This window comes from Nicotiana tomentosiformis, chromosome 6 (genome assembly GCF_000390325.3).
Source record: "Nicotiana tomentosiformis chromosome 6, ASM39032v3, whole genome shotgun sequence".
Classification (NCBI taxonomy): Eukaryota; Viridiplantae; Streptophyta; class Magnoliopsida; order Solanales; family Solanaceae; genus Nicotiana; species Nicotiana tomentosiformis.
Window position 1 is genome coordinate 147415821 of NC_090817.1, and position 72089 is coordinate 147487909.

General features: G+C 35.5%; 5 protein-coding genes and 1 long non-coding RNA gene across 7 annotated transcripts; 4 read left to right on the forward strand and 2 right to left on the reverse strand.

The window, feature by feature from the left end:
• The first annotated feature begins 6605 nt into the window (after nucleotides 1-6605).
• Nucleotides 6606-7420, forward strand: LOC138893447 (uncharacterized). The gene is made up of 2 exons (XR_011408994.1): nucleotides 6606-7019; nucleotides 7245-7420. It is a non-coding gene; the product is annotated as an uncharacterized lncRNA (long non-coding RNA).
• Nucleotides 7421-22244: 14824 nt separating this feature from the next.
• Nucleotides 22245-33407, reverse strand: LOC104117658 (ent-copalyl diphosphate synthase 1). The gene is made up of 15 exons (XM_009628730.4): nucleotides 33163-33407; nucleotides 31502-31582; nucleotides 31297-31394; nucleotides 30870-31176; nucleotides 30010-30193; nucleotides 28982-29196; nucleotides 28774-28894; nucleotides 27480-27592; nucleotides 26960-27186; nucleotides 26692-26807; nucleotides 25274-25372; nucleotides 24862-25110; nucleotides 23736-23847; nucleotides 23299-23481; nucleotides 22245-22594 (listed from the first exon to the last, which is right to left on the reverse strand). Exons 1-15 carry the CDS (start codon nucleotides 33254-33256, stop codon nucleotides 22346-22348), a joined length of 2448 nt encoding a protein of 815 aa, XP_009627025.1. The 5' UTR covers nucleotides 33257-33407; the 3' UTR covers nucleotides 22245-22345.
• An 11903-nt stretch (nucleotides 33408-45310) lies between these two features.
• On the reverse strand, nucleotides 45311-46587 carry LOC104117660 (serine/threonine-protein phosphatase 7 long form homolog). The gene is made up of 4 exons (XM_070179649.1): nucleotides 46022-46587; nucleotides 45803-45866; nucleotides 45533-45712; nucleotides 45311-45454 (listed from the first exon to the last, which is right to left on the reverse strand). Exons 1-4 carry the CDS (start codon nucleotides 46585-46587, stop codon nucleotides 45311-45313), a joined length of 954 nt encoding a protein of 317 aa, XP_070035750.1.
• A 1828-nt stretch (nucleotides 46588-48415) lies between these two features.
• Nucleotides 48416-51616, forward strand: LOC104117656 (fatty-acid-binding protein 1). Its single transcript, XM_009628728.4, has 4 exons — nucleotides 48416-48970; nucleotides 49876-50125; nucleotides 50527-50618; nucleotides 51240-51616. The coding sequence occupies exons 1-4, from the start codon at nucleotides 48565-48567 to the stop codon at nucleotides 51377-51379; spliced, it is 888 nt and encodes a 295-aa protein (XP_009627023.1). The 5' UTR covers nucleotides 48416-48564; the 3' UTR covers nucleotides 51380-51616.
• Nucleotides 51617-52416: 800 nt separating this feature from the next.
• LOC104117657 (mavicyanin-like) lies at nucleotides 52417-53527 on the forward strand. Its single transcript, XM_070179650.1, has 2 exons — nucleotides 52417-52558; nucleotides 53229-53527. The coding sequence occupies exons 1-2, from the start codon at nucleotides 52417-52419 to the stop codon at nucleotides 53525-53527; spliced, it is 441 nt and encodes a 146-aa protein (XP_070035751.1).
• A 4161-nt stretch (nucleotides 53528-57688) lies between these two features.
• Nucleotides 57689-59641, forward strand: LOC104117655 (probable inactive patatin-like protein 9). 2 transcript variants are annotated; one of them, XM_018778074.3, is made up of 3 exons: nucleotides 57689-57943; nucleotides 58081-59012; nucleotides 59279-59641. In XM_018778074.3, the coding sequence occupies exons 2-3, from the start codon at nucleotides 58083-58085 to the stop codon at nucleotides 59495-59497; spliced, it is 1149 nt and encodes a 382-aa protein (XP_018633590.1). In that variant the 5' UTR covers nucleotides 57689-57943; nucleotides 58081-58082; the 3' UTR covers nucleotides 59498-59641. The 2 variants fall into 2 exon arrangements, with proteins under 2 accessions (XP_018633590.1, XP_033517543.1); XM_033661652.2 differs by having other exon boundaries at nucleotides 57690-59012.
• The last annotated feature ends 12448 nt before the right edge of the window (nucleotides 59642-72089 follow it).

A 72089-nucleotide genomic window follows, 5' to 3' on the forward strand; every position in this document is an offset into this window, starting at 1 on the left:
CTTTTGAAAAGTCAAAAGGTGCCAGCTTGGGACCCTCTGATTCGCCCATTTTCCGATGCTTATATATTTTTATCTGGATATCATATGAATGAACGGTTAAGAGAGTTGGAAACTACATTCCAAGATCTTCAATTTGGTATATAATATGTCCCAAAAAGATCTCATATAGCACACAAAATTTATTTCTCAAAAAGCTCTGTTACAGGGAAAATCCTTAGTTGGTTTTTCCGCAACTTTAATCTCATTTTCCCCAAACTTTATATGTTTTATCCAAACATCATATATAGTCATATTATGACTTTAAACTCATTTAAATCATTATTAATAAGTCTCATATTAATTATACGTCACCTTGGAACGCACTAGGTGTAACAATCTTCCCCCCTTAGAAACATTCGTCCTCGAATGTTAAACTCTCAGATATTTATAAAAACTTTTGGCAGAGTCTTCTCTGTAATAACACCAATGGTCTCACACGATTAATGACATTAACTAACATAAGAATAAATTACCATATACGTACCTAATGCTGTGATGTCTTAGTCTGATCCTCCTCCGGAAGCGGAAACAAGTGAGGATACCTAGACTTCATATCTTCTTCAGCTTCCCAAGTCATCTCCTCCATTTTATTGTTCCTCCAAAGTACTTTAATTGAAGATGCGTCTTTAGTTCTCAATCTCCGAACCTGTTTATCTAGTATAGCAATGAGAGCTTTCTCATATGATAGATGTTGTGTGACCTAAACATCGTCAACTGGAACGACTCTAGAAATATCTCCAATACACTTGAGGAGCATATATACGTGAAAAACTAGATGTACTGACTCCAAGTTGGAAGGAAAGTCTAACTCATATGCTACCTGACCTACTCTGCGTATGATCTTATAAGGTCCGATGTACCGGGGGCTAAGCTTTCCTTTCTTACCGAATCTCATAATGCCTTTCATCGGTGATACCTTTAGGAATACCCAGTCATCTACCTGAAACTTCAAGTCTCGTCGTCGATTATCTTCATATGACTTCTGATGACTCTAAGCTGCTAATAGCCTTTCCCGTATAAGCTTAATCTTCTCAACTGCCTGTTGTACCAAATCTGGTCCTACAAACTTAGTTTCCCCAACTTCGAACCATCCGATAGGTGACCTACACTTTCGTCCATCAAAAGCTTCGTATGGAGCCATCCGAATGCTGAATGATAACTATTATTATATGCGAACTCAATAAGTGGAAGATGATCATCCCAGGTACCCCTGAAGTCCATCACACAAGCCCGTAGCATATCTTCCAGTGTCTGAATAGTACGCTCAGCCTGACCATCTGTCTGGGGATGAAATGCTGTACTAAGACTCACTTGAGTCCCCAATCCTTTTTGGAAGGACCTCCAAAAATTAGCTGTAAACTGAGAACCTCTATCTGAGATAATAGATATAGGGACACCATGAAGTCGTACTATCTCCTTAATGTAAATCCTTGCATAATCCTCTGCTGAATACGTAGTCCTGACAGGCAGAAAATTGGTTGATTTTGTAAGTCTATCAATAATAACCCAAATAGAATCGAACTTACGCTGGGTACGAGGTAAGCCTATGATGAAATCCATGTTAATCACTTCCCATTTCCAAGTCGGAATCTCTATAGCCTGCAATAATCCACCAGTTTCTGATGCTCAATCTTAACCTGCTGACAATTAGGGCACTGAGCAACAAACTCTGCTATATCCTTCTTCATTCCGTCCCACCAGTATATTCCCCCGATATCATGATACATTTTCGTCGCTCCTGGATGAATAAAATAATGAGAATAATGAGCTTCTCCCATAACCTGCTGGCGCAACCCTACTACATTAGGAACACAAAATCGACATCGATATCTGAGGACTCCATCTCATGTAATCTCCAATGGTGTCTTCTCCTTTTAAGGGGTTGTATCTCTGTAGTGAGCTAGCACAGGATCTTCATAATGGCGTTCCTTCACTTCAGTTACTAGAGAGGATGTTGCCGTGTCCTGAATAGTAACTCCGGTACCACCTGAATCTAATAATCGAACTCCAAGATTAGCTAGCTGATGAGTCTCACAAGCTATCTCACTCTTCTCTGGCTGTAAATATGATAAGCTACCCATAGATCTACGGCCGAGGGCGTCGGCTACTATATTCGCCTTTCTTGGATGGTATAAAATATCAACATCATAGTCTTTTAGTAGCTCCAACAACTGCCGCTGACGTAAATTCAATTCCTTTTGCTTGAATATATACTGAAGGCTTGTATGGTTTGTATAAATATCAACATGAATGCCATACAAATAGTGCCTCCACATCTTTAGTGCATTAATCACCACGGCTAACTCTAAATCGTGGGTCGGGTAATTCTTCTCGTGGTTTCTTAGTTGTCTAGAAGCATAAGCTATAACCTTATCATGCTGCATCAGTACACAACCCAATCCAACGCCCGAAGCATCACAATAGATAGCATAACCATCGGTCCCTTCTGGAAGTGTCAGAACCGGTACTGATATCAATCTGTCTTTCAATGCCTGGAAACTCCGCTCACAAGCATCAGTCCACTGAAACTTGGTTGCCTTCTGAGTCAACTTTGTCAATGGTGCTGAAAGGGAAGAAAACCCCTCTACAAATCTCATGTAATAACCTGCCAAACCCAGGAAGCTACGAACCTCTGTCGGTGTCGTGGGTCTTGGCCAAGTCTTCACTGCCTCAATCTTCTGTGTATCGACCCGGATACCCTCACCCGAAATAATATGACCAAGGAAGGCTACAGAATTCAACCAAAATTCACATTTAGAGAATTTTGCATACAACTTCTTTTCTTATAGATCTCTAAGCACAGTATGCAAATGATCTGCATGCTCAGCCTCTGAATGAGAATAAACCAAAATGTCATCTATAAATACAAACACGAACAGATCTAGAAAGGGTCTGAACACACGGTTCATCAAGTCCATGAATATCACTGGGGCATTGGTCAAACCGAACGACATAACACGAAACTCAAAGTGCTCGTATCTGTTCCTGAATTCTGTCTTCGGAATATCTTTCTCTCTAACCCTTTCCTGATGGTACCCTGACCTCAAGTATATTTTCGAGAAACACATGGCACCCTGCAACTGATCAAATAAATCATCAATCCTCGAGAGCGAGAACTTATTCTTGATCGTCGCCTTATTCAACTGTCTGTAATCAATACACATCCGTAAGGAACCATCTTTCTTTCTCACAAATTACATAAGTGCTCCCCACGGTGATGTACTGGGTCCGATAAAGCTTTTTTCAAGCAAATCCCTAAGTTGTTCTTTCAACTCTCTCAGCTCTACAGGTGCTGTGAGCACCGAATTTTTGCCCTAATATAAAATTACTCCTAAAAAATCCAAAAAATAGCTTTAATTTTTTTTATTATATATTTTTACTTAGTTTGCTTTGTACGTATTCATGTTTGATGCATTTTTAAGTTGCATTTTAAATCCTAAAAAAAATACAAAATATTTTTAATTTTTACATTATTTAGATTTTAATTGCATACAATTGCATTTGTAAAATACTAAAATACCAAAATACCAAAATATACATTAGTAACTCTACATGCATTCTTAGGCTAGTTAATTAATTAGGTCATTAGTCAATTAATGAGTAAAATATATATAATAGTTTAGCCAGACAAAGTGGTTTAGTCAAGCCCATCCTTTTAGAAGCCCAATTTCCATGACCCACCTGGCCCAACCGGATCCCCCCTCTCTTTAAAACACCCATTTTCCCAAACCCTAAAGGAGAGAAGAAGAAGATCAGATGCCTCCCTTTCAAAAAAACTCTAGCAGCTTTCCCCCTTCACCTCTCCGCCAGCAGCCATCCCCATTTCCCTTCACTCTCACCCTCGTTCCCATCTCTCTCACCCCTTTTTTCGTTACGATGAAACTCGCTAGAAGTCGGCGAAACTGTAGCTCCCATTTGGTTCATTAATGGTGTTTCAGATCTAACAAGATCTGGCTGGCTTTGTTCTTGTTTTGCCGGCCAATCATTCATCATCGTTTATTTGCTCACTGCTATAAGTGAATGCGGATGAAGAAAGCTCCAAACCAGTTACATGCTCGAGCTTTTTCTGGATTTAAGTCGAGTCCGACGTTACTGCGCTGCTGTTGTATCTGCCGATCTCTGCTTGTGCCGAGCTCCGTCTCATTCTCTTAGTCTTTACGTGGCACCTTAAGCAATCTGTGAATTTTAGGTATGTTTCTTTAGCTTTGTATTATAATTTCGAAAGCAATACCAGTCGGGTAACTTATGACTCTCAGCTATTGTTTTGTGTTCGCTGATTTTAGGGGAGGAAAAGGGATTATATATTTGCTCTAATACATGTTTTGTGAAATAGTGGTGCTAGTGTGGCTTGAAATTTTTGGTGCATTTCTTCAATATTAGTTGTGGAAATGCTGCATACTGACTGTTTTGGTCTTTGTATCTATAGAATTTTTTATAAGTAATTTAAGTCTGGATTTGCTCATTTTTAATGAGTTCTCAATTCAGTATCTCGATTAAGGATGAACGCAATGATTAATTTAGAATGAATAGAGTCTATAAATCTGTATAGGTGCGTGATTGTTGAGATGAACATGAGCATTAATTTACTGAAATAGACAATAAAAGAAAATAGGTACAAAAGATATAACTTCTTTGCTTGGCTTGTAATCTGAAGCTATATTTAAAGATAGGTAAGTTTACTGAAGAAATTTGTGGATAAAATTAGTATTGTTTTGATCTTTGTATCTAGAATTGTTTTAACTATCATGAACATTCGTAGTTTTGCTTTAGGCGCGATTAATAAATCATCGTGGCCATGGGTACGGTTCCCGTGGCATGGTCACGATACGTAAACCCCATTCGGGTGTGCATTTCATGTGACCCGATCATAACTTTTAATAATAATTAAAATTAACATGTTATAAATTGCGGGTGCGTTATACGTGACGCGGTTCGCAATATGTACAAAAACAAATAAGTGCGCGACATCACGACTTGTTCAAATAAATTCTATAAACACTAAAAAGGTAATTTATTTAATTGAAAGCGGTTAGAAGTTAAAAATGTACAATATGTTCTAAATGTGTAATTAATCAGATAATTAGGCCAATTATTAATAGTTAAGCGACCGTGCTAAAACTACGGAACTCGGGAGTGCTTCATACCTTCTCCCGGATTAATAGAATTCCTTACCCGGTCTTCTATGTTTGCAGACCAAAAAAAAAAAAAAGTCAAATTTCCTCTATTTGGGATTTCAAAATAAATCGGTGACTTGGGACACCATAAATTATTTTAAGTGGCGACTCTGATCAAATAAATAATCTCACTTCGATTAATGTTACTTTAATTGGAAAAACTCCCCTACCCCCCCTCCGGAAAAAAGGAGGTGTGACAGTTCTGGCGACTCTGCTGGGGACAAGAACCCAGAATCTCTGGTTCGGGGTTCAGAATTCGAGCTTAGAATAACTGTTATGATTGGCTTTCATGATTGTCTGATTTTTACGTGTTTGAGTCTAATGTGCTAAATGTCGCTTTTTTTACCGCTTTGATATTGTGTGAATTGTATATAAACTGTTACGAAACCCTTCTTCTCTCTGAGTCTTCTAAATCTTCTGGGAAGCGTGCGCTTCGCGTGGCTTCTTTTCTGTTAGAGTCATATCCTAATTTTAGAACGAGGTTCGGACAAGTTGCAAAGCTGGTGAAGCTTATGTATTCCCAGTATGCTGCCCCCCTTCCCCTCCCGGCTCGAGTTGTCCGCTCGGGTAAGCCAGGTCTAGAACAATACACCCAGGATTTAATCTTAGAATAACATAGCCTCATGCCGGATCCCTAGTAGGAACGTTTGTTTGCATCACGTGCATTTGACTTTGGGACTCAACACATGGGTTGGGTCCGTCTAGGACAGGTGTACCCAAATTAAAAAGACCATCCTGATGCATCTTACGTGCTACTTGCGCATCTGTCTGTTTCGGCTTGCATGTTGACTGGCTTCTAGAATAGGGGAGGAAAATCAGAAAAAAAAAAAAAAGAAAATCACAAAAAACAAAAATAAAAGTGAGAGGTAGGTGTTTGAAAAATTTCGAAACTCTGCCGAAATTTAAAAAAAATAGAGAAAGAAAATAAGTCAATGTTTTCAAAAAGTCACATTTTCCCCTGTTCCGTCAAAACTGGCAGAACTACGCGGGTCTGATTCTCATCGGATGTGAGATACGTAGGCAAACCTAATCGGTTTCGGCCCCCATTTTTTTAAAATTCAAAAATATTTTCCTTTAATTTCTTCTTTAGGAGTCTTTTTTTAGAAAGTCCCAAACAAATAAAAAATAAAAACAAATTTAAACCAAAAAATATTTTATTTGTAGGAGTCTTTCATTAGAAAAAGAAAACAAATGAAATCAAAATCCAAAAACATATTTTCTACCTTTTTTAGAAGTTTTTTCCCAAAATTCAAAAATAAAAAATCAAAAATACAAAAAATATTTTCTTTCTTCTTTAGAAGTCTTTCTTTTCAAAAATCAAAAAAAAAAAATCGAAATCCAAAAATATTTTCTTTCTTATTTATAAGTCTTTCTTTTAGAAATTAGAAAAAAAAGAGTTAGTTTATTTTTTTTATTCCTGATCTTCCCGAACTACGCACGATCTAATTCATGTTCCCACATGATACGTAGGCAACCCACATCAGGTTCGATCGACCAAAAAAAAATGAAAAAAAAATAAAAATGAAGATGATAATAAGGACCGACTGAGTCCACTCTAACGTGTCTCTTGTTTTGAATCATAGAAGAAAGTTTGAGGTGGTCGGTTTGTGGTAAGCTATCAACACAAGATCCAAAGGAAAAATGTCATTGACAACTGACATTGAAGCTGTTATGAGTGGTCAAGAGACTCAGGGTCAGAGGGTTCAACAAGAGTCTACTATGGTTGAGGAAAATAGAATACTGAAACAGCAAATGACTGAAATGTGTCAAGCATCAGCCAATGGTCAAGGACCACTCCTTTCTTATGTTTTCCCAAAATTCACACCCATCTCGACTACTACCACTCATATCTCATTGTCTGATCGATCCTATCCATTTGGGTTCAGTCTTTATCCCAACTGTACGACTACAGCTGGAACTTCTGTTGCGCGCTCACAAAGTGTGCCATTGATAACCAATCAGACAATCACTACTGTTATGCCCGTTTTCACTATCCCACAGCTAATAGTGGTATAAAAGAAAAGTCATGAGTCACAATTTGCTACCCATCAAGGACAATACCATTCTCCTGAGTACCACTCGTATCTATTTGATCTTCTTTCAAAGATTGAGAAGCCTGCCCAAAAGATGGCACAAGAAGAAATGACCCAAAGAGTGAAAAGCTTAGAACAAAAGTTGAAAAACATGCAAGGGTTGGCAGGTCAGAAGAGTATTGCCTTCAAGGATCTATGTATGTTTCCCGGTGTTCGTTTGCCACTTGGTTTCAAGAGTCCCAAATTTGAAAAGTATGATGGACATGGAGACCCCATAGCCCACCTTAAAAGGTATTGCAATCAGCTAAGAAGTGTGGTGGGAAAATAAGAACTAGTAATGGCTTATTTTGGGGAAAGCCTGACAAGGGTAGTCTCTGAATGGTTTATGGATCAAGAAACCTCTCACTGGCATATCTGGGATGACATGGCCTAGGCCTTTGTCAAACAGTTCCAATACAACATCGATATCGCCCCAGACCGCAATTCCCTTTCAAACTTGAAGAAGAAACCAACTGAAAGTTTCAGGGAATATGCCATTAAATGGAGAGAGCAAGCGGCTAGAGTTAAGCCACCCATGGATGACCACGAGCTAATTCACTGTCTTTCTTCAAGCTCAAGAGCCAGATTATTTTTAAAACATGATGTCCGCAGTGGGCAAATCCTTCTCGGAAGCAATCAAAATTGGGGAAATGGTTGAGAATGGACTTAAGACAGGCAAAATTATAAGTCAAGCAGTTCTCAAAGCTGCAACTCAGGCTGTCCAGATTGAATCTGATAATTTTAGTGACACGAATGAGAAGGATGAAGAAACCATGATGACAATAAGGTCGAGAAGAGGTCCTAGGAGAACATCTCGAAGGTATGAGCAGCCTCATCAGGTTTCCGATGATTCCCCTGAGCACTACTATCCACCTCAGAACCCACAATACTCTATTGCTCCACTCAGTATGTTGTCCAGCCACCAAGACACCCTAGAAAGCGAGCACCAGCACCGCAAAATCTCCACCAGCCTCCACAAAATTTTCAAGAGCCCTATAACCCACATCCAAGCCAGGGGTATAGAGGGGAACAAAGGTTGAAAGATAATTTTACACCAATAGGAGAGTCCTATGCAAGTATGTTTGAGAAATTAAAGCATTATGACATGATTGCACCTATTCCTCCAAATAATGTGGACCCACGTGCAAGAAGCTTTGACCCTTCTAAAAGGTGTGAATACCATTCCAATGCCTAGGGGCACAATATTGAAAGTTGTCGGGATTTGAAAAGAAAAATAAAAAGGATGATCCAGGAAAAACTGATTGTGATCCAAGATAATGACACCCAGAATATCATGCAAAATCCTTTACATGCACATGATGATGCACACTTTGTGGGGATGATGTGTGGTGACATAAAGTATGAGAATCCTCTCGGGAACTTGCCAACTGAAATTGGAGAAGGCCATGGTGATTCTGATGAGCAAATTTGTGGCTAAATGTCAAGCTTAGCAATTGAAAAGTCATTCCCTCCTCACTAGGAAGGAATCTTGGTAGCTTGTTTTGATGTTTTTTGTATTACCTGGGTTATTCCAGGGTGTGATCCAGATTTTATTTGTTTTACTGAGTCAAACCCTTCTATCCCTCTATTTTGTTTGTGTGAGTCTTGTCTGTCCATTTTGTTGCTATTTTCATTAGCCAGGTTATTTTAGGGTTGTAACTCGGATTTTAGGTTGTTTGTCTTGTTGTTTACTCAATGAAATATAGTTTGTCCTTTTGTGTCATTCCATGCTTAGTTCTTTTCCCGCTAGTTTTAGTGATATGACATGTATGCAAAAAATTTGGCCAGATCTTAGAAAACTGATTTAAGCTTGAATTAGATAAATGAGAAAAAGGAACTTTTGAGGATGAATAAAGAGTTGAAACACTTTGGAATTAAGCTCGAATAAAATGACCCGTGGAGGTTAATGATCTTTACCTTCAAATCATTATGAAGGTCGGGTTTGAGGAAGAATCAATTGAAGTTTATTGGAAAGTTTGACATTAATGGGTGAAAAGTGTCTTCCGACCACGACACACCAAGAAGACATACATGCTCATCAATGTTGTGTCGCGAAAGGAAACCATGATTGGCACTCTAGAGGCTAGGAGGCCTTTGTTCTGCTACCCAAACACTTTATACCCTTTGTTACACCTTTTGAGCCTGTGTTATTTTCTTTGATCACCCTCTTTTGGAATCAAGTTTAGAGTCAAAAGTCAAAAAAAAAATGAAAAGAAAAGTTCATGCTCCCAAAGTACAAACTAGGGAAACTCTTAGAAAGTTCAAGCGAAAAAGAAAAAGAAAAAAGGACATTCGAAGGTCCATGCCCCTAGAAAATAGAAGCCGGGGCAGTTTGTTTTGAAAACAAAAAAAAAAAAAGAAGAAAGAAGGAAAAAATGAGAAAAAAAGAAAGAAAAAGACAAAAAAAAGATGAAAAAAATTAGTTAGGTCAGATGTATGAACTACGTTTGACCTGATTCCTTTAAAAAAGGATACGTAGGCAGCCTTACACGGTTCGGTCCAACCAAATAAGAATTCAGAAAAAGAAAATCCAAAAAATCCCCAATATCTGAAACTGGGGCAAAGATTTTATTTCACTTTTGATAGAGTCGATTCCAAGAGTTGTAAGTCTACAACCCCTCATTTCGAGTCTACTTTGAGCCTTCATGTCAACCCTTCTTTTTAACCCTATCCAAAAACCTTCCAAATAAAGACCTCCTGATATGCCTTCAAGAATGCCAAGAGAAGTATGCAATGAGCAAAAGTTGTCATGCGACATAGAACACTGTCAAGTTGCTCACATAAGAAAGCAAAAGAAAAATAAAAATAAAAGAAAAATGAGAGAGTCTTACTAATGAAAACCCTCACGGGCACTGTAAGGCGACAGTAAGCAGAGATAAATAAATGAGAGAGGCTTGTTGGTGAAAATTCCTCGGGGCACCACTAGTCGAAAGTGAGTCGTGAAGTTGATGCAAAGGATTGGCACAAACAAGCCTGACTTCAAAGTTTATAAGAATAGTAAAAGGAAAGATTGGATTAGTTTGATGGATCAGCCATTAAGTCCAAAATGCATGTCATGATTTATTAAGGCTAGCTACTAAAAAACTCCTCCTTATGTCCTTCTCGACAGGGAATTTCTTGTTAATACCGTTTCTTCGCACCATTGTTTCCCTTCACTCTGAGTCAATTCTTGTCAAAACAAGCAAGAAAAGATTTCAAAATCTGCTACCAGCTTTTCAGTTGCACAAAGTAAATTTGGCTGGCAGAGTCAGGTGTTACAGTCAACATGCCTTGAGGATTCATGCAAAGGCTTCCCCCCCAAAATACCCCTGTCAGCCTACTTGGCTAAAGCAAGCAAAGATAACCTCGAGGTTGATCAGGGGCTCTGGCTCTCTGTAGTACTGAACAAGAACTATGAAGTGTGCACATCATGCAAAAGACACTTACCAGTTGTGATTCTCTCTGACAGACAAATTGCTCAAAAAGCATAAAGATATTCAAGACATAGAAAAGGTCACCTAAGCAAAGATCTCCAGTTGGGATAAGGCTGATTGAGCCACAAATACAAATGGTACTGAGTGTGAAACAATCAGGGTTGATGCAGAGCAAAATGTCTCTTGAAACTAACTCAAGCTGATTGAGCAAAAGCCAAGCTGCCCAAGACTCAAGGCCACAAACCGACCACCACTTTTAAAACTGACAAAATTTTCTTTGTTTGAAACAGGAACAAAGCAGTGCAAGGAAGTTGGTTCAAAAACAAAACAAAAAAAGAAGAAGAAAAAAAAGAACAAAAAAAAAAAAAGAGCCGACAAAGGGAAGTTTCTCAAATCTTTGCCTTTATTTGTCTTGCTAGTGTGCATAAAATATTGCCATTGCTCTTCACATTTTTCCTCCTAGGATAAAAAGTCCTAGTTTGATGGATTTTCTCCCAATAAAAATCTTAGTCTGATGATTTTTTCTCCTAAGATAGAAAATCTAGTCTGATGAACTTTCTCCTAGGATCAAAATCTTAGTCTGATGAATCTTTCTCCTAAGATAACAAAAAAAAAGACCTAGTCTGTTAAACTTTCTCCTAGGATCAAAATCTTAGTCTGATGAATCTTTCTCCTAAGATGGAAAACCTAGTCTGATGAATTTTCTCCTAGGATCGAAATCTTAGTCTGATAAATCTTTCTCCTAAGATAGAAAACCTAGTCTAATGAATTTTCTCCTAGGATCGAAATCTTAGTCTGATGAATCTTTCTCCTAAGATAATAAAAAAGAGACCTAGTCTGATGAATTTTCTCCTAGGATCGAAATCTTAGTCTGATAAATCTTTCTCCTAAGATTGAAAACCTAGTCTGATGAACTTTCTCCTAGGATAGAAATCTTAGTCTGATGAATCTTTCTCCTAAGATGCCATAAAAAAAAGACCTAGTCTGATGAACTTTCTCCTAGGATCAAAGTCTTAGTGTGATGAATCATTCTCCTAGGATAAACGTCTTAGTCTGATGAATCTTTCTCCTAAGATAATAAAAAAGAGACATAGTCTGATGAATTTTCTCCTAGGATCGAAATCTTAGTATGATGAATCTTTCTCCTAAGATTGAAAACCTAGTCAGATGAACTTTCTCCTAGGATCAAAATCTTAGTCTGATGAATCTTTCTCCTAAGATTGAAAACCTAGTCTGATGAACTTTCTCCTAGGATAAATATTTTGTTCTGATGAATCTTTCTCCTAAGATACCAAAAAATAAAGAAAAGAAACCTAGTCTGATGAATTTTCTCCTAGGATCGAAATCTTAGTCTGATAAATCTTTCTCCTAAGATACCAAAAAAAAGAAAAAGAAAAAAGACCTAGTTTGATGAATTTTCTCCGACGATCAAAATCTTAGTCTGATAAATCTTTCTCCTAAGATCAAAAACTAGTCTGATGAATTTTCTCCTAAGATAATAAGTTAAAAAAAAAAGGGAAGTCTGGATTTAAAAAAAAAAGAAAAAAAAAGGGGTCAATTTTTAGTTTTCTTAAGTTATCAATCTTTAGTATTCTTGAAATCAGGGGTCCCGCCTGGAGAATAGGGTCAGTTTTTAATTTAGTCAAGCTTAGTTTATAGTTTTCCGCAAGCTCAATCTCAAATTTAGGAGACGCACTTCCTAGTTTGGATTTTTCAGATTTTTATTTCTTTAGGAGACGCACATCCTAGTCGAATCTTTAATTTTACTCTCATCATAGCATCATTCATCAATAACATAGGTGATTTATAGTTCTGCTAACAACTCACAAATCTTCCTAGTGCAAACTGGAGCAGAAAAGTATCTTTTGTTTTGTCTATTTTGTTGTAGCATCAGGCGCCCACCTGGAGAATGAGGGAATTCATTTCAGATTTTAAGTCAACAGCAGACGCCCACCTGGAGAATGAGGGAATTTATTTCAGTTTTAAGACAGCAGGCGCCCACCTGGAAAATAAGGGAATTCATTTTAAGTTTTAAGTCAGTAGGCACTCACCTGGAGAATGAGGGAATTTATTTCAAGTTCAAGTCAGAGATAGCAGGATCCCGCCTGAAGAATAGGGTCAACTTCCAGTTTATTTCAATTTTCAAGTCATTGGCAGGCGCCCACCTGGAGAACGGGGGAATTCATTTCAAATTTCAAGTCAGTTGCAGGCGCCCACCTGAAGAACAAGGGAAGTCATTTCAGAATTCAATTCAAGTTAGAAGTACAGAAGCTCGCCTCAAGAATGCAAGTCGACAGTCCGAGATGACCAAAAGAAGAAGTCTCAATCCAGAATAAAAAATAATAATAATAATAATTCAAAATGCAAAAGCAGATGAAAGATATGGGTTGCTCAAGACATGACTGAAGTCGCAAGCTTTGCATGTCCCGTCTTGATCCGAAGAAGCTGAAGAGATGAATCTGCACCTGCAACTAGCAAGCATCAAGGTTCAAATCAAAAGTCTGCATGAAGAACCATTCAAGACTCAAGATCAAGCTTCAGAAGACTCATAGATAGGAATCTTGTAACTCTTGGCTGATAGGCTTAGTTAGTCTTTTTCATTTTGACTTTGGTGTAATAAGGTGCTCAGCAAACAGTAAATAGCAGCAACAACAGTGAAATCACAGCTTCTAGGTAGTCCCAGCTACCTAAACTTCCAGAACTACACTGACCTGATTCCTTTATAGCCAAGGATATGTAGGCAACCTCCGAAGCAAGGTTCGGTCAAACTTTTCAAAAAACGCTTCCCATGGAGTATCCAAACGAGCAAAAATTGCTCGTAATTGCTCACTTTATCTTTACCCGAAAATTCTTCATATTTCCGAGCAAAGAGGGGCAGCTGTGAGCACCGAATTTTTGCCCTAATATAAAATTATTCCTAAAAAATCCAATAAATAGCTTTAATTTATTTTTTTTTACTTAGTTTGCTTTGTACGTATTCACGTTTGATGCATTTTTAAGTTGCATTTTGAATCCTAAAGAAAATAAAAAAAATATTTTTAATTTTTACATTTTTTAGATTTTAATTGCATACAATTGCATTTGTAAAATACCTAAAAATACATTAGTAACTCTACATGCATTCTTAGGCTAGTTAATTAATTAGGTCATTAGTCAATTAGTGAGTAAAATATATATAATAGTTTAGCCACACAAATTGGTTTAGTCAAGCCTATCCTTTTAGAAGCCCAATTTCCATGACCCACCTGGCCCAACCAGATCCCCCCTCTCTTTAAAACACCCATTTTCCCAAACCCTAAAGGAGAGAAGACGAAGATCAGACGCCCCCCCTTTCAAAAAACCTCTAGCAGCTTTCCCCCTTCACCTCTCCGCCAGCAGCCATCCCGATTTCCCTTCACTCTCACCCTCGTTCCCATCTCTCTCACCCCTTATTCCGTTACGATGAAACTCGCTGGAAGTCGGTGAAACTGCAGCTCCCATTTGGTTCATTAATGGTGTTTCAGATCTAACAAGATCTGGCCGACTTTGTTCTTGTTTTGCTGGCCAATCATTCATCATCGTTTATTTGCTCACTGCTACAAGTGAATGCGGATGAAGAAAGCTCCAAACCAGTTGCCTGCTCGAGCTTTTTCTGGACTGAAGTCGAGTCTGACGTTACTGTGCTGCTGTTGTATCTGCCGATCTCTGCTTGTGCCGAGCTCCATCTCATTCTCTTAGTCTTTACGTGGCACCTTAAGCAATATGTGATAGGTATGTTTCTTTAGCTTTGTATTCTAATTTCGAAAGCAATACCAGTCGGGTAACTTATGACTCTCAGCTATTGTTTTGTGTTCGCTGATTTTAGGGGAGGCAAGGGGATTATATATTTGCTCTAATACATGTTTTGTGAAATAGTGGTGCTAGTGTGGCTTGAAATTTTTGGTGCATTTCTTCAATATTAGTTGTGGAAATGCTGCATACTGACTGTTTTGGTCTTTGTATCTATAGAATTTTTTATAAGTAATTTAAGTCTGGATTTGCTCATTTTTAATGAGTTCTCAATTCAGTATCTCGATTAAGGATGAACTCAATGATTAATTTAGAATGAATAGAGTCTATAAATCTGTATAGGTGCGTGATTGTTGAGATGAACATGAGCATTAATTTACTGAAATAGACAATAAAGAAAAATAGGTACAAAAGATATAACTTCTTTGCTTGGCTTGTAATCTGAAGCTATATTTAAAGATAGGTAAGTTTACTGAAGAAATTTGTGGATAAAATTAGTACTGTTTTGATCTTTGTATCTAGAATTGTTTCAACTATCATAAACATTCATAGTTTTGCTTTAGGCGCGATTAATAAATCATCGTGTCCATGGGTACGGTTCCCGTGGCATGGTCACGATATGTAAACCCCATTCGGGTGTGCATTTCATGTGACCCGATCATAACTTTTAATAATAATTAAAATTAATATGTTATAAATTGCGGGTGCATTTCACGTGGCGCGGTTCACAATATGTACAAAAACAAACAAGTGCACGACATCACAATTTGTTCAAATAAATTCTATAAACACTAAAAAGGCGATTAACTTAATTGAAAGCGGTTAGAAGTTAAAAATGCACAATATGTTCTAAATATATAATTAATCAGATAATTAGGCCAATTATTAATAGTTAAGTGACCGTGCTAAAACCACGAAACTCAGGAGTACCTCATACCTTCTCCCGGGTTAAAAAAATTTCTTACCCGGTCTTCTGTGTTCGCAGACCCAAAAAAAAAATAGAGTCAAATTTCCTCGATTTGGGATTTCAAAATAAATCGGTGACTTGGGACACCATAAATTATTCCAATTGGCGACTCTGATCAAATAAATAATCCCACTTCGATTAATGTTACTTTAATTGAAAAAACTCCCCTATCCCCCCGGGAAAAAGGAGGTGTGACAGGTGCCATTCTATAAGGAGGAATAGATATCGGCTGAGTATCTGGTAATGTGTCAATAGCAAACTCAATCTCCCGCTCTGGCGGAAGGCTTGGAAACTCATCGGGAAAAACATCGGGAAACTCATTAACTACCGGGATAGATTGAAGGGTTGGTAACTCTGATTTTCACATCCTGTACCCAAACTAAGTGATAAATATAGCCCTTCTGATCATCTTCCTTGCCTTGAGATAGGAAATAAACCTACCTCTCGGCGATGCAGTATTACCTTTCCACTCTAGAATTGACTCCTATGGAAACTGGAATCGAACCATCTTTGATCTACAATCAACGTTAGCATAACAAGAAGCCAACCAATTCATACCCATTATAACATATAATTCCACCATATCTAACTCAATCAGGTCTGCTACTGTAGAACGACTATGAACTACTACTATACGGTCTTTATATACCAGTCTAGCTATCACTGGATCCCCAATAGGTGTAGACACCTCAAAAGGTTCAATCAACTCAGGTTCTATCCCAAACTTACTAGCAACCAACAGAGTGACGTACGATAAGGTGGAACCTGGATCAATCAATGCATATACATCATATAAGGAGACTGATAAGATACCTGTAACAACATCAGGTGATGACTCATGAACCTGTCGACCCGCTAAGGCATAGATACGGTTTTGAGGACTGCTCGAGCTAGATACTCTACTTCTGCCTCTACCACGACCAGCTGGAGCCTGTGATCCTTGCCCGGGGGGCGTACTGATGATGACGAACCATCTATAGATCTCGCTGGCTGAACTATACCTGCACCACCTCTCGTCGAACAATCTCTCATAACGTGGCCTGGATAACTACAAGTATAACAAACACCCAATCCCACGAGGCACTGATCGACATGCTGCTTACCACACTAAGCACATCGTGGCAAGGGTGGCCTCATCTGACTTGACTTACCCCTATATTGAGAACGAGAGGCCCTGGAACTTTGACTGGGCCCTGAATATGTGGAACGATCAAATCTCCTACCAGAAAACTGAGGGGGTGCACTAGCTGATGGCTGAGCTGGATACCTCGGATATTGTTATCTCTCACCACCTCGAAACTTACCAGAAGGACCTGAAGATCTCGTCTCTTACTCTGGCCCCTATCATGCTCATGATTGGCCCTATGCTTCTTCTTATGCTCCTCTACACCCTGAGCGTATGCCTGAATACGAGAAATATCAATGCCTGGATGAAGTGAGACCGACATACAATCATTGAGCAGGTGTGGCTCCAACCCCATCACGAACCGGTGAACCCGATCCTCCATCTTAGCTACAATAGTGGGATATACCTAGCCAAAGAATCAAACTGAAGGTTGTACTCCCGAACACTCATATTACCCTAAGCATTCGTCTAATATATAAACATGAAATAAGTGTAGGTCATGCATAACGTCTGAAAATAAACTACTAATTCATATGAACAGCCTATTTGGGAAAACATATATATATATATATATATATATATATATATACGAAATACGGTAGGGCGAGCCGACAAGGTCACATACTATCTAACTATATATATATATATACGAAATACGGTAGGGCGAGCCGACAAAGTCACATACTATCTAACTATACATGACTGTCTACAGACCTCTATTAGAGTGTACAACTGTATAAAGGACGAGACTGGGCCCCGTCGTACCCATATATGTATGCAAACACATCGTACCGAAACTCAAAGCAGCTCCGGATCAAATGGATCACACCAACTCTCGCTGATTAAGGATCCTAAGAAGGGGGACCGTCAGCCTGTCTACTTACACCTGCAGGCATGAAATGCAGTGTCCCCAGGCAAAAAGGGACGTCAGTACGAATAATGTACTGAGTATGTAAAGCATGAAAATTAGTACATGAAAGACATAGATGAAACATGGGGTAAAGAATTCCACCTGTGAGTCTAAATAACTTTGTGAATCCTGAAACATTTATAATGTCATGCACGTATGTGTAAATGTCGTATCATGCATAGGTATAAGTGTACATAACATCATCAAGTCTCTGAGGGTATCTCATCGTATCATTTCGGCCACTGTGGGCAAAATCATCAATATATACCAGCTAATCAGGTGGTGGTGCGTATATAACGCCTTAACCTTTTCCCATATCCCATATACATATAATATATATGTATATAACGCCTTCTGGTCATGGGTCAAGGTACATGTATAAATGCATGAAATGCATAAGAAATATGTTAATAAGATTTCTCGAATATCATAAAATCAATATACCTTTCGAACAAACTTTATCAAATACGTATTTTTTTATACCCATGAATAGAGGATATAATAATAATTCACATAGGGAATCAAGAATATAGACACCACTAGTATTTTTATGAATAGAGTCATTTATGAAAGTTGCGTATTTTGCTCGTTTCGTTTGTATCATTTGGATTATGCCAAAAAGAAAGAAGGGATAGTCTTAACATACCTCAAGCCGTCAATGCAACTCAACAACAAGCTTATGACAACTAGCGCGCCAACCCTATAACAAAGAAATACGTGTACAATTTAGATGGCGGTAGTATATTATGTATCTCAAATGATAACTCGATTCTAAAATAAAACGGGCAGCATTTCCTCTGATTTTACTGCTCCCTCAAGCCTATTATAGACGAGATACAAACATAATACAATCAGCAACTCAAAACCAACCTAATTACAATTATGGACTTTCAATACAACAAAACCCCCAAATATACCATAATACACCCAATCAACAAGTTATCAATTAGCCTGTAAATACAACAACGAGCGACCAACCTACTACCCTACCACATGTGGCATTTCTCCACGCCCTTTTGATCCTTCCAAACTCGATAAATCAGCATCACAATAGACAGCCCAAAAGCAACACGAAACAGCCCACAAAACAGTCCACTACAAGTCAAATAACTCGAACTCATGGCTTTCGATCACCGTTCTGTGAGGTCTAACATTTAGGAAATGAATTTATCAAATTTTATTGATATTTTAAAGCTTAAATATAGAAATTAGAAATTTATATTAACTATTAAATACATTCCAAAACTCAAACTACAAAAAAAAAAAGAGGCGATATAGCGATACTTACGTCGTAGGGATCATTCTGATGTAACGCTTCTCGATTTCGTACCCGGGATGTTAGTATTATTTGAAGTACTATTAGAGAGCTCAAGGACTATTTTTATGGTGTTCTCTGGTCAGATTCTGTGTAAAACTGAAGAGAGAGAGACGGGTTAAAACATATATAACAACTTTTGAAAAGTCAAAAGGTGCTAGCTTGATACCCTCTAATTCGTCCATTTTTCGACGCTTATATCTTTTTTATCCGAATATCGTATGAACGAACGGTTAAGAGCGTTGGAAACTACATTCCAAGATCTTCAATTTGGTATATAATATGTCCCAAAAAGACCTCATATAGCACTTGAAATTTATTTCTCAAAAAGCTCTGTTACATGGCAAATCGTTAATTGGTTTTCCACAACTTTAATCCTATTTTTTTCTCGTGTTTACTCTTTTTATTTTTTATGTTCTCTTGTGAAAATCGCCCCTATTTGAGAAGAGTTATGGTACTCTCAAATCTCATGATGAGTCAAGGCTCTTATCCCTTGAAGAGGACTGAAATGTTGAAACATATGTTTGTTGAGTTGGACCTCTTGGTCTATTAATCATTAGATATTGAGGAACAATTAGTGCAAGAATTTCAGACCTTTATATTTGCTGTGACTTTAGGAGCATTTCGTGTGTGTTAGGGCCAGTTCATGGACCTCTATCACGACTTCATTGTCTTTAGTATTTGGCAACTATTGTTGGTCGACTGCTCTAATACTTTCATATAGTATTAGGGAACATACATGTAGTTGTTCGTTTTAATACAGTTTGATTTTGTATTTTTTTTTTTGGTGGAGAAAAATACTTCAACTAATCATTATTATAACTATGAATATTTTCAAATAATATTTCAGAAAATATATGATATTTTAATATGAGTTAGGTATTCATTCACTCTTTTTTGACATACATAAAAACTTATTTTTGTTATAAAATAAAGACTATAAGGTAAATTAACCAAAGACAAGTATAGAGAGAGATTGATATATTATTCAACTTCAAACTGATATACATAATGAACTGAAATCTCCTCTGTTTAATGAAGAAGGGAAGCTATTGTGTAAGCTGCTACTGCAAGTTGTTGTGTAAGCTGCATGTAATTAAGTTGGTACTGGAAGATGCTGTGTAAGATGCTTGTAAATTACTACGGTACCAGCTATATTTATCCACAATGGAGTAAAATTTATCCGCCAGAGTAATATTTATCCACAATGGAGTACCGAAATGATAAGCTTCTTCAGGAGGCTTATTTTTAATAGAGTACTAAATAGATAAATATATTTATGGTGGAGTCCAATATGTATAGGTTTTTTCGAAAAATTTATTTACAATGGAGTACTAAATGACATCTACAATACAATTAATTTTTAACAAATTTCCTTATGTTGTTATTTTTTATCCACCCGCTGTCGAGCTTAGTTCTCGATAAATGTTCTTTAGTAAGTAGTACACTAATTCCATAGTCCTCATCCTTTTCTTTTTTTCTCCTCATTCTTCAGTGGACAAAAGAGGAAAATCACATTCTTTATCATAAGAGTGATTTTTCAATATGGACAAACGTGTATGAGCATGCTGCTCTTGACTTGAATAGTATATGCGGATTCAGGATTTAAATCTTATGTGTTCAATTTTAAGGTTTTTAACATTGAACCCATTATATTTTTAAAGTTATGGGTTCATATCTATTATTTTGCAATTTTAATAAATTTTTACATATAAATTTTTACTCCGCGTCGAAAGTTTTGGGTTCAGTTGAACCCGTACATAGTATACTACATCCGCCTCTCTTGAATAGGAGTAGTATTTTTTCTTTAACAAGAATACTTAACTAAGTACTTTGCACTAGAGTGGCAAACAGACGAGTCGAAAATGGGTAATACAAAAACGAATAAATTATCTGACACGATCCATATTTAATACGGATAAAAAATGGGTTAACCGGCGGATAATATGTGTAACCATATTATCCATGGCTTTTTGAATATGATCATTTTTGGGAGAATTATTCCTAGTCTCTCAAGTTTGTGGAACCCCCAATTTGAATTTTTACAAATATAAAAGTTAAATCATTAGTTATTCATTTTCTAAGTGGATAATATGATTTTTATCCATATTTGACTGTTTTTTTAAAAATTTATTATCTAACTAATTTTTTTTTAAAATCCATTTTGCCACTGTCACCACAAAGTAGTAGTAGTCCTAGTACATGCAATAACACTTAGTAACCGCTGATTGAAATGTTGAATGTCTTTGAATACACAGAAAAGGGCCGTAATCGGCTAAGGAAACATGATTGAGTTGCTTTTCCCATTAGTGGAAATGGGTTGCGTATTTGCACGACAAAATTGTATTGGACACTAGCTTCAGAGGTGACTGCACGTTCGAATATATGTGAACCTGACAATTATAGCTAGCTGTGGTGCAGTGGAGAAGATTTTACTACAATAGGTTTGTTGTTTGCATTCAACTTGCAAAACAAAAGCAGGGCCATGCATTCAAATTGCTTTTCCTTTGATCTCTTTCTCATGCTTTTAAATCTTTCTTCCACCTCATGCCATATGCATGCCTCTTCTTTTTGTGTTCAAAGAAAAGCACATTTGATCCTAGTGCTCCAACCTCTTCTGCTTTGTCTAAACCAATAAAAATAACATTTCTCATGATGTCTAGTAACTGTCAAATTTAACACATAAAAATATATGTGCTCAAGTTTAACCAGCTGTTGGATTGGGGAGAGGGGAGGCATATATTCATTGACGTATAATTTGCGTATGATCCAAGTTAATTAGTCCATCTAAAAGACACCAAAAAATGCAACATAAAAATATTTTTTTTATAGCTTTAATTTGGTTGGTTAATTGTAGTCATGTTAAAAAGGAAAAGGTTTTTTCCTGTGTGTGTGATTTGATTTGGTAATTAACAATGATAAAAAAAAGATATTGCTAAATGAAAATTGAGTTTAAGTTGGCAAGGTTAAGTTCTACTATTATTTAGCTCAAATTGACTAGCTCATCTTAGTTCAAAATTCAACTTATTTTAACCGCCCAATTATGTCATAAAACACTTCTAATCTCAGCCCCATACTAGGGGTAGACTATGATGCAAAAGAAAGTCGAAGTAGGTGGGAAGGAGTTTTGAGATGTCTTATCTAATAGACCCTTGCTTCTCCCAAATGGGAAACAATATCTCAATGTTTTGATATTCACTCTGATCTTATTTTTGATGCGCTATCTTTTCATATATTGTCGAATATTGAGCAGTAGATATATACTTCTAGAGATATATGCAAGAGCAAAACAAAGCTCTTTTACCAGCCACCACATAAGAGTTGCATCTTATTTGGCAAATTAAAGTATACTGCTCTTTTAAATGTAGCCACTATACAAATTTTGCTCAATCAAATCCAAAACCATTTAACCTATTAGACCCGAAAATGTCTGGTTTCCTTTTTAATCATAAACAATATCTTCAATCTTGGAAATTGTTTGCTCGATTTTTATTCTATTTCTAGTATTGTTCTTGATACATACGTACCCTACTACAATGAAGGATGTACAGGAGATGAATATTAAAGTACTCTTTCAAAGAGTACTTTGGCTATGTGCAAATTGATAGTTCTTGTATCACAATGAGCTGTATAGTAAAAACTTTTGGCAATAGTAAGAAAAGTGTCTTTAATATTGGCATCCAGATCCTCATCTGAACAATCGGATTGGGATAGCACGAGCTCCGCTAGTTGTTGCATGTCTGATTCTATCTCACTAAACGTCAACATCCCCAGCTGCTTTTCTATTCTTTGGCCGTCTGCATTTTGTCCCTGGATTTATAATTACACGACAAAGACATCTGGTTGTTAATATCAGGCAAAAGCATATCTCTTTGGACTTTGTCAAGAAGAGAAAAAGTGGCTATACTACAAGAATGTATCATCAGAAAAGAGAGAGTGATAATAATTACAATAACCATGACAACTAAGTCTAGACACACTCATAACTCTAGTCGTCAAAAGAGATTTGAGATTCTAATTAAGTTAGTGAGTGCTTTCTAACCAGGGATCTTTATATATTCACTGGCTATTTTTAATTTAAACGGTTGGATAAGCGGCTATTTGGGTTAATTCTTCTTCTAATAAAGACTTGATAGAAGAAAATGAATACGGACAATTGTGTTGATCTTAATAGATCGACTTCCATACTAGTTTTTGCTCCACCACAAAAGTTCTACTTCATGAAATTACAACCTTATACTCCCTCCCTTACATCTCATAGGAGTAATTATTTCTAACTGAGACTGAGTATGAAGTTTGAGAAAAAAATAAAATCATTTAGCAATATCAAAAGTAACCTTAGAACTTATAGTTAAAACATATAACTATATTTTTTGTGACTATAAAAACATATCATTTTAAGTATAAATGAGAAGACAAAAGGTGTCAATTCCTTGTAACAGCGCAGCTAAACTAGCAAAGAACAAATAGTAACAATAAGATGTTTTATAACTTCTCTGTTGGATGAGTCTAACCTTGTAGAGGTGAAAGAGACGAAGTTGGTGACAAACTCTATTGGTGATTTCCATTAGCCTTTGATATTTTGGATGGGACAACAATAGCTCCTCCGACACCCAACGGCCAGTGCATGAATTTAACGTACCAATTAGAAGCTCTGCAGCTCCTTCACCATCGACAACTAGCAGCCACTTTTCCCACTATAGACATATATCAGTATAAATAACAACAACAACAACATACCCCGTATTATCCACACCATGGAGTCTGGGAGGGTAATGTGTACGCAGACCTTATTCCTAACTTGTGAGGATAAAGAGATCGTTTCCAATAGACCCTCGCCTCCGGAATTTATCAGTATAAATGTGATTCAATTTAATTATACATTTCATTTATAAAATACTAACATTTGATGAAATCTTCGTAGTAGTATAGTACAGTATAGCATACTTACAGCATGATGCAAGAAGTGATGGATGTCTCTGCCATGTGTCAGCAAAGCGTCAAGTGAGAGCTGGTTTAGGGTTCCGAGTATAATCCCGACGAGCTTTTGTTCTGCACTATACCTGCCATTGCCATGATTGAATAATCATTACAAAATTATGCACACACAGTTAAAGTGTTAAACTATCCTCTTTAGCTGCAATGACTTTCTCTATATCGTAACAAGAAATAAATTAGCCAAGGTTTGCTACAAGCCTTACATTCCGGGGCGAGCTAGTAACTCAGAGTACTGTAATAAGTAGTAATAATACTTATTGCTACAAAAAAAAAGGTGTAATGTAGTTATAATGGTAAAACTTTTGTCACGCCGAAGAAAAAATTATAGCAATTGATTTTATTCTTTTATCGATCTTTTGGTTTTTTTTACACAAATAGATTCTTCATTTTTTTAGCTTGTATAAATAAATTATACGCTTGATTTCATATGGTTATACGCACGGGCGGCTCAATAAAATCGGAGGCCGAAAGCTAAAACTTAAGAATATGTGAGGAAATAGTATTAGTAGTCTTAACAAATTTTCTTTCAAAATTTTAAGTTTTCTTTTAAATATTTCACAATATAACATTATCTAATATTCTAAAATTTTGAGTTAAATTATTCAAATTTTCATATCTACTAATAAAACATTTGATAAACTAGAACCAATGTAGTGTAATAAAATAAAATATTAATATTTTGTTAACTTAAAAAAATCTTACTAATATAAATAATTATAACTAATAGAATAAATTTTGGGGGGCCTAAAGCAGAAGCTTTAGTGCATTACCCTAGAGCCACTCATGGTTATACACGTAGTATTATATGTGAATTATAAATATATTATAGATCCACCAGCTACTTTACGTTTAAGTAGTTAGGTGAGCGGCTATTTAAGCTAATTCTTCCATCATTTTTATTGTACCCGACATATATGTAGCTTGCATATAAGCCTCGTGAGTACAAAATCTAGCATCAGTGAATTTGTTTTAAACTTTTTTAGGACTTCAAGAGTGTATTAACTCCATATGAACACAACACTTTACTGTAGCAGTAGTATATTATGTAAAAGAAAGCAGGCACTGGAAATAGTCATTACCTAGAATTCACGTAGTGTCGAGTGGTGGAATGTGTGAATTCGTGAATAAAAGCAGTCTTGTGTTCCGCAGATATTTGTTTCTTGCCAAAGTAATATCTAACACAGTCCATAAGAACAACGGTTTTGACCCAAACCATTCGCTCTCTTGACTTTTCTGGCTCAAATATACTAGCTGTAGCTGAATAATACGTCAGCATCAAGCTTCTTTCCCTCACTCCAAACTCTCCAAGCCCACATTCTTTATACCACCTTCATCCATGAAGTTTTAGAACGTTTAGATAAAGTAAAGACATGGAAAGAAATTGTCTAGAGTGACCCATAATTTCCTGAAATGTTGGGTGAAATGTTGTTGTTGTTGTTGATATTGCTTATCTTACCATCAAAGGTGAATTAGGTAATGGAAGTAACTTACTTGCAAATTCGTCTCCACTCGAGCTGATGCAAAGCTTGGCAATTGTTATAGTCCGATTTTGCTAGCTCCAGATATAGGTTATTGTTAACAAAAGGCATCCTATATCAATAAGATACCAAATTATTGTTGAAGAAAAAAAATATAAAGAATCAGCTTTTTTAATTTAAATAAATCTTAAACGTCGAATTTCAGTGGTCGCGTTTATCAATAGGCTCGACGAGAGTCGATTGCTCTAGTGGTAAGCACCCTCCACTTCCAACCAAGAGGTTGTGAGTTCGAGTCACTCCAAGAGCAAGGTGGGAAGTTCTTGGAGGGAGGGAGCTGAGGGTCTATCGGAAACAACCTCTCTATCCCAGGGTAGGGGTAAGGTATGCATACACACTACCCTTCCCAGACCCCATTAGTGGGATTATAGTGGGTTGTTGTTGTTGTTGTTGTTTATCAATAGGCTAACGTTGAGGCCCAGGGTATGGGTAAGGTCTGCGTACACACTATCCTCCCCATACCATATTAGTGAGATTATAGTGGGTTGTTGTTGTTGCTATTGTTGTTTATCAATAGGCTAACGTTGAGGTGTGATCAAGATGAGACTATCGAAAGCAGCCTCTCTATCCCAGGATAGGAGTAAGGTGTGCGTACACATTACCCTCTGCAGACCCCATTAGTGGGATGGATTATAGTGGGTTGTTATTGTTGTTGTTTATCAATAGGCTAACGTTGAGGTGTGATCAAGATGAGACAACTGAACAGACTCTCCGCCTATAAAATAAATACATCAGTATCCAATGTATTAGTAACATAAGTTGGTTTTTATTAAAGGCAAGAGTGTTAATTAAATTTTCCCAATTATCCTTATGTTTGCAGGGAACAACTATTTCTCAGGTTTTTTTGACTGTGTGCCGTCTTTTGCACATAACCAAACAAACAGTAAGACACACATAAAAACTGTGGGCCGTCTTTTGCAAATTGTAACCTGAATACAGTACCAAATATGGTGGGGCTCCAATTACCTTGGGTTTGGTAACTTGGCCACTCTCTCGAGGTTGACTCTTTATATTAATATATCCTCACTAGCTAGCTCCCCTTAGAAAACAACAGTTTCTTCTTTATTTATCATGCCACTCCTCTTATAATTGTAACAGTTGTACAAGGACTGACAATATTTTTTTTAGGAGATTTAAATTATATATAACAAATATCTGTATTATCAATATAATACAAATATTTTAAGTTACCAATTATCTATTTTAAGTTATCAATCAATGCTTATTAAATAAATTATGGTGATTGATAGTCTAAATAATTTTTACAACATCCATATTACAACTTTAATGATCATCGCTAAATTCTTGCACCAGAGTATTTTTGTGCAAGAAAAGGTTATTGTGTGAATAGGGAATATGAATCGTTAAAAGTACCTATATAATGTTTTGCCAATCCACACATCGTCTTCACCACCATATTGTTCTAGAAAGAATCTTGTTTCTACTCGGGGAAGGCTAGCATACCATGGTACATCTAATGCATATCCCACCTGTATAAAAACAACCATGTTAAAAAAAAAAAGGAAATATGAAAGTACAGTGTAATATATGAAGAAAATAATGAATGTGGGAAAAATAAAAAGAAATGTACTTCTAAAGAGAAAATAGAAAAAAGAATACAAAGACCAACTGATATATGTACCTCTCCAGGTAAATCTTTAGTGATTATCCACTTGTCTAGCAGTTCATTTTCATCTCGTTTTTCTCGTAGAAAATTAGAGGAGAATTTCTTGGCATTGTCAAGTATTTTCTCGCCTGGAAACATTAGCTGAGAAGCCCTGTAAAGGTTATACATTCCTGTCACAGCCTGGTTCGATTGTCCCACGAAGCAGAAAAATTCACCCCCGTTCTCAAAATGTTTGAATACGTCTGTGAAAATAAGCAAGCACATTCATCAGTACAATAATGTACTAGTAATCGAGTTAACATCTGTGTATCGATAAAGCATAAATTTTTACACTATCATGTTAAAATGACCCACAATAACGCGCAACTAGTTATGAAAGCAAAACATATATATCATCACTCTTAAATAATCTATTATAACAAATTAAAATATACTACTTCAGCGTAAAAAAATATATAAGTTAAATGCATGGAAATTAGGTGTTTAGGTTATGTAAACGAGAAATGCATCTTAGTAAAGTAGATTGATGACTAACCAGCAGAAACGACGTAGCCATGCAACCTTAAAAGTCTAAAAGCCATGGACGTGTCATCAATATCTTGAACTGGGGAATTTCTAGCCCAGCAGATTCCTTCATTTGTCCAATTTCTAAAAAATAAAAATAAAAATATTATTCCACCAGTCGATCACAATTCGGCAAAGTGTTAAATATATATCTCTACTTTCAAAAATGGTCTAAGAATACCCCTCGTTATACTATTGGGTTATTTATACTCCTGCAATCATACTTTAGATTCAAATATACCCCTCATTTAAACGAAGAGACACGTATCATCGTCATGTTGGTCAATTCTAAATATCTCCTAATTAATTAAAAAGACTCGTTACTCATACCCGAAAAATAATATATTTTTTTTGTAAAAACTGAAAAAAACTGAAATTATTTTTTACTAAAAACTAAAAAAAATGAATTTTTTTTTTTCAGTTTTTACAAAAAACTGCTTTAGAAAAAACTGAAAAATATTTTCTAAAACAATATTTTTGTAAAAACTGGAAAAAAAGAGCTGAAAATCAATTTTCTAAAGCAATTATTTTTGTAAAAACTGAAAAAAAAAAACTGAATGTTTTTTTTACTAAAAACTGAAAAAAAAACGAAAATATATTTTTTTTTCCAGTTTTTACAAAAAAAAAAACTGCTTTAAAAAAAGCTAAAAAATATTTTCTAAAACAATATTTTTGTAAAAAAACTGAAAAAAAACTAAAGAGCAATTTTCTAAAGCAATGTTTTTTGTAAAAACTGAAAAAATAAATATTTTCTATTTTTTCAGTTTTTAGTTAAAAATATTTCAGTTTTTTCTAGTTTTTAATTGCTTTAGAAAATTGCTTTTCAGTTTTTACAAAAATATTGTTTTAGAAAATATTTTTCAGTTTTTTTAAAGAATTTTTTTTGTAAAAACTGGAATTTTTTTTATTTTTTTTTCAGTTTTTAGTAAAAATTTTTTTTAGTTTTTTTCAGTTTTTATAATAAAAATAATTATTTTTCGGGTATGGGTAATATTTCTTTTTAATTAATTAGGAGATATTTAGAATTGACCAACAGGACGATGACACGTGTCCCTCCGTTTAAATGAGGGATATATTTAAACTCAAAGTATGAATGCAGGGGTACAAATAACCCAATAGTATAACAAGAGATATTTTTAAATTATTTTTAAAAATAAAGGGGCATATTTGACTCTTTGCCGATCACAATTTAAACAATAGTACTGTAGTACAAGTACTAGAAAAAGATAAACTATCATTGTCCTTAAAATAGACAATTGTACTACCTGTTGACGTAATCAATACATTCCTTTATTTCTGTCTTAAAATAGCGAGAAATCCCAAGTCTTTCCAACCGGTCAACGATCCAAATATGCTCAAATAAGTCCACAGGATAGACATTTGGAACTGAATGGTTGAAGAAATTAATAAATATACAACTTAATTAGATTACACTAATAATATAAGAAATTAAACTCTCAATATATAAGTTACCTCCGCCATTGAATTTTTCAACAACATTTGCGAGATAATTGAGGCAATTATTATCTTGAGTTTGCATAAGTGCAAAGGCAGTAGAAGATGGAGAAAACAGAAATGACCCATCAGCACATTGCAATTGAAGTAGCTTTTGCCAGTCCAAATCTGGCATTCCTTCTAAACTGTGGAGTAACGTTGTGGGCACTTTGTGCATTATGTCCTTTGGTATCCTATTGCCACCCACACGTAATCATTACTCACATACATGTAAAATAAAGTCCTTCTACTTTCTATCCAGAAAAGTATTATAATCCAATACAAAGTAAAAATACTCTAGAAGATTGGATATACTTTAAAATTTATTCATGATGTGAAGCATCAAAGATGATAATGCCTGGGCAATTTTAGTTCAAGAGCTACTTTTTCTTGTAACTAGTTATCCTTGTCTCATTTTATATTAATATTTGACTCGACACTAGGCTCCCGTTTGGCCATAAGTGTTTTTCACTTTTTTTCGAAAAATAAAAATTGAAAAACTTATCAACTTTAGGACAATTTTTTAAAATGAATTTTTCAAGCTTCAAAAAGTGGTTTAGGACCCGTTTGTCCAAAGATTTTTTTCTTTTGTTCTGATTTTTTTTTTCAAAAACATATTTGTCCATAAAATTTTGTAAGTTTTTAAAGATTTTTTGGAAATGGATTTTTACCAGTTTTTCATAATTTTCGAAAAAAACTTTTTTCTCCCCTCACAAAACTATAATATATTTTTAAGTGAAATACCTATAATTTAAAATTTTAAATATCATTAACTTAACTCCAAATACTACTCTTTTAATGTCTAACGCCTACTTATATTAGTTTTTTAAGTTCTTGAAGTTTTTATTCACAAAATTTCAACTTTTTTTTAAATAAAATGCATGTTCAAACATAATTTCAACTTTCAAAAATTATCTTTAATCTCATCTTCAAAAAATATTTTTTTTCAAGTTTTAACCAAATTTATGTATGAACAATATCTAAATTTAAACAAAAATTATGATTACCTTGTCAGCTTTAGTGTTCTTCGGGCATAAATCGCTTGCAAGATGGGAGAATCATAAGGAAAATCTATGCCTAATTTTTTACCAATCTCAATGAGCGAAGGAAATGCCACTTCAAATCCGATAGGCATGTGCTCTGCATTTTCATCTCCAATACTGTTCAAATTCTCTCTTATAAACGACATTCCTATTCCAAAACCCCAGAAGACACAACTTGTTAGGCCTCTGTCTGTTAGCGGGGAATGATCACATCGAAAGTATACATTCTATTAATTAATCAATGGAGTGGAATGTAAAGTCACCACTATTACCTAGTCGTTCTTTTATTTATTCATTTTTCTTGCATTATTCTCTAATGAATTAAATTCTTTATATTATTAATGCTATTTAACAGATTAAAATTGTTACTTACATAACTTGTCGATCGGTATAATTGTTTTTACATAAATCAGTGTCTTTTAACATGTAAGTAGTACGTAATCTATAAGATCTTTGTATTACTAATTCTATTTTCATGGACAACTATATGTAATTATTTTTTAAATAATCTAATACTCCCTCCAGTCCACTTTATTTGGTATTTTGGTTTTTTTTTTTGTGGTCCATAATATTTAATTTTTTTTAAAATTTTAAAAGGGAATTAACTTTTTTTTTTTCAAAGTTGTCCTTGGAGTAAAGAGCATAGGAATATTTGTATACTTCCAATGAACAAATTAAGGTTATTATGATCAATTTTATTATTAATTAATGTTAAAAGGTAAATTTCTTTATACGTGTGAAAATAAAAAAAAAAATTAATTAAAATAGGCGGAAGAGTATTGTAAAACTTCTTTTACACGTCATACATGACATAAAATTCTTACCTAATTCACACTTGTGAGAATCCACGTTCCAAGATTTCAAGGCAATAACACAGGCTAATGTGTTGATGACACGGTCATAAACCAAAAAGATAGAGCTGTCACCCCAAGAACCATCAGCCAACTGATTGTTTGCAATCCATTTAAGACTTGAAGGGAACTGAGGAGTTTCACTTGTTCCATTTATATCTTTTACTAGAGCAACCCAAGCTGTATCGTAAGCCGATATGCTTATTTCTCCTTCGTCCATAGATCGCAGCATTAACCGAATAGTATGAATTTGATCCATTATCTTATTTGATGGGCATACCTTTTACATACAAATATTTCCAATAAAAGTCAAGCACAAAACTTAAAGCACTATAAAAAAAAGAAGCTAACGAGATACTTTCTGTTTCGTTTTTTTTTATTTTGTTTGGCCTAACCATACCTCAAGTGTTTCTTTTTCGATTTCTTCCACTTCCTCCAGGATGTCGTCCCACTTGATAACAGGCAAAGTACGGCCATTTTGCAGTAACTCTTTGTATTCTGCATTTTTTTGTGAAGATCAACGCAGTTAAAAAAAAAAACGGAGAAGAAAAGAAATTTCCCTCAGCTTTTTTTTTCTTTCTGAAACATGTAATATACAGTAGTACCTTGTGTACGAGGTGATCTGGAAACCGCATTACATTGCAGATTGGAACTAAAATGAACATGTTCTCCGGAAGATCTGTTACCTGTGCAAAAAGAAATGTCGAGTTAATTATATACAGTGACAGAGGGGCGGCCCAACCTCATCGGACTAAAGCAAAATCTTAATAAGAGATCTTAATATATATATTATTTAATAAACATCATTTTTAAAAAAATTAGACAAGTGCAGATGTAGAATTAAAAAAAATGAGAACTTAATTTTATAAAATACAAAAAATTAAATAAATTTAACGTTGATTGCATCACAACTGAAATGGGAGAACCCAGAAAACATAAGTGACTCCTTTTTTTTAGTAAGTCTCTTTCTATATTTGGTAACAATTCAACTTTAGATTTTTCTTTTTACCATTAATGAGATGATTTCTAACCCAAAAACTTCTATGATTTATTTAAGATTACAAGTTTCAAAAGCCTTCATTTATTTCATAAAATCCATGTCCAGTCAAATACTTTTATATAAATTGGGACGGAGAGAGTATAATTTATGTAACGAAAATAAATAATAAGTTAGATTATTAGATATAGTTACGTGACCAACTAATGAATAGAGAAATATAATATTAGTAATTTTGGAACGCTTAAATTTTTGGGGCCTAAAATGTTTCACTTAGATTTAGTGTTGGTCGCCGTGAGTGACAGTTTAATGAATTTTTATAAAGCTACTCCTGTATCCTAAAAAGTAACTGCTCTGCCACTTATAAGTAGTTCGTGGTGATAGAATACTTATCTTGCCCAAAAAGAAAATTTACCTAAACAAAAATTTATTACTGTAACACAAAGACGGTACCCCTGAAAATAACAAAAAAGTAGGTCGTGGAACTAATGAAATTAAAGTTTATCTCATCAGCAAGTGATCTCGAGTTCAGACCTTTTTATCACTCTCTACCTCTGAAAGGAACATTGTGGCATTACAGTACAAATTCTCACTGAAGAATAAAGTAGTAAAGTATTAATATCAGTTTCATATAAAATGAAACAGGAAGGAGTATTAATAACCCGTTTGGCCGGCCGGAAAAATCAGCTTATTTTGAGAAATTTTTTTTCAAAAGTGTATTTTTCAAAAGTACTTTTGGCGAGAAACAGTTTGTGTTTGGCTAATTAATTTAAAAAATACTTCGACGCAGCAATTAGTGTTTGACCAAATTTTTCTGCTTCTCCAAAACTACTTCTGTTTTTGTTTCTCCTAAGAAGTACTTTTTCTCCTAAAAATTTGGCCAAACTCTTCAAATTTAGAAAAAAAGAAAAAAAATGTTTTTAAACTTGAAAAAGCTAGGCCAAGCTATAATTCTTCCGGGGAAAACTCTGCTATAGTTTTTTTTATCCATACATCAATGTTATATCTTCAGAAACCAAGGTGAAAAGCTAGAAAACCGGGGGAAAAAGGCAGAGAAATATAGAAAGAGACTGATTTGTTATAATTTAAAAAAAAATCAGAAGGTTTAATTTGGCACCAAAAAAAAAAAAAAAGGGAAAATGAATAAGGGTGAATTACAAAACTTGAAAACGACTCATCCCAGTGGAAAAGTGGTTGGAAAGTACTTTTATGCATCACCGTACATGCTACACAAAAAGAATTTAATACTAAGAAGAATTTAGAGCTCACTTTTAAGGAACTTAGGAGGTTGATTTGCAAGAGAAGACGATACGTAGTGACGAGCAGTGAAGCAGAATCTGAGATAAGAAGCTGAGATCGACATGAATTCAATCTCCTTTTCTCCCTTCTTTAGAAAATTAAACAAAAAGCTGATGATGCAACTTTTAAAAAGAAATAGTAATAATCTTTTTCTTCTCTCCCCCTCTCGTTTGTCTATAGCAACTTTTGTTTGATTTTGTTTGTTATGAGAATGAATAAGGGGAGAGGAGTCCGTTTATAAAGAGGAAGAGGAAAAGAAAGCAGACAGAAATGACTTTCCAAGAGATGCCGCAAATAGGTGCATGGGATCAAGTGATCAACCCAATTTACGAAAAAGAGGCTACTTCTTTTCTTTTCCGGGCAAGGTTAATTTCTCATGCATATTAATTTATTTACTTTCACTCTGACTATAATATATTTAATCAACAATAAATGATTATGGTGGGATGAACAAGATCGTTCACCCTCAGCCTTGGATAGACAACACTTTTTTTTCCTTTTAATGTGTTTCGCGTAATACTAAGAGCTTGTTTAATTTTGTCAAGCTGCCAAAAACTTCTAATTTTGACAAATATTTTTGCTCAAAAATACTTTTCATAAAAGTATTTTTGGAAAGTTACAGTTTGGTTTGGCTAATTTAATTTCAGAAATACTTGTTGTAATATTTGATAGATAAATTGTGTTTGACCAATTTTTTCAAAAAATACTTATGAGCGTTAAATTATAAAAAATGATAGTAAATGTTCAGTTTACAATTAGTATATTATTTAAAAGAGATAAACTAATTTAATATCTACTATAAGAAATTTAATTAATTTTCCTTTTATTTGAATGGAATATAAACATAAAATTAAAATATAAATTAAAGATCTTAATCAATATTAGTATAGTATCCAAAGCAATAATATTAGGAGAAGGAGATATGATAAAAATAAAATAAAGAAAGAAAAGGATGGTAGAAACAAAAAAGGAAAAGAAAAAATTTAAATTAATAAAGGATAATTTAAAAAATATAAATTTATAGTAAGGATAATTTTGTCTTAAAATTAAACAAGTAATTTTTATTTATTGGAAGAAGCTAGAATTTGTAGTTTCTTCCCAAAAATAGAAAAACATCTTTTGTTGCTTCTCAAAAGTACTTCTCCATTCTCGCCAAACACATCACATTTCCAGAAAATTACTTTTTCTAACAAAAAGGTATTTTTGACCTACTAGAAGTTTGGCCAAACATGCTTTAATTTAGATTAATCGGATCAATGAGTTACTAATACTATATTATTATACCCAAAATAAAAAAAATTAAACTTAATTAGTTAAAAATATGTTGTATAAAATGAAACAAAGCGAGTACTTGTTTTTTTTTTATTATTGAATGATGTCCGGACAAATGGTGGTAGTTATGTGGACCCATAAAGGTGGAAAAATAAAGATGAATTGAAAACTAGGAGACCCCATTTTATCCTTAACGCTCCTTTCTAATGATTCAAGAGATAAATTTTGTTGAGACAAATTAGACAGGTATTAAACAGAGATTTTCTTTTTTTACCCGAGATTGTAATGTATACAATAGTGATGTAACGATTAATAATTCATAAATTAGTAGTTCAGAGAATGCATTTTTTTTTTTTGTGTTAGTGGATGTTTAATTTGATGGTAGATTGCCAATTAGTATATATAGCCGCTTTCAAAATAATAGCTGAAAAATATATATTATTTTGTATATATATATACATTCTGTATGTTATATACAAAGTTTATAACTTTTTCGGCTAACGAATGTAAATAGTTTCTGGCGCTGGCTAAAAGTGATAATACCCCTTTTTTTAATTCAATTAGCAACACAAAAACTAAATACAGGAAATTAGAGGCCCCATCCACGTAATGCTATTATTTGTTTTTGTAAAAAGTTCATGAATAACTGTACTAGATTTGAGCAGAATCTATGTTATCCTTTTTTATTGGAATTAAACTTAGGTTTTATATATATTATTAATATTGATATTCCAAAGAATTAAATGTTTCATACCCACGTTTTGTTTTTAGTATATATGGTGTATCAAATTGCATATTTGGTTGTGCTTTAGTATTAACTTGATAATATTAATTACCTCTACTACTGAAACTAGTGTATTGCCGATTAATTAAAGAAAATATACCTCTAAAATCAAGAGTCTCCAATTAACCAAAAATTCCTATCATATAATGTGTCCCCCATCACAGTCGAACAATGAGCAGTAAAATGGTATTGACATTATCACTTTGCCTATAAGCTCTCAAATGACATGTTATTCCCATATTGAAATCAGAAAATGGAGGAATTATTAAAAGAACAAATGCAAATGTCATGTTAATTTGACAAGGACTAAGGTACGTAGAGTCCATTATTCTGCAAAACAGTTGCAATATTATCTTTTCTTTATGTGTAATAATCGCTAAGACGAAAGCCACCAAAGGCTAAGGATTTTATGGCCTATCATGTCTGTGGACCAATCAAATTTAACTGATTAAGATGAGACGATTGACTCCATTGACATCAGATTCTTAGCTTTTTCATTGCGATTTGACACAAAACTGTTAACGACTGATAGATTTGAAGAAATATCTATAATATTATCCTTATGCTTTGTAGAGCCAATACGTGATTAAAATTTGATTAATTCAGCGTTTAGGTTAATATTACTAAGGAATTTACTATTCGTTTGAAATTCTAGGTTCAAAATTTAACATTTACATATATACACTCCAACATCAAATATAGTAGATTCAGTTGAAACTATTGATTATATGCTACATACGCTTCAACTCTTATGTGTATGATTTCACCGACCTAGTCTTGATCGTACTATTGTGGCGTTTTTGCCTGGGTGTGAGAATGGACGCTAGAGAATAAAATAACATTCGATAAATAAAAAAGACAATCTTAGAGTTAGGCCGCTAGGGCCTTGATGTGAAAATTAAGATGAGCTAACGTTAAAACTAAATTAGAACTAAAAATATATGAAAAAACAGATGATCTGTTTCCTTTTAAGCTTTCTAACACTGGATAAATTTGGTACGGAAGTTATTTATGGTACCGAATGAATTCGAAACATTAGCTATTACAATATGATGATTTCAGGATTCTCTGTGCTGAATATTAAACAACAATTTTGTGCTAGCTAGCTGCACAAATCAACAAGCTGGACCTCCTAATATATTAAGAGGCTAAGAAACAAGAATTATAAGAAGTATCGGGTTTGAGTTTCTAGATATGAAGTCGCCTTTATAAGAATTAAGAAGCGTTTTATCCTCAATATAAGACTTTTCAATGCGAATCCAAACTTAGTAAGGCTCCAATACATATACTGGACATCGGTTAGCAAACAAAAAGATGCATTTTTAGTTCGTAAATATACTTCATACGTAGTGTTTTTTCATGGCTTCTAATTAAGTTCTAGATTTTTCAAGTTGGGTTCGATTTATCCAAGGCTCTCGTTTGCACCCGTTTGCACTTGTATTTAAGCTGAAATAGCTTAACTAAACTCCAAAAAGGCATAATATGATGATTATTCCATATCCAACTAATTGCTCATGTATTATGTTAAGTTGCTAGTATTAATTTATTTTATTTATAGCAGCATGGATTAGTCAGAAAATAATGTTATCGTACCAAGTTATACTAGCTGCACATTATGTAGCAGGGAAGAAAAGACTGATTATGGTGGAGCAATAAATATTTTCTTCTTTATTAACCAGAGGTTTCATGTTCGAGCAATAACCATGTTTTAGAATCGCCTTTGTTAAGGAATATTTATTCTCCAAATGTTATATTATATTGCCACAAAGAACATTTTCGATATTATTATCTATTTTCTTTGTCAATACTTCGATAATTCAATTTTCTGCTCAGGTGGCATTCGATGTAGTTCGCTTAAGCTCGTTGGTTCTTACGCCAGTTTAACTTATATATGTAGAAATTAAACTTCGGATATTCTCTAAATATAATATTTTCCTGCTAGTTTGTTTTATAAATGCATGTTTTAATTTCCAACTGATTTTAGAATGAAGTATAAATAAAACAAAATGGTGCAAACCAAGCAGCACTGCAGGTTGATGTTAGCATCTAAAGTGGATTTGTAGTCTTTCGTGTTTTTTCAAATGACCTTTGATACCTTTCCTTTTGCAACTTATGTTCCAAACGCCACAATCTTTGTCTTTTGCCCAGCAAATAAGCTTTGATTACACATAATTGTTGATGCGAATCAAAAAGGTTCTCCCCTTAATATCATTACTTGTGTGTCTGCTTATGTATCACCCATTTTATTTAATCACTCCATCTGTTTTAATTTATGTGCCAAAGTTCAAATAAAGCATAAAGTTTAAAAAAGAAAGACTTTGGAAATGTGAGTATGTTATAATATATGTATAGGTATAAATTAATTTTTAAAACTTCTGAACTTAAACATTGGATAACATTTGTATGGCTATAAAAGTTTCTCTCCAAGGTTAAAATCGAAAATTTTAGTTAAAATTATTTTTAAATTAGAAAGTTGTCATTCTTTTTGTAACCGATTAAAAAAGAAATCTAATCGCATCGCACAATGTACTGAAGTTTTTGTGTTTTAGCTAGGAGTATTTTTGTTTAAATTTTATTTTCCTATTAAAAATTTGTTATTTTCGATTACATTCCAAACGACGGCTAATTTTTGAATTATGTTTTTTTTTAAAAAGAAGAAGTGGATAACCCATCCAATTTTTACGACAAAATTCTCAGCCCAAATATAGCAGGCTTAGGGTAAGCATGAAAGCAGGCTGACCCAACCAAACGGCCCATAGTAGCCACGTGCCCTCTGCATCCGGATGAGTTGATGAGGAATTTTTATAAATTACTATTGTTTAGTGGTTATTAACTTCCTATAGCTACTATATACATAATTACTTTCTATAGTTACTATTCAGTTGTTACGATAGTATATTCGCTGTATTCGTGCTACTGTATTCATGAATACAGTAGCAAAAGTCGCCTAAAACAGGGGGTTACAACTGTACGTGACTGTATTCACATGTATTCATGAATACAGTAACGGTAATCACCTTAAAAATAGGTCTGTCTAGTTGTCTAATAACGAAAATAGGATCAAGTAGCGTGATACACTCCTAATATAACTCAACAAAATCAATTATAACACCCCTCATTATCAACTTAATTAATTACAATAATTTTTTAGTTGTATATAATTGTTGTATTTCGTGTGTTTCAATATTTATTTTTTATTGTTGCATTCATTAGATTCAATGTTTGTATTTATTGTATTCACTATTTTGTATTCAATGTATTCAAATATATTTGTATTAACGGAATTTTAGCTATTCCTAATACATGTTATTACTGTTGTATTCAGTATATTTCATTGGTTGTATTCGCTGTATTTTCTATTTGTATTCAGTGAATTTTACTATATTTTACTATATTTTAAAATAAAATATATTTATTGTTTATATTCTGTTTTATTTCAATGTTTGTATTCAGCGTATTTCAATATTTATATTCTGTATTCATGCATACTGTATGTATAGTATGCATGAATACACGTGTATTCAGTTATATTAAAAAATACAGACCTTCAAAATACATAAATACGGGCAAAAAATATATTTATACAAAAATACAATGTGTTTGAGTGAATTTATACATAATACAATGTATTTGTATCATTGTATGTGATCAAATAGCAAAGAAGAGAAGAAAGTTCGTCATAGATGACGTTTTTCGGCCAAGCAAAATACGGTATACATTGTATTAAAACTAAAAATGGAGACGAACAAAAATTCCGGCCCTCAAATCTTCTCTAGCGTAAAAAAATATTATAGTATCCGCCGTTCATGTTACAGTACCCATGCTCTACTCGAATCATTTCGACATTATTTTTGCTCCCCGCGCAGTAGACCTAGCCTTAGAGCGACGAGCCCTTCCTTGTTATGGAGGAATATGTTTTTGAAGAAAAGGGTTGTCTTTCCCTTTTTCTCCCAACAATTTATAAGTATTTTCAATTGCAATACCCCTAGAGGATTCGGCCAGAGAATTCACAATTAGAAGCAGGTATTTTGCTCGAAGAAAGAGAGAGAGAAAGAAGAAAAATTATGAGAGAGAATCGTGTGTTAATTGAAAGAAAGAGAGAGGAAAAACATAAATAGCGTATTTCACTCTTCAATGGTAGTATATACCATAAATACATATTTTACTATAAAATATAAAAGATAGCTATAGAAAATAATATTTTAAAATGATTTTAGTTTATAATAAATATAACGTATACCTTGGTATATGAGGTAAAATTTCCTAAATTTATCTGCCTACTAACAAAATGAATAACCCAAGATGTAATGGGCCGAGAGGAAGGGAGATAGCAAGCTGACCCAGCCCGACGGCCCACTATGTTGTTTCGTTTTAACATTATACTTAGAATTTTTCATCTTAATGCGTTTAGGTTGCATTTATTAAAACGTTGTTTTAAGTATTGACATGAACTATAGAAATGTATAGACATTAATCATATTACTAATAATTTTCATATGCTCTATAGATATTTGAATGAAGGTTCTTTTTTAATTACATTAAACATGTAGTATAAGATAAAACTTTACAATTTGCATACATCACACACTCTCATATAAAATGGAAATTTTCAAGTGATGCCACCCCAAAGTCATTATGAGTCATGGATCAAAGCACTCCTAGGATTTGGAGCTCAAATAAATCTTCTACTAGATAATTTCATTTCGTTAGTAATCAGTATTCAAATTTCAGCATAGACGAAATAAAATATTAGATAATTTTTCTCAATTTACTTATATCTTATTTGTTTATGTCTTGATAGATAGAATTATCAGATACATATGATGATCGGATCGAGGAGTCCGGAACCAAAATAATGAGTTTTTGGACTCAAGACATAAAAATAGGTGGAAAAAAAATTTAGTGACCAAAATACATATAGCGCCCTTTTAAAGGGCCCTATATTTGGATTTGAAAGGACAGGCAGGTATAACGCTATTTATTAAGGTGCTATACATATTTTATGGGCCCACCAATAATTATTATGCGCTTAACTGACATAACAATAATTTAAATGGGTATAGCGCCCTTATTTAAGGCGCTATACCTCAAAAGATTCGACCCCCGGATTGGACATTACCTTATTTAAAGACGTTAAGGATTTTATAAAAATCCATTCAGAAAAATTCTCAAGTCTTGTTAAATTTTTCTCCGTTAAGTTATTTTGTATTTTGTCATAATGTCTGAAGAGCGAAGAATTAGGGTTTCATTATATTGGGGAGGGAGGGGGGGTGAGATTGTGGTGGCGAATAACTCAGTAAGCTATAGTTTATCTTCAAAGTATCATGTTAAGTTGCCACTTACAATGGAGTATGATAGATTAGTATCGTTGTTATATAAAAAAATGAGTGTGAGCAAACGTTCGGTGAACCTTAAAGTAACCAGAAGATATTCGTATTCTGTCACTCTGCAAGGGGTTGCTTGTTATGCTGAGTTTAACATCGAGGATGATGAAACTCTGAGTGATTTTTTGAGGACTCCGGATGAATACCGGATTTTTTTTTTGATATAAATGTTAGAAATGTACGTCAAGGCTGAAAACGTTCGCAATAATGAGGTTGCACAAAACAGGGATATTCCTCAGTCATCAGGTGATTATTTTAGAGCAGTTTTAGCCGAATAGGTTGTGACCGAAAGAGTTTGGCCTGATCTAAACTTATCTCCACGGGCAAATGAGGAGCGAGGAAATAATTTCTCTCCTACTTTGCATGATCCACAAGACGAGTGGTAAACTTTAATTTTCCTTTGTGTTACGATATTTATTTTTGTTGTTTTGAATTTGTATTAACACTCATTTATTCCACAGGGGGTACTGGCCAGATATGAATTCTACAAGTTATGAATCAATGCCCAGTTGGAATATGCGTAGTTCTGGTATGTTGGATCATGGTGGTCCATCCGGGAGTCATCACCAACAGGATGATGTCCATCACGGGATGTCAACACATTACGATTTGTAAGTGAAGTGATATAGCTATATGTAAAGTATTTATCAATTTGAGTAACTCATTATTTTGTTGGTTGTGCAGTGAAAACGAGCAAGTTGAATGTCCTGTCCTGACTCAATTACCCGAAGACGACATATTTAATCGGGATCTGGTAGATGCACAGAGTTAGGAAGAGAACAGTGATTATGACAACAATACCGATGAGTTCGGAGATGATACACTCTTCCCTAATGAGGGTGATGAGGAGGAGAAGGATAATGCTGGACCTGATTTGACGAGGGAGCATGCTCCACCCCCCGTTAGACCAAGAGTGTACAAGTACCACGTGCCGTTTCATTCAAGGGAGATTCCCTACCTTGATCATTTGCCAAGTATGTCGGATGTGGATGCCCTCGCAAGGGATACTAATGAAACTCGGACAGCATTGTGGGATGAGTCTAGACCAACGGTGCTGTCAAAGGGCATGCTTTTTCCTGATAAAACGCACCTAAGCAGGGCGGTGAAAATGTACAGCGTAAAAGAGTGTCGTGAGATGACGGTATGAGAGTCAACTCTGGATATATATACAAGGTTGTTTGCCGTAGATGGTTTACGGGTTGTAATTGGATGCTGCATGCGAAGAAGAAGAAGAAAACAAATATGTGGGTTATGGGTAAATACATTGGCACCCATAATTGTGAAATGGACACATTCAGTGGGAATCACTTCAACTTGGATGTTGAATTGATTTCTCTTGTCTTGATTCTACACATTGAAGCGTCCATAAGGTACAAGATCAAAGAGTGTATTACATCTGTCCACCAAGAATATTGGTGCACCATTACCAAAAGAAAGGCATTTCTCGGGCGCAAACGTGCGTTTGAAATTGTTTATGGTAACTGAGATAAGTCACTTGCATCTCTACCCAGGTACATGGCCGCATTGCAACACTTTAACCCTGGGACTGTTGTTGAATAGAAGCTTGAGCAGAGTCCGGGAATACCAGAATATATATTCATATAAGTGTTATGGGCATTTAAACCAATAATTGATGATTTTGTGCATTGTCGGCCGGTAATATCTATAGACGACACTCATGTCTATGGTAAGTATGATATTAAGTTGTTGATCATCGTTGTAGTAGATGCTAATGGAAGTATATTTCCCTTAGCTTTTGCTATTTGTGCCAATGAAAGCCAAGAGACGTGGACACTATTTTTGAACCACTTGAAAGAGCACGTTATCAAATAGCGTTCAGGTATTTGTCTAATATCTGATCGACATGGTGGTATTTTAAGTTCAGTACAGAATTTGCGTGCATGGCAAGAACCGTATGCCTACCACCGTTACTGTGTGAGACACCTGAAGGCCAATTTCCTGAAGGTATGTCCCAACAAGGATTTGCATGATTTAATGTGGATGGTTGCAACAGATCACCAAGAGTGTAAATTCAGGAGGCGCATGGAATCTATCAGGCAGGAAGACGAGGGAGCCTATCATTGGTTGATGCGACATGAGCGTGACAAGTGAACTTTGTATGCTGATGGTGGCAGAAGATGGGGAATTCTGACTACAAATGTGTCAGAGTCTTTCAACGGGTTATTGAAGTCTGCACGAGGATTGCATGTCACTGCCATGGTGTGGATGTCATTCAAGCTGATGGCAGAGATGTTTGTTGAAAGGGCTACAGGTGCATCGTCATTGATAGAAAAAGGGTGTTGAATTTATGCCAATACCAATGAAAATATTTGAGGAATACAGGAAGCGAGCACATTGGCATTCATTTTTGCAGTATTGTAACGAGCGAAATATTTTTAAAGTTCTCACCGCTATCCATCACAACCGGGGAAATAATACACACACCGTAAATGAATCCAGAAGGTTATGCTTTTGTGAGAAATGGTCCATCTACCACATGTCGTGTTCACATACCATCGAGTGCTTTTAACATACAGGTTTAGGGCCAACCAACTATGTTAATAAAGAATATAGTGTTGCTGCATACTTAAACACCTATAGTGGGCAGTTGCAGCCAGTAGGTACTGAGGATTATTGGCCGCCGGAACCATTTAAAACGGTGTGTAACAAGGAGTTTTTCGTCAGCAACAAGTGCAAAAAAGAATGCGTATACGTAACCAAATGGATATTGGTGATACTGTTTATGCGCACAAATGTGGCATATGCTCGCAAACAGGACACGACCGTCGTAAATGTCCTTCAGCTGGTTTGGGTGGCGGTGGTAATCCAGCTCCTGGTGGAAGTTCATCTAAGGAATAGTATGATGAACCCATTAACCAGGAATATTATAAATCATGTTTGCAGTATGTTTGGAATATGAACAGTGAATACCAACGCCAGATCTCTAAAATGCAACGAGAAATTGTGGCATCGCTGGAGAAACTAAAAGAGGCGGAAGAAGAAAAAATAAAATGAAAGAGAAATTTAAGTGTTTGGAGCAGAGAATAATAGGAGGTAGTGACTAAACAAACACATGTATGTGTTGAGTGTAGTATTTTATCTTTATGTTTTCCGTGTCATGTATTTTCATTAGTTGTACTGAATTTAAATTATGTTAAATTGCTATGTTTGTGTTTGTATTGTAGTATCAAAATAACGAAGAACCGGAGAAATAAAAACATAATGCGCATATAATGTAAACAATAAAAATTATTGCAATTATTTACTGAATGTCATATGTACATAAAATACAAAAAATCAATGTGTCCCACATTATGTATGCTTTAATGCAGCCGTTGGTTTGAGGCGCATCCCATCCCGCCTGACTACACTATCAGGATCATACTCATCACGTCGCCTCTTTATCGGAGGATGCGCTGCAGCATGATCCTCAGTAGGGCTGGCAGGCTCGGTAGAAGGGGTCATCTGTCCAGCAGTAACCTACAGAATAATAAGATATTTCAGTATATGAAAATATATTTTTGTAATGTACGTGTTAAGTCACAAAAATTTAAATTGTCTTACCATGGTCTCGTCGGGCTCCTGAATATAATCATCTGGCTCAACCAGATCAATATCGCACAAAGTGGCCTCCGTGACGGGCGAGGATGAAGCCTTAATAAAAAAAAATATAAAGATATTTATGTCTAACCAATGAGATATTTTTTTTTATAAATGTAATAGTAATACATAACTGCGCATGTGAAAGATCCCTAGCATCCCTCCATGATGAGCCATAACTCACTCGGCGCCCACTATCCACATCTCGTGTCGGCCGATAATCAGCAACGGTCGATGGTCCTGAAAGATCAGAAAAATACGGATCCCAATCCTCTCGCGTAATGCCCGTGCCCGTGATCAACAATGGAGATGACGGGTCACCTGCGAAGTCCCTGGAGTGAGTTGAAGGCTGAATGACGGCATGCTGCTTTGAGAGTGGTCTGGCTGATGGAAGTCACCCGACTGATCAACTCCAATATCCTTAACAGGTGCCTCAACGCCCCCTCGCTGGGGACCACCTCCTCGTCGAACCCCACGACCTCATGGGGCACGCCTACCATGTCGACCACGTTCCGGCCCACACTGGTGGCCCACGATGGTACTGCTCTAGCGTCACATACTCAGCCTCATATCCTAATCGCTCATCATCTCGGGCTCGCCTCAACGTTCGGGAAGCCAGATCGGTAACCTGCCGGCCATACTCGTGCAAAGCAGCTGCTCCCTCGCCGGTATGTTGTTGCATCTGCAGTCCCAACTGGTGGAACACATGTAGGCCAATAGCCTGCACAACATGTAAAATATAAATTACGGAATGCTAGTTTAACGTTATAAGTAAGTATACCAAATAACATACCAGTGCCTCGTGCCTCCCGGTGTATGGAATGTACCGACCGCCAGCGCGATAAATGAGATTCCCGACGAAATGTCGGGTAATGTTGCGGTACCAGCCCATATAATCATGCTCAGTATCCGTCTGATCAGGTGGAGGGGGCGGAATCAGGTCATGTCGCTGGTCCCAAGTATCGATCTGCGCCTCTAGCCATGACATATATGTCTTGTCCACCCTGGAACGATCATCTCGCTGGTAATGTGTGATATGCCAAGCGGGCGGTGGCGGCACAAGTTGCGGGCGGCCAAACTAGCGAAGTACTCGCTCGGTGGTATGATGCTCCACAATATCAAGGCACATCAACGAGACAGAAGAGCTCCACATAATTCGGCCGGCGGAGCAATAATTGGGCAAACTAGCTATTAGCTCGTCGCTGTATGGCCTCCAAATGAACTATTAAGTAACAACATAAAATGTGAGTATACGCAACATATATGAAGTCGGGCCAAGTAAACTTAGGTATACATTTACTTGTGCGCCCTCCAACAAATCCAACAAATCCCTGCACAAGGGGAGATTATGTCGAGCCTCGTACTCTCGTCCATATCCCCGCCTATCAACCCACTTCCTAGCTAGAGAGTGAAACGGAGGTGGTGCACCCGGAGCTAATGGTGATAGAGGTGGATGCAACTGCAGGAACCGCTCCCAAGCCTAAACCTAACATACAAAGTGGACGTAAAATTTAAGGTATATTTTTACTGGGTATGTTATAATGAATAGAGTATTCGAATATGTTTTCACCTGTAGCAACGGCAAAAATCCAGCAACGTCACGCTGGGTGTCCATGCTCGCCCGGCATATCTGCCTGTACAAGTAGCCGAGAACAGCAACACCCCAGTTGTACTGGGGTAAATCATCTAGTTGCTCAAGATGATGAAGAAATCTCAAGCTGACTAGGTTCCCCGAAGTGTTTGGGAACAAAACCCTCCAAACATAAGGAGTAACAGCAACCTCGTGTACCGGTGAATATGAAGCTCAGATGTATCGTCTGTGATGTCAGAGTGCAATGCCTCCAAATGTTGTCGGACAGTCATCAACTGCAGACGACTGGCCCCAACCAGTGCAGTCTCCTCCGGTAGCTGTAAACCGGTGAGCCGCTGAAGCATGTACATGTACTGCAAACCTGTCTGCTCTATCATGGCATGCATCAGAGCAACAGGGTGTTCATCAACGGGCAACCCATACATGACATCCATGTCCTGCAGCGTGACGGTGGCCTCGCCAATGGGCAAATGGAATGTGTGCGTCTCCAGTCGCCACCGCTTTATCAGGGCCTTAATCAACGACCAATCGAGCTGCAGTCGATCGATCTCCACAATCCTATAAAAACCAGTATCCTGGAGGCGTCTGACAATACGAGGATGGAGAGTGCGGTCCCTGAGAAAGCCCCACATATCGTCTACTCTCCTGGTGCAGAAAGTCTGGGCTAGTAACTGTCCCTCCCATATGTGGGACGACCTATGATCACCCTGTAACAATAGTAGCTCCAGGGTGGCAGGTCTGGGATGCAAAGGCGGAACCTCCATATCGTCTACGGTAAATTAAACAAGATTAATTATATTATTTTACTTTATTTTACATGTTAGTTTTATTATTTTACATGTTTGTTTGTAAATTAAATAATTAATTTTCATAATTATACAAGATTTAATTATTAAATATTTACATATGGGTTCCGGGCTCGATATTTGAGGCCTAGTAGCACCAAGATATCCTGAATTTTTGTATTCATGATGAGAAATATTTTTCGATTTATCACTCAACATTTCTGTTATTTTAAATGTTAGTTTATTATTTATATGTTAGTAGTTTTATTAATTTATATGACAGTTTTATTATTACATATTTTTATTTATGACTCACTTATTTTTTACTATAATAAAATTAATTAATTAATTTTTATAATTATACAAGATTTAATTATTAAATATTCACATATGGGTTCCGGGCTCGATATTTGAGGCCCAGTAGCACCAAGATATCCTGAATTCTTGTGTTCATGATGAGAAAATTTTTTCGATTTATTACTCAATATGTTTGTTATTTTAAATGTTAGATTATTATTTATATGCTAGTTTAATACTGTATATGTTAGTTTTATTAATTTATATGTTAGTTTTATTATTATATATTTTTGTTTATGACTCACTTATTTTTGACTATAATAAAATTAAATAATTTATTTTCATAATTATACAAGATTTAATTATTAAATATTCATATATGGGTTCCGGGCTCGATATTTGAGGCCTAGTAGTACTAAGATATCCTGAATTTTTGTTGTTTTCTCATGTTATTTTCTTACAATCCTTGACTAGAATTGGACATAGTTTGTATTTGAACTATAAGCTATTTTGACGTATTTTTGGATATAATAAATACTTAAATAATTAATTTCAATAACTATAAGGATACTACGCTAAAGGGCACTACACTTTACTACGCTAAAAGGGCACTACATTACAAATACAAGAACTACATTAGGCCACAAGATACCACTAAAGGGAACTAAAGTAACAATTTATCTATTTTACTAGTCTTTAAGCAAATAAATAATCTAAACCAGATAAAAACAACAAATAAATTTAATCACAAAACATTCACGAAAATACATATACCATAGTAAAAAGTAACTTATTAATATTTTTTTAACAACTAATAATAATTTCTCTATTTTACTAATTTTTTTAGGACACTAATATCATAGTCCGGATAAAAATAACAAAATAGTTAAATCATAAAACAATCACAAAACAACATAGAACACATTAAAAACAACTAATATGCAATTTTTTATACGAGTTTCAACAAAAACTAAGTCGGAATACCTCGATTTAAGGTTTTAGGAAAGTTGAAGATTTGGCGATTTAGAGCCGAAACGAGCAACCCATAACGAGAGAACGTCTTAGCTAGGATGTGAGACCGAGAATCTTTACTTTTTGTGGGACGGGTGGGGTCCACTCGAGGTTTTTCGTGGTCAATGGGGGGGACCGCTATAATTTTTTGGTTTTAATGGGGAGAGTTATGTTTGGTAGGGAAGAGAAGGAGACGATTTATTATGTAGGTATAACGCCGTTTATTAAGGCGCTATACTATAGCGCCTTAATAAACGGCGCTATACTTACCCGTCTTTTCATATTCAAGTATAACGCTTTTTTAAAGGGCGCTATACCTTAACATGCGCTATATATATTTTGGTCAATAAATATTTTTTTTACCTATTTTTGTGTCTTCAGTGCAAAAACTCATTATTTTGGTTCCGGACTCTCGGATCGAGGCATGCCTAAGTTTGACAAATACACCATCACTAAATAAATAAAAAAGTATTTCCAGTTTCTCTGTCTAGGATAGGAAATTCTTGCCTTCCTCAGCACTAAAAGCGAAAACAAAAAAAAGTGCAGAGAAAATAGAAAAAAGAAATAGATACAAATAATATTAGGAAGAAAAGAATATATTTTTTGAAGTATAAACTACACTCGTAGTAAAAGGTAAAAAAATAAACAATGGCTTCTCTGCGTTTTCCGTTCTTGTTTTCTCAGCCCCAGAAGCCACCATGTTCCACCCCCGGAAATGCTTCATCTCGCTCCTTCTCCAGCGCCTCTGCCGCCGCGGCCGCCGGCGGTTCAGTCGTGGCTGCTGCCGGAGCGATCATTGCCATAACTCAAAGTCCCAAAAATCCGTTTCTTGAAGATGCTATGAATTTTCTACTCTCCAACTTCTCACCTAACAAGAATCATTCTTCGCCTTTGTGGGGTTCTGTTTCTTTAGCTGATAATTCAGCTCCAGTCACAGAATCGAGGACTGGAATGTCATTTCCGTCAGTTTTGAAAGAGTCTCAGCAACTCCTTGGAATTGGGCTGCGTAAAAAGGCAATTTTTGGGTTGAAAAATATTGATGTCTATGCTTTTGGTACCACATTGTCACTCCAATTGACTTTCTTTCTTTGCTCCATATCAATTTCTGAAGTAGATTCCTATAGTGTACGTAGTTGAAATTCTTGATTTTTATGATTAATGCGTGCAGCACAAATGCTCAATTATACTCTTTCCATTCCAATTTATATGACTGTAGTTTGACTTACCACGGCGTTTAAGAGAAGAAAAGCGAATACTTTTGAAACTAGTGGTTTAAACATGTCATAACATTTGTGTGTCAAGTAGTTAATTTTTGAAACTCGTGTTTTTAAACATGATATAACATCTGTGTCGCTGTAAAAGCTCTAGTTAAAATAAAATGAAAAGTTTAAAGTTAAATTGTTTCCAAATATAAAAATATATTATTCTTTTTTGAATGGATTGATAAGGATATAGTGTCACATAAATTGGAAGTAAGCGAGTATCAAATAAATGCCAATTCTTATTTCTTGCTTATCATTTTCTTCTTAAAATGCTGTTATTAGCTGGTTCACTTTCTATTCCAGTCAAAGCTCAAGAGCTCTTTAAGTTACTTTATTACCCCAAGGTAGGATTTATTAAGTTGTACTGACCATGTAGATAACTTTATTGTTTATGTTATCTGGTGTGCCCTCTTTTCGAGGTAATCACTTCATGCTTACTATAGATAGTTACCCGGGATAGGTTTGAAGTTGATACAGTTTCTTACACTGTTAGTGCATAAAAATTAAATCCGTGGTGGTATCATATTTGAGAATCTTATTCTATTTGGACCTTCCTTTAAATGATAAGGGGATATATGCATTATGCTCGCTCTTTTTTCCTGTTTGCAGTTCTGAATGTCTTTATCTTGAAGGAAAAGTGACGTTTACTTTGAATTATGGCCTTTATCTGATGTGATATCGATATGACACCCAATAGGTGTTTATGCTGATGATGGTGATGTGAAGAAGTGTCTGGCTCAGAAGCAAGGCGGGTACTCTGATTCTGAACTGAAGCAAAAGGAAGAGCTGAGGGATCATCTCATGGAAAATGATATACGCATGACTGTTAGGCTTCAGATAGTGTATGGAAGACTAAGCATTGGTTCTGTGCGCAATGCTTTTGAAGAATCTGTTGGCAGCAGATTACTCAAGTTTGGGGGATATGATAACAAAGAGTTGCTCCATAGGTAATTTCTTAGCCTCATATCAATCGACATCTTATTCAACCTTTTTCATGTAATTACCATATCACTACAGGGAAACAAGCCTGATAAAGCTGGACTAAGCACTTCATTAGCTCGCACCCTAAATTATTCATATTTATATATATTCTGAATCCTTACTCAAGTTACCTTTTAAATTTAATGCTTTGCAATATCACAGTCTTGGACATTATTACTGGACTCTTTTGCCTAACTGTGATCAGTTATCTCTCAGATCTACATACAGCACATCTTTTCCTTGAATAAGTTCATTGAGCTGCTAACAAGTTTATTCAGAAAATTGAACTTTCTAGTTTCGAAATCCTTAACTATCCTTGCCTCCTTCTAGTTCTTTTATAGCCTAAAATGTCTTTTTGTAACTGCAGGTTCACTTCCCAGTTTAAAGATGACATTAAAATACCTCGGGGATCTATCATAGAACTCTCCAGAGACCATGACTACATACTTCACACAACAAGTAAGATGATTTATTTCTGTTGCCAGTATGTTGATTCCATGTGTTATGTATGTCTATGTGTGCTGAGAAAACAAATGTTTTAGCTATCAGTTGGCAAGAATCATTGAAGAGCTATTAAGCGGATAGATCATGACGTTATTTTCTTTTAGCCATTGCCCTTTTAAGGTTGGATTTCGAAGCAGTATAAAAGAGGCTACAATAAAGGGGAAATTAGTTCATCAAGTGAGAGCTAAACAAGAGCAATACCAAAAATATATCCTGATTACACCATCAGTTGGCACATTTTATTCCCTTACATTTCCTAAGTAGCAAGTGGCTAAACATTTTCCTAATTTGATTCTCTATAGGATTGGTATAAGATATTGACCAACCATCCCTATTCCCTTTTGTTACGGATATATTTTTTCTGCCCTTCACCAGTTTCACCATCTATATAACCAAAAAAGGGATTGCTGTATGTTAGCTGTTGAAAATATCTTCCCCAAGATATATCTGGATGTTTTCTTTTCATTTCTCTAAATATTATCTCTGCTCTTTTTGGTTTGTAGTTGTTTGTTCGAAGTTCATTCTAGCATCAATCATTTAGATGAAGCTTAAGTTTTGTTTATTTTTCTTTTATAGTTGATGGAAAGGAAGTGGGAAGCATACAAAGCAAACTCTTATGCAGATCAATTCTAGACCTATATATTGGTGATGAGTCATTTGATCAGAAAGCCAAAGAAGATGTTGAGTCGAACTTGGCTTCTCTACTTCACAAGTAGCTACTTCATTGGCATAAAAGATACTTTATCAACATGAGGAATCGACTTCTGGTGATATTGTATTGGTTGGTTGATTATCTTTGAATAGTTGAATCAAAGATCTCTTCAAGCAAAATTTGGATCTATATTTTAAATTTGATGAGTTGTTTTCTCTACTCCTGTAGTTTCCTGCTCTGGCATTCTATAAGCTGTATCTGTTGTATAATAAAAATGAGTATCTTGACCTTGGTTACCAAATTTGTTTTCTTTCCTATATAGGAATGCATCAGGGGGTGGAATAAGGAAGTTTTAGACCCCCTCAAGGGAACTAGCAAAGAAGCAAGATGTCCAGTCACCTGGTATTTAGGATTCTTACGATAGCAGACGAGACCAAGTAGAAATACAAAGTGTAGAGAACAACCTGGATTACCATTTTCCCGTTATATAAGTGAAGCATGGGTAAACACTACTAAGGTTTTTTTCCCAGGAGTTAGCGTGACCAGGAGGTCACGGGTTCGAGCCGTAAAAACAATCTCTTGTAAAAATGCAGGGTAAGGCTGCATATAATAGACCCTTATTGTCCGGCCCTTTCTCGGACCCCGCGCATATCGGGAGCTTAGTGCAGCGGGCTGCCCTTTTTTAGTTAGCGTGGTGCAGGTGCAATTTGGCAAAGAGAACTTGGGAGAGTCAAGGGAGTTTTTTTTTCTCTAAATTTTAAGTTATATCCACTAACAGTATCAAATATTAAGTTCAATTTGACACGCTCATGCATGTATATACAGCATGTTCTACTCGTACGATTTTCTCAACTCATGCACAGCTTGTGAGTACTACTGGACTCCTAAAAGCATTCTCAGCTCTTTCTTCACAAAAACAACATGGTGGATGCAGCACCAGAAGTCTGCTGGTCAGTTATATACTGATAGTTCACACAAGAAAGTTGCTGCAACTTCCTTTGTAATCCAAGTTACTCCTTGTAAAGTACTACAATTTCTTTTTTCCCTTGTGGAGGTTAAGTCATGGTTTGTGCAAAGGAAACCATTCTTCTCTTCTCGGCAATGGCTATTTTTGGTTTCTTTAGCACAACTCTGGTCGACTGTACTGTGTACAGTGTTGGGGATTCCGCCGGTTGGACAGGCAGCAATACTGACTATCACATGTGGGCTTCTACAAAGACTTTCCAGGTTGGTGACACTCTTGGTAAGTCCAGCTAGTTTAGATGATCACCTGGTTTACTACAAGTGCTTTTCGTTTGAACTATGTATGTAACAAGCCAATTATTTAAAAATATAAATTTATATCAAATTTGCATTTCCTGCAGTAGATTAGTAGCTGCTACTTCTAATAGAAAGGATTTCAGTTATATTCACAGATAGTGTGAAGATTTTTAACATTACGTGTGTAGTTTAACTCGTGATAGCATGTTATTTACTGTTTTACCAGGTTACAATGTAATGTTTATTAGACATTAATTTGTAATTTTCTCGTAAATGATCTGTTAGTGTACATAATTTAAACTCTTAAGGTTCACATCGAATTCAGTCTACAATGACAAAAGGTGCTTTTTCGCCGGAGGGGTTTGTCTCCATCGAGAAATATTTTAACTTCTTAAATTTTAGATCCATCTCCATCTCTGCCCATCCTTATTAAGAATTTCTAATGATATAGTAACTACTTATTGAGGGGAGTCTTGGAGCAGCAATAAAGTTGTCTCAATGTGACCTATAGGTCATAGATTCGAGCCGTGCAATCAGGATAGGCTGCCTACATCACACCCCTTGGGGTGCGGCTCTTCCCAGACCCTTCGTGAACCGGGCTGCCCTTTTTATAGTAACTACTTATTAAGATGATTAAGTGTCCTGTTTTATAGCATTTTTCATTAATTATTGCCTCAATGGTGCTGAAGTTTTCCAGTACAACCAACAACTCCACAACGTGGTACGAGTGAGCCTCTCCGATTTCCATTCGTGCAATGCTGGAAATCCAATCGTCACTTACTCCTCCGGCAACGATTCCATCACCATTGTCGGTCCCGGCCACTACTACTATATTTGCGGGTTTCGAGGCCACTGTCAAGCCGGACAGAAGCTCGATATTCGGGTACCCAAAAACTACCAATTAACTGATATCCGTAGCAGAAAACTAACTAAACCTCCAGTTGCAGCCTAAGTAGCAGTGATCAGAAGAGCCAAAAAAAAAACTTCATTTGGAGAAAATTGATTTGGAGGTTAATAAGATATGTACTATTGACTAGTGACAATGTTTTGAATTATTATCTCTTAGATATTGGACTGCCTATCAATAACTAGTCTTATTTGTTGTATTACTGATGTTCTGGGGGTAATAAAATGCATTGGTGTCGGTAAAACATAGACATATGAATATCATAAAATACCTATATATCTGTTTCTTAGGTCTTCCGAAAGAAGTGCACAAGATTTGAAGTGTATATATCTTATATCTATATGCATTAATTAATCAACTGTGCCTCAACTCCAAATTACAAAATTACTTTTAGGGATCCTTTTGCATACTATTCATTCACTGTATAGAGTAACCATATGAATCTTCTATATTCGTTCTGAATATTTTTACATTTGCAATCGCTCTGAGGACCAATCCATCTCAAAATAATAGAGTTGAAGAACAATGATAACAAACCCAGTGAAATTTTACTAGTAGGGTTTGGGGAGGGTAAGGTGTACGCATATCTTACCCCTATCTTATGACGGTAGAGAGGTTGTTTTCCGAAAGACCCTCGGCTCAAGAGAAGTGAAAATGAAGCAATAAACACACAATAGCAACGACAAGGTAATTAGATATGAGCACAAATGGAGATACGTGCAATAAACATATATCTAAGAATAATAAAAATAGATCCAATCTTGCTAGAAATAATGACACAATGTGAAATAGCAAGGGGCTAGAAATAGCAAATTACGAGACTAATACTAATACTACTGGGATGCCTAGACGAAACTATAGACTGCCTGTCAACCCACAACCCTAATCCTCGACTTTCACATCCTCCTATTGAGGGACATGTGTTCAGTAAGCTGAAGTAGCGTCATGTCCTGTCTAATCACCTCACCCCGGTACTTCTTAGGCCTCCCTCTACCCCTCCTCTGACCCGCCATGGTCAACCTCTCACATCTCCTAACCGGGGAATCAGGGTCTCTCCTCTTCACATGTCCGAATCATCTCAGGCTCGATTCACGCAACTTATCTTCTATAGGAGTCATGCCCACTTTGTCCCTAATATACTCGTTTCTAATCTTATCTCTCCTCGTATGCCCACACATCCATTTCAACATCCTCGTTTCTGTTACTTTCAACTTCTAGACATGAGATTTCTTGACTGGCCAACATTCGACTCCATACAACATGGCCGGTCTAATTATCGCTTTATAGAACTTGCCCTTAAGTCTAGGTGACACATTCTTGTCACATAAAACACCAAAAGTGAACCTCTATTTTTTCCATTCTACTCCAAAATGATGTGCGACATCCTCGTCGATCTCCCTGTTAACATGTATCACAGATCCAAAATATTTGAAACTATCTAATAGAGTTGAAGAAATCCACATCAAATTTGGATCAAATCTATTCTCTTCGCAATCCATCTATTCATATTCTCTGGATCAGTGGGTCAAGGTCCATTTTACCTACCCCTACTTTTCCAGAAAACATGCAAATTTTTTTACTAAGACATCACTTACATCCAAACTCTCGTGATCCCGTGTACAAATACAGAGACACACATATCTGTATACATTTCTTTTTTTTTAATTACTATCTCCCCGTGGGTGACCTATAATCTATTCTGTTAATCTGCAACAGATTAGAGTTTTGCAAAAGCAGTAGGCCATACACAATGATCCATAGATTATACTTATTGGTTAGAGGCGGAGCTAGCATGAAACATATGGGTTTACGTTATATAAGTAGTTTTTGCTCAAACTCTATAAATATCTATAAATATTTGATTGCAAATTTAATTAGTTATTGTTATATATTAATTTGAGATCGTTATAAAAACTCATAAATTTTAAACTCTAAGTCCTCTTCTAGGTCTGACCAACTGTTAAACCTATTGGATTTTCTGCTTTGCCTCTCGTTGTCTCTGTATAGGTCAAAATCCGTCCTTAGGATATTTAGCGTAATATGACATTAAAGAAAGAGTCGTTCGAGCTCGCCCAAGATGCACCGAAGTCATTGGTCGAGGTGCCGACATGAGCCGTAATCGAGATGTTGACATGGATCGCAGTCGAGATGTCAACAAGGGTCGATGTCAAGATTGGCCACTAATGATAAGACTTGTAACGGCTAATTTGTCAGGATATGATACTAAAAGGGAATATTTTAGTGGATATTTTCTGCATTTGTACTATTATGGTTTCCTAGGAAAAAAGACTCATATATATAGAAATAAACAACAATAATAGGGGCATGTAATAATGATTTTGATAAGAACACTTTTGAGAAGAAGACTTTCTCTCTCGCAAAAATACAAAGACTACCTTTTAATAAAGATTCTTGTTCATATTATTGCCACCTTTCCACCATATCCGAGAATTGTTCATACTAATCTTGGACCTATATGTCATTCATCATTGGGTTAATCTTTCTCCTTATTTACTTAAATATCATTTATTGCCATTTATTATTAGTTATATCTCCATTAATGTTCATATTTTAAGAATATTTTGCACTTATTGCCATTAACCATTTATGAGATCTGTCTCATCTACTGTACGTTTTAAAGATTAGCTTCTAGAGTTATTATTCTTAACTAGATTTAACCCCTTGTTACATAAATTTAATAGTTTAACCGAAAATTATACTTTTTGGTCAAACAATCTCGTGTCTGAATTAAGGGTTAAATCATATATAAACTATGTATACTTTAGCATCAAGTGCACTTCCTACCTATTCTTTTGATTTTTTGCATACTATCACTCCAAGATAAGCGCACAAAATTTATTATTTAAATGTTCACTCATTTATTCGTAATTATTTAATAAATAATATTTCCTTTTTTATAATACAAAAGTCATTTATGTCATATCACTTGAAAGGTCAGGCCGAATCCTCATACTCCTAACCTTGCCACTTAAAAGTGGATTGGTGGGCGTAATATCTAGCCTTAATTTTCATCACTAATTTAAAATGTTGGAAATGGTAAGGAAAAGTTAAGAAACACATTAAAAGCGAGTTGGGTAGGAGCCTAGAAACAAGAATCCTAACAATAAAATATTTACCAAACAGCTAGCCATGCAGCGAGTTTTGTTTTATTGTATTTTTAATAGGCAAATGCTGAGTAGGATACTCACACTGAAAAAAAGTATAAAGAGACAAATAAATAAATGTTGATGACACATTAAAATTGCAATAAAAGATGAAAGTGTACTGATTTGTGAATAAAATCCTATAAAAAGGCTGTCTCTCCCCGGTATCCTATGAAACAGAAACACGTGATTGCGATTGTTTTATAATAGGAAATATACAATAAAAGAAAGTTATGTCGAGAAATTTAAAGAAGAAAAGAAGTAATAACACCAGTCAAAAGTAAAACGAAAAAAGAAAATGTTGCAATCCCCAAATTTATTCGACTTCGACGTAGCAAGCCCAGTTTTGTAGAAGAGTTTTCAACGAGTTTTCTGAAATTCGCAAGTACTAAATGTCTAAACTAAACTAAACTTTTTATAAAGTGTCCAATACTCTACCCTGTGCATTTGAATATTGATATCTTAATTTTACAACAATACAAAAAAAGTGCATCAAGTTATTACTAGAAGAAAATGAGAGTTATAAAAATTGCAACTAACCATATTTTTAGAAGAATAAAGATTTGAAGTTTGATTTGAAGTTTATGAGTTTGATATTCTAAGATTTTTAAGTTATTGAATTCTAATTTAATAATTTATATATATTCAATAAATTTTTTAAGACAAATATAGAATTTCGATCAAAGTTAATGGATTCTATCGAATCGTAATTCAAATGGTAGCTCCTCCACTGACTATGTTCCGAAAATGTTGAAATTCATAATAAGGAGCATTTTTCTCCAAAATTCAAATTAATCAAATTAGTGATTTCGATATTTAGAGCCCGTTTGGCGTTTGGACATAAGATTTTTTTCATTTTTTTAACTTTTTTTCGATATCATTGTTTGGCCATAAAATTTTCAATTCTCACTTTAAAAAAATTTAAAATTTTTGAAAAACTTAAAAAACTCAAAACAAACTATTTTTTCTCACATTACTTACAAAAATTCAAAAATAATCCAAAATTATACTCACCTCCCAAAAAAAACTCTAATTTTCAGGTTCCAACTTTAGTTGGAGTGTCCTGTTTCCCCTGCTACAACTACTACTGCTCCACTTCTTTGTTTCCACTCTCAGTCACACTCTGGGAGAGGACGCACACACTGCACAAAAAGTGTGACTATTTCAAGTGAAATAACAGAGAGATTTACAATAAAAACAACTGGCGATCATAAATGTTTCTCCAAACGAAATCGTGAGCTTTTGCTTCTGTGTACGATTTCACGGATTCTCATTTCTCCATCACTACACTGCATAGGTACAATTCAACTACGACCGGCAAAGTACCACTCTTCGTTGTTATCCACACTCTATTATCTTGTCAATTCTTTTTGGATTTTCACTGAATTAATAGTGCCATTATTTACTTTATCTGATCAAACTGAAACCATTAAGTGATGGAGCTTGATAAGGTGACGATGGAGATTTTCTCCAAGCTAGAGCAGAAATGGCTGTACCAATACGAAGGGAAGAAAACACGTATTCTCAGCATTGACGGTGGTGGAACTAATGGCATTGTTTGTGGTGCCTCTTTGATTCATCTCGAACATCAGATCCGTGTGAAAACCAGCGATCCTCAAGCTCGAATTTCGGATTTCTTCGACATTATCGCCGGTACCGGTATAGGTGCTATTTTCGCTGCAATGCTTGTTGCTGACGGAGGTAATGGCCGTCCGTTATTCACAGCGAAGGATGCTGTTAAATTCGTAACGGAAAACCAGTCGCGGCTGTTTAAGGTGAAAAACGTCGGCGTTTTCCCCAGGAAAAGGAGGTTTTCAGGGAAGAGTATGGATGAAGTGTTGAAGGAAGCTTTCAGAAGAGAGGACGGGAAAGTGTTGACGTTAAGGGACACGTGTAAGCCTATGATTGTTCCTTGCTTTGACCTCAACAGCTCAGCTCCATTCGTTTTCTCCCGAGCTGATGCGGCGGAGTCTGAGAGCTTCGATTTCGAGCTCTGGAAAGTTTGCCGTGCCACGTCAGCTAATCCGTCAATGTTTAAGCCGTTTCAGCTAAGTTCCGTTGACGGAAAAACCTCTTGCTTGGCCGTAGACGGCGGTCTCGTCATGAACAATCCCGCCGCCGCCGCCGTCACTCATGTTTTGCACAATAAACGAGATTTTCCTTCCGTGATAAGCGTTGATGACCTGTTGGTTCTCTCTCTTGGTAACAGTCCGTTAAGTCCTCCGTCAAACTTGAAACTCCGTAACGACGGTTATTTCTCTCCGTCTTCCGTCGTCGGTATCGTTGTCGACGGCGTATCAGAAACTGTTGACCAAATCCTTGGCAATGCCTTCTGCTGGAATCCAAATGACTACGTGAGAGTTCAGGTAACTGTCACAATTTATTTTTAGCAAAATGAAAACATGAATATTAACTGCGTAAAATTACACTCTTGATTTTTTTTTTTTTAACTCATCAATATTTAATCGGCTCAAATAATCATCTTATTTTTGTTATTAATCCTTCCTTAACATTGATATTGACCTACTTAGATATACTTTTAAGTAAGTTTATAGTAATATTTTTCGTAATTACTTAAAAGATTAGCTATAGGGGTGTCAGCGTCGTTAACGGAGTATCGTTTTATGCACAGGCTAACGGCTACACAAGTGGACGAGTGGGACAGAGGGTGGAGGAGGTGTTGGAGGAAAGAGGAGTTGAGTCGTTGCCTTTTGGCGGTAAACGGTTATTGACGGAGACTAACGGACAAAGAATCGGAAGCTTCGTACAACGGCTTATTGCATCTGGGAGTAGTTTGCCGCCAAGTCCTTGCAAAGAAACTGCCGTCAACCCCCTTACAAACGGACGTTAAGTCATTATATTTTTAATTCACTTTTGTCCGTTCTGTTAATTAGTGCTGTACTCGAGATTAGTTTTCTTGGTAAAATCGTTGTCGTATTACGCCTTAATCGTGTTGATGCTGCCGCATTAAATTAAATAATACTCGGCTCCACTAGCTTAGTGTGTGCGGTACTACTTTACATAAATTCTCCTTTGGCTAAGGAATCGTATCAAATGAGGGTAGATATTTTGTAGGAATTATAAAATTACACTACGTAACAACTAACAAAAAAATATACGTATATTGTACTAAATAGTACTCTTACAAACATGTTCTGAAGTGAGTGTTTTACGCTTATGTTATGATGTGCTGTTGCAGCTGCTGTGTTAATCCACGCTTATATACTTTTTACGAGTTCAAAACGAAACATAAAGATGGACTTTTACCTAAGATGATTACTCAAAAATAGTCTGATAGCTCATTGGTCAAGAAGCTACAATTTTAACAGCAGTAATTAGGAGCCTATCACGAAGAAGGTAAGCTGCTAAGTCATAGACCTATAGTATATTTCTGCTTTCTTTGTAAATAACAGTCATTGAATCAAAATGTCTTGTGTTGACAGACGCTGTCCATTCACCAACTATGCACACATATTAAAACCCAACAAAATTAGCCACACCATATAATATACTAGTAGTAAAAGCTATACTAGATTCTAACCTAAAGCTAAAGAAGGCGTACTTCTCTAATAATAATTGACAGAAAACTAAGCGTAAGAAGACTTGTACTTTCTAACGCTAAATACCAGTAACAGGTAGGACTTTTTCTTTTGGGTAAGTGTGTGTATAGGCTTTTTCCATTGCTGCTTTCATCCCATTGCCCGTTATTTAGTTACTTGGCTGCTTCTTTTAACAAAAGAATAATTATTAAAAGTAGGACAAGGACTGAACCAAATGGCTCAGTTCTTTTGGAGAAATCAGATGTGGATTGGGGAATCCTTTAAATATTCATGTACTTGGTTCAGTGCGTTATCTGGCCTGAGTCTTTGATCCAAATGACTCAGTTCTGGTATTCCTAGTCTTATATATTTCTTTCAACTTCCATTTTTATTCATTCATTACTAAAATTTTATTGAGAATTATCTAGACACCCACTCTTTCCACCATGATAAAATTTGCAGAATAATTAATGGAAGTACTGTGCCACTCTTATGATAGTAGATTTTGTACATCTGCTAACTCTTCCATATTTTCTGTAGACAAAGCTGAGACGTAGCAAAAGTAAAAACTACTCATATTAACAAGTTAATAGGTATATATCTTTAGTTCGGGTCCTCTTTCTTCACAGATGAAAGCAAAAGAACAGAACAGACACCGGCAACGGCTGAATAACATAACAACAAGAATGTACTATATTGAATATCAAGTATTTATGAATTTTATGTGCTTGTTGTGAGATTCCTGACATGTACAGGGTGAGTAGCTAACATATGCAATTAAATCTAACCATCATTTTAACTTTTCTTCTGTCGATTCTTTTGTCTATACTCATTGGGACCCTTCTCGAATTACAGATTACAGTAGTTGCTTTAACAGTTTATGACAAGAATTAATTTGTATAAAGGGTCTCTGTTCTCCAGATACGTGCAAGTTTTCGTGGATAAGGTTGGAGGCTATACAGAAATTGTAAGTTATATCTAGCGGTACGTAAGATTTAGATTTTGATAGGTTACGTTTAATTTTGAGATGATTGTATTGAAGAAATTGTATTTTTTAAAAAATAATTTATAATTTATAATTTGTTGAAACTTTAGTAATTTTTCACATAAATATTTATGTTGCATGTCAATAATATTAAATTCAATTGAAACTACTGAATATAGGTTGAATCTGCCTCCACTTACGTTGCCAAAGTCAATAAGCAAGTTTGGCAGGTCTGTAAGGATCATTGATCGATTTTTTGAGCTCTCATTAACTGTAATCGGGAATTAATTGGAGATTTTGCTTTGGACGATGGAATTGTCCTAAAATTGAGAATACTTAAATACTAGGGAAGAATGTTTAGTGTTTGATAATTTGTTGAGACTAAGAAGACTGTTAATTATGTCACGGATAAGGTTCACATTCATGACAAAACGACAATTGCTATATATAAAAAAGTCGTAATAACTTGATCTTTTTCCTTTTTTTTAAGCAGTAGTATAGTTGTGTAGGCAATCAATTTCTGCTGTATAAATAAAGAACGCTTATGTTTTTACTTTTTTATTTTTAGGAATACCAACAGTTAGATTACCCTTAAAAATAAATAACAATTGAATTTATACGTGATTTTAAGGATATGTGAATTAATTCAATACAAGTGATTAATGGCGTTAAATAAGCAAATAAAAGATAAAGTAAATAACCAAACCGATGATGATAGTGAGTCCGAGCTCGGTTAAAGGCTTAACAAGGAACCTGCCTTCGGTTCTCAGCTATCTCTTATGAAAAACTTATGAATTAAAATAAGAACTTTGAATAACTTTTAGAAACAAAGAGAACAGAAGTATATTGCCTTGGTATGCGTGCTACAGAGTGTTTAATGAATAATTAGCTTCCCCTTTATATAGTAGGGAAGTTCCACCCTAGGTACAATTCTAAGAAAGGTAAAAATCTTCCTTTTCGCTGCCGATACGGGCCGAGATTCACGTCGTGATATCCGTTTGGACACGGATATCACGATCCTTTGTTAGTCTTGTGCGGTCGTCTCGTAATGTTCTCCGAAATCTTGGGACTTGAACCGGACCCGGGACGTGGCCCCCAGTATTCGAGGTCGATCTTGAGAGGGCTTGGATACTGTTGATGAGATCATTGACTCTGATTTAAAACCGGTCTTCGATTCTAAGTTAGCACGATTTATTGTTGCCTCGTTAAAAACCTTGCCGGAAAACCCATTTGGGATAAAATCGGTTTAAGGGAAAAAGAGTACAACGCATGCTTTTAGACCTAATAGTCACATTCTCCTTTGGTTGTTGCATGCAAGTGTTAGTTCGATTCTTAATATTATAAAAATGTGAATGAGGTCGTACTTAGCAGTAGTACAGATTTAAGTGCGTCACGTTCCAGTTGTTCGTTTGCTGTGCACCATTTCTTGCTTCGTGTTTGTATGAACCTTTGCCAGTAATCTCGATGACTCGATATGGTCCTTCACAATTCGGCCCACCTTCCCTCCGTTCACGTTCCGAGTGTGCAGTGTTACCTTTCTTAACACGAAGTACCCGATATTGAAGTGTCGGAGATTGGATCTTCGGTTGTACCTTTTTATCTACTGCTTCTGGGCGGCTAACAGGACTAGGGGGCCTCGCGCCTTTCATCCAATAGTTTCAGGTTCGTGCTCATAGCCTCACCGCTTGATTCTTTGGTCGCATATCAGAACCTGAGACTCGGTTCTCCTACTTCGACCGGTATTAGTGCTGTGTCGTCGTAGACCAATGAAAATGGAGTGGTCCTGGTACTAGATTTAGAGGTTGTACAGTATGCCCATAATACTTCGGACAGAATTTCCTTCCATTTCCCTTTAGCATTAGTTAACCTTTTCTTTAGGTTTTGAAGTATGGTCTTGTTTGTTGATTCTGCATGTCCGTTCCTACTAGGGTGATAGGGTGTTAACAAGATCTTTTTGATCTTATGGTCTTCGAAAAATTTGTTTACCTTGCTGCCGATGAACTGTTTCCCGTTTTCACATACTATCTCGGCCGGTATTCTGAACCGGCATATTATGTTGTCTCAAATAAAGTCGACGGCTTCTTTTTCCCGGAACTTATCGAACGTTTGTGCTTTGACCCACTTAGAAAAATAATCGGTCATAAACAGTATGATTTGAGCCTCACTAGGTGCCCATGGTAGGGGACCGACAATGTCCATTCCCCACTTTATGAACGGCCAAGGTGACAAGACCGAATGTAGTAGCTCTCCGGGCTGATAGATCATGGGTGCATGCCTTTGACAGCCATCACATCTTCGTACAAAGTCCTTTGCATCTTTCTCCATGTCGACCCAGTAATAACCGGCTCTGATTATCTTACGAACCAAAGATTCTGCCCCCGAATTATTTCCGCATGTGCCTTCATGAACTTTTCGCAAAACATATTCGGTGTCCCCTGGCCCTACGCGTATGGCGAGCGGGCCGCCGAACGTTCTACTGAACAAAGTACCTTCAGACAGGCTGAACCTGGCCGCTTTCGTGCGTAGATCTCTCGATTCTTTAGGATCCGAGGACAACTTCCTAGTCTTCAAGTGGTCTATTTACTTGTTTCTCCAATCCCAAATTAAACTTATTGAGTTTATTTTCAAATAGATAACAATTGAATTTATACGCGATTTTAAGATATGTGGACTAATTCAATACGAGTGATTAATAGCGTTAGATAAGCAAATAAAAGATAAAGTAAATAGTCAAACCGATGATAATAGTGAGTCCGAGCTCGGTTAAAGGCCTAACAAGGAACCTGCCTTCAGTTCCGAGCTATATCTTATGAAAAACTTATGAACTAAATTAAGAACTTTGAATAACTTTTAGAAACATAGAGAGTAGAAGTATATTGTTTTGGTGTGCGTGTTACAGAGTGTCTAATGAATACTTAGCTTCCCCTTTATAAAGTAGGGGAGTTCTACCCTAGGTACAATTCTAATAAAGATAAAAATCTTCCTTTTCGCTGCCGATATGGGCCGAGATTCACGTCGTGATATCCGTTTGGACACGGATATCACGATCCTTTGTTAGTCTTGTGCGGTCGTCTGGTAATGTTCTCCAAAGTCTTGGGACTTGAACCGGACCCGGGGACGTGGCTTCGATGACTCCGAGGGCAGGTGTTTTACTCGGGTCCTGATACGAGAGGCTCTTGGTTTTGACTCTGATTCCTTACAGTCACGTCTTTGCTCCGTTTGCCTCACCGAAAAATCGGGGTGATCATCGGGCTCGATTTTACCCGTATACAATATTAATAATCATATATTTGCAATTGAGTTGAGATATATATATATATATATATATATATATATATATATATATAGGTTGTCTGTGAACAACTGCGAGGGGACAAGATCTTATCAAAATCTGTATAGAAATACGCTACAATTAATCTCGTACATACGATGTCTCTCGTATAATTAAGTTGTCTATGTACGAGAGAGATAAGTCGCACGTGTGCATGATCTGGAGACATGGGAGGATGGGAAGTTATTGTGTGGAAATGTGTGTATTCCCCTTGGTGGTGTCAAATGATTTTACTCCATTGTCGCTAATAAATGCATGTCCCTTCATCTCACATGAATTTTTATGCATTAACATTTTTTATGCTTATGATATTCGACAAGTATCTAAAAATGATACATGCATGCAATCTTTTAGTAATGTCTATTGCCCAGTAAGGCCAACATGCATAGTTATCCTTCTTGTATGGGGAAAGAGAATTCGTCCTAATTTCCATCAAGTTTAAATTTTTATATGTTAATAATGTAAAAATTTGTTACGTTATTAGTTAAGCTAAAAGATGATTACAAATAGTTATCAATTTCTTGAAATCAATTGTATTTTCTATTGTTGTTTGACCAAAAAGCGTAACTTTCGGTTTAAGCAGTTAAATTTATATAATAATGGGTTAAATTTAGTTAATAATAATATCTATAGATGTTATTTCAGAAAATATGACTAATGTTGGTCAGATGTGGCGGAGGATTGACAACAATATACTTTAACTATTCCAAAAAATATGAGCAATAATGCAGCAACAACTAGCAATAAATAACAATAAATGACATTTAAGTAAATAGAAGGAGTGATTCACCCAATAAAGTATGAACTAGTTGATTGTCCCTCATGACAACGATGAGTGACAGACAAATCCCAGAATGTTCGAATTATTCTCGGATCTGATGGAAGGGTGTGGGATAATACGAACAAGAATCTAGATGAAAATGTAGTGTTTGTATCTTTGTAAGAGAGAGAAAGAATCTTCATTCAAAAGTCTGTTCTTGTCAAATGAATGCCACATGCCTTACACCATCATCTTATTTTTTATTTATATGAGACATTTTCTTAACAAACCATAATAGTACAAGTGCAGAGAATATCCACTAGAATATTCTCTTTAATATTCTATTTCGAAAACTAGCCGTTACAGCTTTGCCAACGGTGCTCGACCTCGACCCTTATTGACATCTAGGCCACGAACCTCGCTTCTTCCTGGTCGACTGATAACGGCTTGAAAACTCTTCATTTAGTGTTATTGATATTCAGCTTAAAGTATGCATATTTTTATGTATATTGCGCCGCATTGTGCTCATGTCTCGTAGATTTCGGATGTATAATATAATGATTTGTGCTAATTTATGGTATTTCTATGCGTAGGAATTATTCAGATGCGATTTGGGACGAAAGTGCGCGGATTGGAGCGAAAATGGGAAGAAAAGGTGAAATGGCCTAGTTGAGCGCCACATGCAGCGTGGGGCGCTACCTGTGGCGCACAAAACAGAATACTGAAAAATTGAGCGCCAGGGCCCCACGCTACCTTGGACGCTCAAAACGTGAACATGTCCTATTTCGGCCGGGACTCGGTTATTTTGACCCCAAGACACCCCCAACTCATATAAAAGCCAACCTAAACCTATTTTGAGAGGAGGTGGCATTTTAGAGAGAAAAACACAAGCACATAGCCGCCGTGGAGGCTGGAATTTATCAAATCCCATCTTTCTTTCGCCAAACTTAGTAATTTTTATGTTTTCTTGTATGATTTGTTGTTTTGCTACCATGTTTATCTGGAGCTAAACTTCATGTTCTGGGATTGTGGTTCTTTCATGACTATTGTTATTCGGATATTGATTTTGATTTCTTATTTGTCATATTGGTTTATTTATTCAATCTTGCGCTTAATTATTTGATTGCTTGATCACCAATTGAATACTATCTACGAATCTAGAATTGAACTCGAAAGTGGGAATTCTAGATTGCACATAGGATTGAATAGAGCAAGTTCTTAAACCCGGGCATAGAGGAACGAATTCGCGGTTAGGATAGACATATACCTAATTGCCTTGCTTGGTTGATGTACATGAATTATAAATAAGTTCTTGCTAGTTCTAACTCTATAGACATATATGCATTAGGTTAGCTTGAATAGGCGAGTAAGAACTCGACAGATTCTTATGAGCAATATTAACCCTGTCAACCAATAAGCTAGATGAATTAGTTAGTCAATTCAATTGAAGAATACAATAGGAATGTTAGATAGCCATAACCCTAGATCGTTTTCATTACATTCATACGTAAAAATGTCTTTTAGTTTTCTTTAGGTAGTAATAATCCCCTGTGGATTTTCTTTGTGTCTTGGTTCTTTTTCATGGGATGTAGCTTGAACCGGGTAGTAATTTTTTTTATTTTTTGAGTAGGATGTAGGAAATAAATGGAGGAAGAAAGATGAACCTAGGCACCTTTGACTTGTTTGATAGTAGCATATTTAGGCTTTGATATGTGTAGAATCTTTCCTATGTGTTGAAGTCGTTCATGTTGCCTTGTATAATTGGATAGCATGTCTTATGACGCCTACGTCTCATTTACTTAACTTATATTCACTTTGTGATTTGTACTTAATATCTCGTGGCTTCATGAATACTTGCATTAGTTGAGAGTCGGAATGAGACAATCCTTAGTGAGTCACGTGCCATGTGTGGTGAGGTTTTTGTGTAGTCTATATATTGTACTTGTACCTAGAACTTATCGGGTATGTGAGTTGAAGAAATTTTTTAGGTGATGCTCGGTTTGAAAAATAATTTTAGGCCTTGTTTGATCTTTTTGAGCTTAGTGCTTACCACAAATAAAAATTATCTCTAGTTAACCCCTTTGAGCCTATAAACTTTTATTTGGCATCCACATTACAAGCCTATACCATTTTTGTTTTTAATTGATATTTTTGATCCTTTTACCTCTTAAATCACTTTAATTGTAAAATGAGCGCTAAAAGAAGTAAGAAGGGACTAAGTGTGGGATGACTATTGAGTGAAACCAATAATATGAAGAAAGGTGCACATGTTTTTGTAAAAGAATATGCCACTAGTAGAAATTGCAAAAGAGAAAAAATAGTTGGAAAAAAAGAGAAAAAAAATATAGATGAATAAATATTTTTTTTTGCTAGTGGAGTGTAAAGAACGATAGTGCTTAAAGAATGAGGGAACATTTTTTAGGGTGATTTTGTTTGTGAAATTGAAGTTGGGATTGAAGAATTTGCACTTAAAGTTGATTATGTGATGTGTTAAAGTTCTTAGGAGGGTTAGTCACTATTCCTAAATATATCCTACTTATCCCTTAGCCCACATTACAACCATGAAAAACTCCTAATTGATTTTAGATCGAGTGAGCTTATATTAGTAGAGATTTATATTAAGGGCAAGCATATGGTATCAATTGCATGCATGTGACTTCTTTGTGAGAGTGAGAGTTTTCTTTTATATACAAGTGAGTCCTTAAACTATATTTGATCATGAGATTCGGATGTGTAGATTCAACTTACTCTCTTTGCTTTTGTTGTGAGGGCACATAGTTTCATGAAGGATATGTAACATTATTAGACTTCTCTAGGATGTTGGGTGTTCAAGCCATGAGTGCATTGGGACATTGAATTGGTTTTTAAGGCTAGGATTCTTGTGAGCATGTTGTCTTTGTTTGAATATTTTTGAAGAATGACAAAAGTAAAGGAAAATGTATGTGATTGCATATGCTAGAGTTTAATTGTTGCTATCAACCATGATCATTGGTGTAGAGTGCTCAAAGATAGAGTAATTTGTTGGTTGACTCGAGGACGAGCAACATTTAAGTGTGGGGTGTTGATATTCGGCTTAAAGTATGCATTTTTTTATGTATATTACCTCGCATTGTGCTCATGTCTCGTAGATTTCGGATGTATAATATAATGATTTGTGATAATTTGTGGTATTTCTATGTGTAGGAATCATTCAAATGCGATTTTGGACAAAAATGCGCGAATTGGAGCGAAAATGGGAAGAAAAGGCGAAATGGCCCAGTTGAGCACCACAGGCAGCGTGGGGCGCTACCTGTGGCACACAAAATAGAATGCTGAAAAGTTCAGCGCCAAGGTCAGTGCCCTACGCTACCCTGGACACTCAAAATGTGAACATGTCCTATTTCGGCCGGGACTTGATTATTTCGACCCCAAGATACCCCCAACTCATATAAAAGCCAACCTAAACCTATTTTGAGAGGAGATAACGCTTTCTAGAGAAAAACACAAGCACGGAGCCGCCGTGGAGGCCGGAATTTATCAAATTCCATCTTTCTTCTGCCAAACTTAGTAATTTTTATATTTCCTTGTATGATTTGTTATTTTTCTACCATGTCTATGTGGAGCTAAACTTCACGTTCTAGGATTGTGGTTCTTTCATGAATATTGTTATTCAGATATTGATTTTGATTTCTTATTTATCATATTGGTTTATTTATTCAATCTTGTGTTTAATTATTTGATTGCTTGATCACCAATTGAATACTATCTACGAATCTAGAATTGAACTCGAAAGTGGGAATTCTAGATTACATATAGGATTGAATAGAGCAAGTTCTTGAACCTGGGCATAGGGGAACAGATTTACGGTTAGGATAGACATATACCTAATTGCCTTGCTTGGTTGATGTACAGGAATTATAAATGAGTTCTTGCTAGTTCTAACTCCATAGACATATAGGCGTTAGGTTAGCTTGAATAGGCGAGTAAGAACTCGATAGATTCTTATGAGCAATATTAACCCTGTCAACCAATAAGCTAGATGAATTAGTTAGTAAATTCAATTGAAGAATACAATAGGAATGTTAGATAGCCCATAACCCTAGATCGTTTTCATGACAAGTTCAAATCCTATCTAGTGGGAACCAAAGCCATCGTCTACACAGATCATTCAGCTATCAGATACTTGCTTGAAAAGAAAGACGCCAAGCCGAGGCTGATTCGTTGGGTCCTCCTCTTGCAAGAATTTAACTTGGAGATCCGAGATCGAAAAGGAACAGAGAATCAAGTGGTTGCCACTTGTCCAGATTAGAAAATCGGAACCATGTAGCTGGAAGGGAGGGTTGATCAAAGAAACATTTCATGTTGAGCATTTATTAGCAATCACCTCAAGTGAAGCCCTGTGGTATGTAGATTATGTGAATTTTATTGCAAGTGGGGTAATGCCACCAGAATTGACACCTGATAAAAGAAGAAGGTTTATACATGATGTGAGGCTCTATATATGGGATGCGCCATTCTTATATAAGCAGTGCACAGATTAGTTGGTACGAAGGTGTGTCCCTGAGAAGGAGATGAACGCAATATTGCATGACTGCCATGCTTCTCCATATGGAGGTCACCATTGTGGGGACAGAACTGCCCAAAAAGTGCTGCAATCGGGTTTCTATTGGCCAAAATTGTTTAAGGATGCACAAGCCTTTGTTAAAAAAGTATGACATGTGCCAAAGAACCGGAACAATCACGAAGAAGCACGAGATGCCTTTGCAAAATATTCTGGCAGTAGAGCTCTTTGATGTTTGGGGGATTGATTTCATGGGATCATTCCTATACTCTAATGGTCACAGGTACATCTTGGTGGCGGTCGACTATGTGTCTAAGTAGGTGGAGGCCATTGCTCTTCTTACTAATTGTGAGCACCTAATTTTTGACTATATTTGAATTTTTATCACTTTCTACTATGTAAATATTTTCAAAATTTTAATATATATTTTTAGCTTTGTTATATTTTTTTTATATAGGGTAAAACTTAATAATAATTTAAAAGGTCAATTATTATTATTAGTAGTAGTATTTTTGTTTAAATTTTAAAATAAAATGAAGTAAAAAAAATATTTTTTTTATTTTTTTAAATTTCGGATGGAAATTAAAAAATAGGAAAAGTAGAAAAATATAATTAAAAAGTAAAAGTAAAAGTAGGTGGAAATTGTTTAATAAAAAGTAAAAAGAAAGTGGAAAATTAAAATAATAAAAGTAAAATAATGTGGAAATTTTAAAAAATAAAAAGTAAAAGAAAGTTGGAATTAAAAAATAAAAGTAAATGTAGCTGAATTTTTTTTTTAAAAGTAATTAAAGAAAGTGGAAAATAAGAAAAAGAAAAGTTAAATAAGTGGAAAATAAAAAAAGAAAAGTCAAAAAAGTGGGAATTTAAATATGATAAAAGTAAAAAAGTGAGAAATTAAAAAATAAAAGTAAATGAAAGTGGGGAATTATTTTTAAAAAAATAAAAAAAAGGGAAGTGGGAATTCTTTTTAATTAAAAAAAACTGAAAATTACGAAAATATTTCTATAAATAGAAGAGAAATGTGAGGAAAAAAAGGGGAGAAAAAGGAAAAAATAGGGTGGAGGGATTTGAGAGAAATATTTTTGCATCTTATACGATAAAGGAATTTCTATTCGTGTCATTCTTTCTTCGTCTTTCTTTTGAAAAACTCCAGCCAAAACACCACCCAAAAACAGCCCTTAAACCTCCATAGAATAACCCTTTTAATACCAAAAACTACCATCCAAACCTAGTCGAAACAATGAGGTTTTTAGTTGAGGTCGCCGGCGAGTTTCGATGTTCCGTTTGAGGTCTTGCGTGTGGTCAGAATATGCTTAAGATTCAAAGCTGTAAAACTGTAAAGTTTCAGATTTAACTTTTGAGGTCCACTTCTTATCTTGTTTTAATTAATGATATGAGTTGTTTCTTCTTTTTTTTGGTGTTCTTTGTTGTTCATTTATATCTTAAATGAATGAAATTATTCTCTGTTAAGCATGCTGCCAAATTTTGAGCTTCCCTTTTGTATATTTATCTTAGTTAATTAGCATGTTCTCTTATAAAAGGGTTCATCCATGAATGGTTTAATAAAATTTGCTAATTGATAAGTGAGTTGTGATTGTTCGTAGGAAAAAGACAATTTCTTGTTGAAATGGAAGCTCATGCAAGGTTATGTCTGTGTTTGGTTATTTAGTCCTTCATGTGTTAATAAATGTGCTTTAGTAGTTCCATCTTTGTTTTAAATTAAGCTGTTAATTGTCTAAAGTATAGAGTTAAGTTGCTAAACAAGTTTAACTAGAATTATGTCATTCGTGAAGATCCAATTTTTGGGCCTAGACACATGAGCCGTTGAAGGAAGTGGGGTTGTGAGGTTACTATAAGCTAATGAAGAAAGTAATTTTATCTTTGGGCCAAAGTTTGAAATCTGCTAGGCCCATTAATCTCATACAGCGGCCCCTTTTTGTAGTCCCGGAATAATTAATTTAATCTATTTCATGTTTTTCTACAATGACATACTATAATAAGTCAGATAATTAGGCCAAGTATTAATTGTTAAGCGACCGTACTAAAATCACGAAATTCGGGAGTGCCTCACACCCTCTCCCCGGTTAACAGAATTCCTTACCCGGTTTTCTGTGTTCGCGAACCATAAATAGAGTCAATCTCCTTAATTTGGGATTTTAAAATAAATCGGTGATTTGGGACACCATAATAATTATCCCAAATGGCGGCTCTGATTAAATATATAATCTCATTTCGAATAATGTCACTTTAATTGGAAAAACTCCCCTATCCCCCATCCCAGGGGAAAA

Excerpts from the sequence above, each read along its gene's own strand:
- LOC104117658 (XM_009628730.4), bottom strand. The coding sequence starts at position 33,256 with ATGTCGATCTCAGCTTCTTATCTCAGATTCTGCTTCACTGCTCGTCAC. Across the intron at positions 30,194-30,869 it reads TTCTCACAAGTGTGAATTAG|GAATGTCGTTTATAAGAGAG; the intron begins GTAAGAATTTTA and ends GTTTTGGAATAG. Across the intron at positions 23,482-23,735 it reads ATCACTTCTTGCATCATGCT|TGGGAAAAGTGGCTGCTAGT; the intron begins GTAAGTATGCTA and ends ATATGTCTATAG.
- LOC104117657 (XM_070179650.1), top strand. The coding sequence starts at position 52,417 with ATGGCTATTTTTGGTTTCTTTAGCACAACTCTGGTCGACTGTACTGTG. Across the intron at positions 52,559-53,228 it reads CCAGGTTGGTGACACTCTTG|CATTTTTCATTAATTATTGC; the intron begins GTAAGTCCAGCT and ends CCTGTTTTATAG.
- LOC104117655 (XM_018778074.3), top strand. The coding sequence starts at position 58,083 with ATGGAGCTTGATAAGGTGACGATGGAGATTTTCTCCAAGCTAGAGCAG. Across the intron at positions 59,013-59,278 it reads ATGACTACGTGAGAGTTCAG|GCTAACGGCTACACAAGTGG; the intron begins GTAACTGTCACA and ends TTTTATGCACAG.
- LOC104117660 (XM_070179649.1), bottom strand. The coding sequence starts at position 46,587 with ATGGAGGTTCCGCCTTTGCATCCCAGACCTGCCACCCTGGAGCTACTA. Across the intron at positions 45,713-45,802 it reads GATTTTTGCCGTTGCTACAG|GCTTGGGAGCGGTTCCTGCA; the intron begins GTGAAAACATAT and ends TGTTAGGTTTAG. Across the intron at positions 45,455-45,532 it reads ATTTGTTGGAGGGCGCACAA|TTCATTTGGAGGCCATACAG; the intron begins GTAAATGTATAC and ends GTTACTTAATAG.
- LOC104117656 (XM_009628728.4), top strand. The coding sequence starts at position 48,565 with ATGGCTTCTCTGCGTTTTCCGTTCTTGTTTTCTCAGCCCCAGAAGCCA. Across the intron at positions 48,971-49,875 it reads TATTGATGTCTATGCTTTTG|GTGTTTATGCTGATGATGGT; the intron begins GTACCACATTGT and ends GACACCCAATAG. Across the intron at positions 50,126-50,526 it reads AACAAAGAGTTGCTCCATAG|GTTCACTTCCCAGTTTAAAG; the intron begins GTAATTTCTTAG and ends TTGTAACTGCAG.